This window comes from Aquila chrysaetos, chromosome 10 (genome assembly GCF_900496995.4).
Source record: "Aquila chrysaetos chrysaetos chromosome 10, bAquChr1.4, whole genome shotgun sequence".
In the NCBI taxonomy this organism is placed as follows: Eukaryota; Metazoa; Chordata; class Aves; order Accipitriformes; family Accipitridae; genus Aquila; species Aquila chrysaetos.
This window is the reverse complement of record NC_044013.1, coordinates 9,907,813-9,978,359: the sequence shown is the minus strand read 5'-3', so window position 1 is coordinate 9,978,359 and position 70,547 is coordinate 9,907,813. Positions and strand designations below refer to the sequence as shown.

Below are 70,547 nucleotides of genomic sequence, written 5' to 3'. Positions count from 1 at the left end.
GGCACCAAATTGACAAAGCACTGTAGCACACATTTAACACCATTCTTATTCACCAAAACACACCAAACCAACATTTAACTTTAAACACAGCCTTAAATACATTTTGCTGAATAGGGACAAGTAATTTAAGTCACATGCATGGGGCACTGGTGAATTAACGCCATAAAGCTGAAATCTCAAAGACTGACAGAAGTTTTGTTTTTTTCCTTCACACCCCCCCGGATTAAAGTCCCCTTTAGATAAAAACCACCTAAATGAAGTTTAACTTTTGCCAACAGAATCCACTTTCAGATTATTTTGTTTTTCTTTTGCATAAGCCTGTGACTTTCACATAATCCACAAGCAAATAGCTCTATTCTGTAGATTAGAAATTATAAAAGACCATGTAATCAGCTGACAAAAGAACTGAAAACAACCCCAGAGGAAACGCAGAGCTGCTCTCGCAGGCTCACAATGTGCTGCTCTGTCAGCCTCCCACTCTTTCAGCAGATACTCCTGACATTTCTTGTGTCATTACTGGACTTTATGAATGGGACCGTAGGATGTTTGCTGGTGAATAATCAGAAAGGGAAGGGGCATGGTATCACGGACAAGGGAGCTGCTTCACTGTCTGCTGACTAGATCCAAGCAATTAGTTCACTGCTTTCTCCTACCACCAACTATGAATCACAGCTCAACATTGTATTAAAGGCTGAATTGTTGCTCATTTGAACAAGGATGCTTAAGAAATTAAGCTATTGTAACCTCAAATAAACTGCACATGGTTTGGTGGTTTTATTTAGTTCACATGTATCTAAATGTTTAGGTACTTACACAAAGCCTCATCAACTTTTGGGGGGCCAGAAAAGTCAGCTGAAAGTCTCACCAAAGAAAGTTACCCCACAGAGGCTCCAGCTCTTCCCACTTTTGTTGCGGACAGAAATATTGCAGGCGCAGTTCCTGCCACGGAATTTCCCTGCTCCTGCTTAGCTTGCCCAGCCACACACACGTCAGATGCAACTTACACACAAGGGAAGGGAAAGCCCTTGTGGAGAAATTTTGTTTGCAAGTCTGTTAGTTGTGCAAGATGTCACAAAGAAGCATGAGGAACCTGGTCTAAGCGTTCCTGTTGTCAGCTGCTCTTTTCCAGCCTGAGGAGCAGTTTCACCTAAATTTGAAAAAGGTCTTTGGAAACAGCAGCCTTACAGGTTTCTGGGGAACTGCCAGGTCTGATACAAGGAATGCCCCAGCAGATAGAAAGGATGCAGCATAAACATGAACCACAGCACCTGTACAGGAGGGAAACCTCAAGACCCACCCTGCCTGCAAGAAGCATTTCAGCAGAGCTCAGAGCCCCACAGGAGTCCCACCAGGACAGACAGATCTGTACAAGAAGCTTCCTTCTGCTTTTGAGGCTGCTCGTTTTGCTTCATTTTTTTTTCCCCTGGGTTGAGCCTGCCAAGTCATGATGCATCCAGGGCAATATCTGGCTATTTGATAAATATATTCAGATGTTATCAGGATCTCAGCACCACCGCAGCTTGGTGCCTGGTGGGACCAGCCCTGTGCAATCTCAGCCAGGACAATTCCCCCATCGTACTGATAAATCACATTGCTGCCAGGGATCACAGGGCCAAGAGGCTCATCATCAGTATATAGGGTAAGAACATTTTTTTGAGAACTTGGGAATGAGAGGGCTTTCCAAGGTGATGAAGTATTGGGTATTTTGAGGAAGGAACATCAAAATGCTGATTCAGATAAGTGTGCTCCGTTGACATCAAACCTGCTAGCGCAGCACATGCGGCCAGAGGTGATCACTGGTGGTGGTAAAAGCAGAGTCTTGACCACCAGCGGTCATTAAAAATCTCATAGCACTTTGCCAAGGGAAGGGCTGCTGTTGAACTGCAGATTTGCTCGGTAGTGGATTTCTTGGTGAGGTACATGCAAGATGCTTACCTTGGAGATAAGCAAATATTAAAAAAAATTATTCACAAGTGCTTGCTTAAATACAATGAAAACCAAGTTTTAATCTCTTTATAACCCTTTTGGATTCATTTTTGCTAAGCTTTAGAGTCCTATGATTACTAGAGAACATTTTTATAAGTGAATTTTAAGTTTAAATACTAGAATGTTCAATGAAAGTACAAGTAGAATATTATAAAAGTCTTAATTCATGATGTCTTGTGGAGTTACATAAGCTAGAAAGGAAACTAATACCATCTGCTATGTAATTGCTCAGCATCAGCAAATGACGGATTTTGGTTGTACCAGGAATAATTTTAGTATGGACACACAAAATCATTACAGAATGTTTCAAAAAAAAAAAAGTGCGTCAGATTCAGTATTATCCCCCCACTAAGTCAATATTTTTATTATATTGTAAAAACATATATACCCTGTATGCATTCTTGGGTATGGAATATAGTTGCTCAGTTCACAGAAGCATAGTTACATTAACAAGTTCATGGAAACTAATATCAGCTGATCATGCTTTAAGAAAAGAAAATAACAAAGAAAAACAGATATAAGACAGAAGAAGCAATATCAAAAAAGATTTAGACAATCCACAGATAAATACAGTTTGGTCTTTTTATACAAAGAGCCTGGCCTTTTTATTGTCTAGTTCAGTTGTTCAGTCTTTGCAATTCAAGCTTTTTCTCCAACATCTTTTGATATCTATTTAATCAGAAAATATTTTTATTTTGCCTATCTGCCTTGTGATCTGAAGAGATGTGCCCTCAAACACTGAGATTTGTACAGCAAGTGAAGTTGAAAACTAAACTGACCCCATCACAAGCAAATTATTAGCTTTCTAACTGTGGAAGCAAAACTTCACTTAATCTAATGGCAAATAACATGCATTTCTCCAGCAATTCCTACTTTGACGAATCAGTCAGGCTGATGGATGTTTAGCACTTACCTTAATGCAGATTTTTGCTTTAGCTAACATTTGTAGAAACAGAATCAATTACAAGCTGGAGATTACTGGGCTGATGGGCTTTCATGCTATTGCAGTTGACCGTGCAATTGGGTTTCTAAGTGACAGACACCACAGGACAGTCTCAGCTTGGCAAAATCCTCCTTACTTTTCCACTTATCTAACTTATTCTTCATTCAGCACTTTAATTTCCCACCCTTTGCCTTGTTTTCTGAGCCATCTGAGCAGAGTGCACGCACGCATATGTGCTTTGCTCTTTCCTGATGAAGAAACACCTGCATCTGGGTGCCTTCAGCACAGCAGGCCGTCGTCCGCTGGCACAGCCATCGGGACAAGTCCAATATTACCCCCGTGACCAGTGAATGTTCAAAACGTGGAAGCGCTGCGTGAGGGAAGACTTCAAACGTGGGAGCTGCGCAGAGGGCTGGTGGTCAACACAAAACAAAGCCTTGCAACACTCGGGAACATACGAGAAGCCTTCACAATTAATGCTTTTAATCAGCATGATCCTGAGTAAAAGAGCGTTGTTGCAGTTAAATATTTTTAAAGAGGCAAATGGTTCCTAGTGTTCCTACTTCAATGGATTGTTGCTGCTCCCCTCACTTCACCCAATCTTTACTAAGCAGTATATATTTACTAGCAATTATCATAGCCCTTTTTTACTTGTTTTTACTTGTTCCTTTCCTAGAAAAACAGTCTTACAGTTAGGAGTCCTCCCTGTCTGCATTAGAAACACTGGTGCTTAATTATAACTCCTGTTCCCCGGTGGAGGGGGGAAAAGCCCAGCACTTTGCAGAACTGAGCCCAGCAGTAAAGGTAATAAGAATTTAACTGGTTCCAAAAGGTCTCACCCACAGAGTAAATGAGTATATTTAGGGCAGAAATCCTGTTAAAATTTAAGTAGGTAGATGGCATATGAAAGTAGGAGGGGTTGGGTTGTTTTGGGTTTTTTTTCCAATTAGCTAACTGTCTCTAGCCTGGAGCTAGAGTCTCAAACGTTTTTACAGCACAGTGATACTCCAGTTCACATCTGTCAGCTGGAATATTTACAGCTTTGTAATTATTAAAATTGTCTGAACTCCAGAGCTGCAAGCTGGATGGCTTGGATGGGGCAGTCTGGCCTAAGGTACAGAAATAAGGCACTTGCATCTAGTCAGGGTCTAAGTTATCTTTGGAAAGCTGAAGAGCTACAGAAATGAGGTTTCCCAAAATTTGCATCTCATTTTTGATTGTCTCACCTATAACCATTGGCTGAGCCACACATTTTCTTTCTCTGCTCCTCCAGTTCCTTTACTATTAGAAGTGAGCTGACATTACAGATTTTTCACAATCTCTGATTAGGAGACTTCCAAAGTCTCTCTGCCCTATTCGTATTGTGCTGTCACAAGTCTTACAGCTCTTTACCAGTTGGTGAGCTTTGGCTGAAATCAACCAAAAGCATCAGAATTTGTGGAAAGGAGAGACAGACAGACAGAATTCTCACTTGAGCCTTAACTGCATAGAGCTGCACTGCAAAACCAACCTGTGGGTCAATGCGGCATTGATGAAGCCAACCCAACATCAACAGAAAGTGATTCCTTCCAGCGAAGCACCCAAAAGCAGTGGGAAGAATCATCCCCAGGAGGGGAGCACCACTGGCCCCAGCGGGAGCACAGGGCAGATCCCAAGGGTTAAGACAGGTGAATTTAAAAGACATGGTGAGGCCAAGATCTCACCCACTACACTGGGATGAGCTCTACTGAAGACTTGCATAAAACCAGAATTGCTGGGATAGAAAATTTTGGGATCTTTTTTCCTCCCTCCAAGAAAGAATTATCTAACTCACTGGCATCTTCTGTTTTAACAACATCAGCAGTTCCTCTTGGAGCAGACCTCCTACTGAAATGACATGTGGCAACAGAGTTAAGAAAAAAACAATACAACCATTTTCCACCAGTTCCTTTCATGGCAGATTTTCCCAGTGCATCACCAGTTCTTTGACACACACCTACTGGCAGGGCTGGGGTTACGACGTGTCACGGCAGCCCAAAGGACTTGCACGTAGGGGCCATGCCATGATGGGAGACGCCGTTCTTCACGCAGAAGATTCTGTAAGTGATATTTGCATTGAAAAATGTTTACCCTTTGTGTGTTCCTCCCCAGGAACAACACAGATGTGGGTTCAGTTTTTTTAAGACACACTTGGGGAAGTGCAAACACATCTCTTTTGTAATCAGCCTGGCCTGACCCTGTTTAGCCTGAGGTCAACGACCAGTGGCATCTGACCTGCTGAAGTTAATGCGGCAGAACAATAGGAGAGGGTTGGCGAGGCCTTATCCTATTACCTTTTTGATACCAAATTAATTGTTTTTCTCCCTCTCAATGATTCTCTGACCTTTCAGCTATATGTGTTGCTGGCACAGAGTGATGGATTAAATTTAAGCAAGTACATTTCTTGACATTGTCTCACAGATTTAGAAGTTATTTAGGTCTTCCTTTCAGTACTAAGAGGTTTAAGAATGTGCTTATGATTGCAACCCCATTTGATAGTTAAAGACGACTGCAAATATTAATTAGCTTGGGAGTATCAGAGACAAGAAAACCAAAGGAAAGATCACAGCACTTATTACCAAAAAAACCCACAAGTAATGTAGAGATAGAGATGCCTTATAAACCATAAGTAGGCAACTCTAGATGTCTGGAATAACCTTAACTGGTAGTGCTTTATTAATTGGCAAACCCAAAAACATTACTTGTAGAATAAATTTAATTAGTCAGACTGATATTTTTCAAAAGGAGAAATTACCCATGATACTTCATTGGATGAGGAGAGTTTGCATGGAATAGCTATTGATCTTTATCACAGCTTTGATTTGGTTAAGCTTATATTCCCTAGTTGTTGGACCACTTCACCAGATGGAATAAACTGAGATGACACGGTGGGGACTAACCTTATTAAAAAAAAGTGAAAGAAATCAGTTCAGGTTTCAGGTTTTCCCCTGCTATGCATCAGTTAAAGCAAGGAATCCTGGAAACCTGAATTATGAATCTGAAGCTCAAAACTTTAACATTTGCCTGTAGGTGATCGTAAAACTTCAAGGCCCTAGGCCCAAATGCACGTTCTTCGCTTGGTTCAGCTCTCTGTAGGCAGAGCAGCCTTCCCTGTTCCTCACAGCACACGACAGCAAAATGCAAGTGTCACGTTCTGTCAGGTTATAACACCCACAGGAGTAAAAATAGTTTTCCTTCAGACAATATTTTTCACTTGTATTAGCTGGCAAGGGCCAAATCAGCAGCCGGATACAACCTGGATCAGTTCCTCTGACTTCATCTGAACTGTAGAAATGGATGTGAATCTGGGGCCTCCTCATTTATGGGTTTCAAGTGTTTCAGAAAATAATGGAACCTGGTTCCCACCCTCCTTTAGCCTTCCCCTCACCAAAAAAAAAATTTTAAGAAAAAGAAGATTAGGAAGTTCAGTTCCCATTAAGCAATGGGAGTTTAGTTCCCAGCTCCCTTGATCCTCTGCACGGTCCAGCTATTATCTAGCTGAAGTAGCACTATAATGTTAAGCATATGCTTAACTATTTGCAAGATCACAGCCAAAACTTATTTATTGAAGATATTTTTCAAATAAACATGCAAGATTATTTTCTTTAACTCGTGGAGCATATAATCTTACAGGTGCTCTCTCAAGATAAAGAAAAAACTTTTGACTGGCTATGTCACCAGGAGCCTGGAGAATTACATATTTAGTCATTCATACCTCTGAAAAACATATTAAGCCATTATAACAAATGCAATTATTCCAATTTAAGCAATATTGGATCACAAGAAAAGAACAAGATCAATAGAGAGAAAGCATTACACCAGTGGTACCACTGGTTAACTTCACTTATTCAACACAGTATAAATATTCTCTTAATTCATACTCCAAACTTCAAATATGGATGATTAAGCATATATATAGAGATGAAGAGCAAAGGATTTCCCATGACAAGTCTGCCCAAAAGTGACAAAAAAACTGCCTTAGGGAGAAATTGGGAGAGAGGTAGTAATAGGCTAATCTTGTTATAATGATTTATGGTTTAAGAAAAAAATTCAGTCTAAGCTTTCTTCAGTTTTTCCAAAATATCCATACCTGCATTTAAATCCTTCTCTTCAGTAAGAACATAAACAGTAACCTCTGTTTTCAGGGTAACAATATACCTGACTTAAGCCAAAGCAGAATTTCACAGGAATATATTCTGAAAGTTCAGAATCAGACTAATTTGATGTTCATAACCAATAATGGCAAGCAGAATTTCACAGACATGAGTGTGATCATCTTCACATTTGGATGGCTTTCTAGCTGTTGAATAACTATGTGGACATACTTTTGGCTTCCACTGATTTTAGTGCAACAGGGGCAAGCCCCATGAAATTATCTTGAATATTATAACTGCAGATAATTTGGAGGGCATGGAAAAACAGATAAAACCAAATCACTGCTAGAAAAAAAAAACATACAAAACCACATATTGTGACCTTCGCAGGGCAAAGTTATTAGAGCAGCTAGATCAATAACAGGCAAGTCAGAATACTAATTTCAACTGCATTATTCATTTTGGAGAGTGATAACATTGGCTTAAGCTTAAAAGAAAAAAAAAAAGTAATGTTGCCAAAAGCTTCAAAAAAAAGGACAGTCTTAAATACTTATATAATGCAATTTTCCATACTGTTGAATTAGAATGTTAAGGCTTTGTTTTACATATTTAGTAGGGAAGTAACATACAGGGGGAAAAAAAAAAAAAAAAACCAAACAAAAAATAACCTCCCCAAGAATATTAATAGAGGAACTGCAGTTAACTCAAAATGAAGAAAAAAAAAAAAGAAAAAAATTACAAGCTAAAGATTTACAAGAAGATGCCAAAAGTTGCAGGAATTATGACAGGAGAGATGACACCCCTATCCCTTCTCATCAATGTTTGGGAACATCCAGCACAAAGTCTTTTAGCTCAGTGCAATTTCATTTCTGGTGTAAAAATGTATGCTTTAAAAGCCTGATGCATTTCAGGTAATTCCCCATGAGCTATTAATTTGGGTCTAAACATGGTGCAAATGGTCGACACATGACTAACAACTCATGTGAGTCTTCTCTTAAACAGAGCGAAGAATTAATATGTAATGCAGGTGAAAGGACTAATTTTATCCTCCATAAATAATGAGGTGAACAAGACCAAATTGGACTTGGGAAGCAATTTTCAGAAACTTTAGATGAGAGGAGACAAGTGCAGTCTACTCTTACTAAAACCTGGTATGAATTGAGAAGGATGGTTGTTGTTGTTAAAGCCCTTACAGAGTATTTCTGAAATAAAAAAGCAAAGACTCTCAAATGGAGAGTAACTGCGTGTATGTGATGCACAGATTAAAAATACCTACCTTATGACTTTAGAAAACACCACATATGAATTCTATAGTTTTTTCTTATTTTTAAAAAAATGGAGAGAACAGGAAACTTGCTGGTAAAACTACAGTCCAAAAAAATGACATCACCATTGCCACCATCCCGAGTACATGATTCCTAGACCATCAAGCAACTTAATAAACGTAACAGCTGACAGCCATAAATATCAACAGCTTAAAGAGATGGCCATGTACTGCAAGATATATTTCTCTTCAGGGTCTAGCACCAGAGCCACCAGATTTCTATGCAATTTCTGTTTCAGACTCCAGGTGTGCAAGGCTTCACATTACCATTGTGGTCAACTGGTCAGCCACGAATCAGCCCAGCAAAGCAGTAGGATCAACCACAAATTCATGTGGAAAAGACCATAATACTCACCCTTCTTTCTATGGCAAAGTGATGCAAATTTTTGTCAGCCAGTAAAGCCACCACATGTACTATTACTTTCCTTATTCTAAGAGTGAGGCTAAGGGGAAAAAAATGCAGTTACAGAGGGGAAAAAAAACCAAACCAACCCCAAAAAAACTTGTGCTAATTACACCTCTCCCTTGAGGCTGGCATTGCGTGGCTGTATTGGCTTTGTGTGGCAAGGTTTTGGTAGCGGGGGGTTTACAGGGGTGGCTTCTGTAAGAAGCTGCTGGAAGCTTCCCCTGTGTTCGAGAGAGAGCCAATACCAGCTGCCTCTAAGACGGACCCGCCGCCGGCCAAGGCCTAGCCCATCAGCGATGGTGGTAACGCCTCTGTGATAACATTTTTAAGAAGGAAAAAAAAGTTGGGACAGGGATAAAACGGCAGCCAGAGAGAGGAGTGAGAACATGTAAGAGAAACAACCCTGTGGACACCAAGGTCAGTGAAGAAGGAGGGGGAGGAGGTGCTCCAGGCACCGGAGCAGAGATTCCCCTGCAGCGCGTGGGGAAGACCATGGTGAGGCAGGCTGTCCCCCTGCAGCCCATGGAGGCCCACAGTGGAGCAGATCTCCACCTGCAGCCCGGGGAGGACCCCACGCCGGAGCAGGTGGGTTCCCAAAGGAGGCTGTGACCCCATGGGAAGCCCGCGCTGGAGCAGGCTCCTGGCAGGACCTGCGGATCTGTGGAGAGAGGAGCCCACGGAGCAGGTTTTCTGGCACGACTTGTGACCCCGTGGGGGACCCATGCTGGAGCGGTCTGCTCCTGAAGGACTGCACCCCGTGGAAAGGACCCATGCTGGAGCAGTTCGTGAAGAACTGCAGCCCGTGGGAAGGACCCACGTTGGAGAAGTTCGTGGAGGACTGTCTCCCGTGGGTGGGACCCCACACTGGAGCAGGGGAAGAGTGTGATGAGTCTTCCCCCTGAGGAGGATGAAGCGGCAGAAAATACCATGTGATGAACTGACCGTAAACCCCATTCCCCGTCCCCCTGTGCCGCTGGGGGGGTTGATAGAGAATCCGGGAGCGAAGTTGCGCCCGGGAAGAAGGGAGGGGTGGAGGGAAGGTGTTCTGAGATTTGGTTTTATTTCTCATTACCCTACTCTGGTTGATTTGTAATAAAGTGAGTTAATTTTCCCCAAGCTGAGTCTGTTTTGCCCCTGATGGTAATTGGTGAGTGATCTCTCTCCTGTCCTTATCTCAACCCACAAGCTCTTTGTTATATTTTCTCTCCCCTGTCCAGCTGAGGAGGGGGAGTGATAGAACGGCTTTGGTGGGCACCTGGCTTCCAGCCAGGGCCAACCCATCACAGTGGGCCTGGGGCAGAGGAGCCCGTGCAACACGGCTGGTTGGGGACGGCTTTGGGAGATCAGTCTGGGTGCACCTGGCTGGAAGGCACACACAAGCATCTGCGTGAAAAGTTCCTTTGGCAAATGGGGGGTAAGCTTTACAAAGATATTATTATTATGGTATAAAACAACTAGCAAAGCGAAGGAAAACTTTGCCGATATCACCAAGAGCCATTACTCTCTTAGTGGGTGCTCTTCTGTCAGATGAGCAGTTATTATTGCTAAAGCAAGACCAGGCTCACGAAGTCCTGAGCGGGAGGACTTTTCCAGGCTGCCCCTTGCCTGCTGGGTGACATGGGACAAGGCACTGCACCCCTCTACGCCTCAGCATCTCCATCCGTAAGGAGGGTGAAACACTGTCACCTCCTTTACCAGTGGATCTCTTGAACATCTCAAAAATGGAGGGGGAAGAGAAGCGTTATTACTCAAACTGAGCACAAGTCCACTGAAATTATTGCCTCTTCCAGTTACGTTTTCAAACAGCCATATCTGGTTGGTTCTGTTCATCCATCACTTTGCCAGTGCAATAAAACCCCTGCAAAATCTTCTGTTGGAGGTTTTGGTTAAATACGCAACTTCATCGCCATCTTTCACACACTCGCATGCTGCCATCAACTTGAGAGAGCACCAGCCTCCGGGGAGAGGTTGCACAGACGGGCACGCCGGGCACCGTCCCAAACCTCATCCTTCATCTCACCCAGTCCCTCTTCCTGCCGACCTGCCCAGCGCCATTTTATTAAGATTGCGGCTCATCAAGCATTCAATGGCATGGCTCCTCACACGCTTCAAAATAAGTCAGTACATCGGCGCTACTCTGCCTCCCTTGCCCTCAGCTTTCAATTAAATTTAGAATTAAAGGTACAACTTGAATGTATGTGGTTCAAAATGACCTTGTTACACCTTTCCTTACCTTCCTGAGCAGGGCTCTTGTACTCCAGCTCAGGGTTTAAAACCTAGAAACATGAATTTGCTCTAAGCTCCTGTGGCAAACTACAAGTCTCAAGCTGTTTAAAGTCTTTAAAGGTACGTCCAAAGCTAAAGTGTGCTCTGCAGAGAGATCTGGGAGCCCGGGTCTGGCAGCTTTCAGCAAGATATTTAAAACCATCCTGTGAGTTAAATGTTTTTTTTCTAATTTATTTCCTGAACTCTTAGCACAGTAATAACCACCTTTTGTTAAAGCATCACATTAGTCATTATTAAAATCATTACAGAAATTAATAAGGATAAGTTCCACACAGATGAAGAGCCAAAAGCCATTCGTACACAGCACCTACCTTGACTCTTTTCCTTTAGTTTCTTCCTTGTTGCTGGAAAAGACAGACAACTACATCTGATACTATCTTGACTTAAAAAAACATACGAGTAGGCCAGAAGGTGATTAGATTAAATTAATGACACACTTTAAGTGTCCCAAAACACAACTCTAAAACACTAAAAGATTTCTGTGGCAGCTGCCTTCCCTGTACCTGGCTTAAAGACAACAGATAACCTTTAAATATTCACTCAGATCCCACCATCTTTTACACGTGAACCCCAAGACTAAAGCTCTGGTTCTCACAGCTGGGCACTGCATCTCGGAGCAGCACTATGAGCCCTGATGATCACCATGAAGCATCATCCCTCCCCATCCTCTGCCGAGAGGTGGTTTTAGATGCGGCGGGAGGGTGCGCAGGGAACTCACAGGGTTGCGAGGCTCTGATCCCCAGACCAGGAGCGATGCAAAAAAGCACTTATATGGGACAGCCAGAAAAAGAAGTTGCCTTCACCCACCCCACAAATCCCCTTTGGAGGCAGAAACAGGACTCTGCTCTCTGATCATTCGTTTCCCACACTGCCAATGTCTCCACCAAAGCCCAGCCAAGAGCTGGAGACCCGCACTGCTGCTCCTGCTGCTTTGCGCCCGCCGCACGTCCGCGCGGAGCTCCGCATGCCCGGTTTCCTTCTGCTGCTCAGAGCAGGAACCCCAGGTGCTGTTCGGAATCTCACAGGAGTTTGGGGTGGGCTTCAAAAACCCCATTCCTGCCGTTACAAATGTTTCCAAGGTACAAATAAATGACATGTCTCCAACCCCAGGCAGAAAGGCAAAGCTGGAAAACATTCCCTAACTGCACAAACCAGTAGACAACAAGCCAAGGGTTATTAACATATTGACATTTTCTGCGTATAACGCAGACCAAGGATGTTTGATGGGTGACACGATCATCTCTTGCCACACACCCTTCCAGTACTTGGCATTAAGAGGCTTCACTGTCTACAGAAGGACTAGACCACAGCTCCCTACATTACTCCTCATTTTTACAAAATTAACTTACTCCTCATGTTATTTTTCAGACTATCTCTGGGACTCCTAAAACCACTCACCATTTCAGTGCTAACACAGGCCACCATTATACTCCTCTGTACTAAGCAAGTTACAGTATGGTGGTTAAGAAGATATTTATTATTAAAGTAGCAAACTTTTTTTTTATTCCACTTACAGTTATGACACAGCACTGCTATCCCAGATGAAGAATACATGTTTTTTGAGCACAGAATTAACTTTGCAGCCATTTGAAACTAAATGCATTAATTATTTTCACCTTCAGTGTGAACTTATACATTAAATTCAACTATTTCAAGAAAAACTACCAGATCTAAGCACATTTGCAGGCTATGCACACAGTACACTTACAGCAATGCTAAATAAACAAACCACATCTCACAGAATAGAACCTACTACATACCCATCCTTCTCCTAGAGCAGAGATTTTTTTTCCTATTTTCCAGAAAAACACCAACACACCTTAGAAATTATAAGAAAAACCATACAAATAGCCATAAAAGTAAAAATTCTTACCTACAGAGGAAGCAGCAACTGTTGGGCACCAACCAGACCCACACTGAAGGACTGCAAGCAAGCAGGTGGCATGAATTTTATACTAATAAAAAACACAGCTGGGACCTATTGAGTTAGCTTAAGTAGGGTCTTCACTGCAGAAAAGGTTTCCTATTTGCAGCCTTAGCTGATGCACCAAACAGTGAGGCCCAACATCTAACACCATAAGAACAAAATCCTACCACTAGTGCTCAAGATGTTGCCACCTATAATTAGGGGTTGTAACAGGACCATGCCCCACGTTGACCCGTGAATTGCAGTAATCCTAAATTCATTTTGTATATGGGCAATCTCAGTGCTATGACAGACACAGCTTGAGTGGCTCCAGCTGTGATACTGTCAGAGGTTATGTCCCCGGCTAGCTGATGTTGCACCTTCATTGAGAGCTGCCACCACTTGAGATGAAGGGCAGCCCCAAATGCTCCAATTCAAACACCCCGTATTTGAGAAAAGCAGATTTAGATGAAGAAATATGGGCAAGAATGGTCAGAGCATGGGCACATGTTTCAGCACCCACCCTGCCCCACCTGAAAGTGACCTCCTTAAATGCCATGGGCTGAAGAAACTGGTCAAGACTGCAGATATTGGTCCATGAGGTCAATTGCATTATACAGAGACTGAGAAGCTGAGACTACCCATCAAAGTCTGCTGCTACAGGACAGCGCTGTCTCTGTAGAAAGTTAAAAAATAAAGGCCAGTAGTCAAGGCTTGATAAAAATGGGGGTGTGAGGCACAAACTTCCTTCTGTACAGCAAATGGCTCTGCCTGGCACCCTCTGCCCTTGTGCTTCCCCTGAAGTAGCTGGATTGCTCAAACTTCAGGGGAGCTGCATGGAATTGATAGAGTTTAAGCCAACACTGAGGATATGGCAAAGATTTATACTAGTAGCGCCATGGCAAATTTCCTCAGCTGGTAACTGGTAACGCAGGGTTTTGACACCTGCAGAGGAGGACATGCAGGTGATCCAGTTGCCGGTCAAAGCCAAAAAAGGTCTCCTGATAGCCACAGATGTGTTGCGCATTTCTAAGACTTTGCTTATAAAAAAAAAGTGGTGGAGGTTTTTTTTTTTTCAACAGCATCAAGTGCTTATATAAACTCCTGATAAAAAATTCAAGATTCATTTGGGCCACATTAAATGCACCTTGCCCATTCTGTGAGGATTTCAGGCTCTATTTTTATTCCTACAATACCACCAGTCTAAAACGTTAAAACTCGTAAAGCGCGGCATAATAAAGCAGCTTGGACCTAAAAGCTCTGCCAAGCGTAACATCAAATCTTCCGAAGAGTGAGGTTAGATAAAGCACCAGATACGCGGCAAATTCTTGATTGAAATAAAACACCGAACATTTCTCCTTGGCTGGCAACAGGTGAATTCACGGGACGGGTTTCCTTATTCACAGAAGTTTCTTTTATAGCAAATTCATGGGTTTCCCTGCCTCCCAAGAAAACTCTGTCTTGCAATATGTTTAAAATGTTATCAGCTTGGAAAAAAATAACACTGGTTTAAACTGATGGGAAAGGAGCCCATTGGCTCTAAAGTTACCATCCCTAAGTCGGGCGCTCAGTGCTGTTTGGGGCCTTTGTTCAGGGTAAATCAGCCATCGAAAATCAGCCCTCCAGCTCACTGCCTGGGCTGGGGAGGATGACCAGGAGGGTTTCCTGCAGCCTGGTTTGGGCACTAATTACCTGTTCAAACACCTTGTAAATACCTGGAGGGGGGCTCACCTCCCGGCTGCCAGGTGGCTGAACGGGGCTGGGGCAGCCGGACCTCACCGGGGTCCCCCCCGCACCACACTGTGCTCCCCACGGCCAGGCCACTGCAACCACCACTGCAAAAAAATGTTTACAGCAAGGGCAGGAGTCTTTTCTTCCCCACAGGGACATAGCGTCTGTCTTTTCTCCTTCCTTTCCACACCGATGATGATTTCATGCACACGGTGGACAATATCCAAAAGGTGTTTTACAGACCCTAAAGCTGAAGGTGGGGGAACTGCCAGCAAATCCCACCTCATACTGGCGCTTCTTTCAGAGCACAAAAGTCTACAGGTTGTTTTTACTGAGGACTCATATTCACTACGATGGTTAAAATCTGGCAGTCCTTAACGTAACCTGCCTGAATCGGATGGGAAAGCTGAGCATGACTCCACGGCACTGCAGAGACACTGAAAGGGGAATTTATTTCCCAAACAAACATCCAAGAAATGAATGTGATGCCCCAGAGGCCTTTGTTCCTCTTTCTTACACCCTCAAAAAATAATACAGAGATCCTTTGAAAAAGATTAATGAAAAATGTTTTATGATAATCACCGGGAGTTTTTACTGGCACGGGGGTTGGGTGAGTGCCTGTGCATCGGCAAACACGCAGGGTGGCTTGGCTGTGCTGTGCTCCTCACCCGGACATAGAAATAAGCTGCCCACAGGCTGTTTCCTGGGGAAAAAGGTTTCTTTTTTTTTCGTCACACCAGCACCCGGGCTGTGGGTGCGGATGCTCGGGAGGCCTTTGCCGGTAGCACCCCCTCCCTGCCTGGGAGCGGAGGTGAGTTCAGTCTGTATGTGGCACTGTGGTATAAGTGACCACTGTTGGGAAGCAAGGAGAGGGGAAAAAAAAAAAAAAAACCAAGGAAGAAGAAGGAAAAAAAAAAAAAAAAAGCAGAAAAGCTTAAAATTTTGCAAGAGAAAACAATCCTCCCGCGGACAGCGGTAAATAAAATAACAGCAGTGGGGTGATTTGCAACCATGTAACGGGCTTTTGTCTAGGCCTATTTCTCTCTGCCTTGAGGGTTTCTGTGTTCCCTCTCTGCAGGATCCCAATGTTTCGCCCTCCGGCTACAAAGGCTGAGGGCTGCAGCCCCTCCCCCGGCTGCTCACCCCCAATCTGCCCATGCTGCGGCTCCCCTCCAGCAGCCTGAAGGGCTCCGGTGGGGTGCAGGGCACTGCAATTTAGGATTTCTGTAGGACTGGTTGAATTTTCAAGAGCGCTGGTCTAGGACTTGCCAGGTTTAAAAATAGCTTTTACTCATCTTTTTAACTCTTTTTTGCCCTGAGTTTACATTAAGCCTGTTGGGCATTTTGTTCCCTGCAGGAAAGTTAGAGGTATTTATAAGTCTAATTAGAGGCATTTATAAGAGTGATTAGTGTGAAGCATCGGCTGCTGGCGGCTTTCTCTGTGTGTCTGTGTGTGTGTGTGTGTTCACACATGGATGCAACACTACAGTTTACAATTTGTTCCTGTGCCTGAAAGCTGTGAAATGCCCTTAATTCCCCCGGCGCTGATGGCAGCAGCGGGCACTGGCTGGCTCCGTGCAGGGGCTCAGCACCGCACAGGATTGCAGCCCTCAGTAGTGGCTGCGGTTTTGCACTGGTTCTGCCCCTGTATCTTCATGCGGTGATGGAGGAGCAAGTGGCCAAAAAAAAAAAAAAAAAAAAAAAAATTAAAAGGAAAAAAAGGAAGGAAAAGGATGTATGTGCTGAAAGCTGCCGTTTGACTCCTAGGGACAGAGACTAACATGGCCCCCATTCCTGCCTCCCCGTGGGCTGCCTTGCAATCCCTCGTCTCACAGGTGCAATGTTGTATTTCCCTCTCTTCTTTTGCTGCTGTTGCTTAATTCTGTATCCCCACCTTCCGTGGACGTGGTTTTGCAACACAGCTGTCCCTTGGAGGAGATGGTCCCACAGGATCCGCTTTGGGGAGCAAAATCAGCTGAAAGTGAACACTGGGAGTTGTGGGGCTGGGTGAGCAGCCATCCCAGAGCAAAGCAAGCTGGGGACCAGTCATGCCGCAGCCACGCCATTGAACAACCCCCCCGTGCTTTTGCAAAGCTGTGCTCAGCCCCGGGTTACTGAGCTGCGTCCGCGCCGGCGGTGCGCTGCCCACCCTGCGTGCACGGCTTCTTCTCTGAGCCCTGTTTGCCTGCGTGGCGCAGCAGGGAGATGGCTGGCAGCAGGGAGGGCTTCCAAAACAGCCAGCCTGCGAACCTCCACGCCGCCAGCCTCGAGTCACGCTGCCGGGCAGGACCTGCCGCAAGCGTGGGGCAGCCCCACGGGTTGCTCCGGATCCGGCGAGCACCCACCAAGTACCTCAGCCCGCTGCAAAGAGCAACCCAGGAACCACGGCCCGACCACCAGCCTGGGTGCTGGGTTCTGGCGCTGGCACGAGCAAAACCGCACCTGAGAAGGTGTTGAGCCGTGTGTAAGTGCTCACAGGCACAGGACCTCGGCGCTGTCCATCTCTGAGGCCTACTGGGACCAGTGCTTGTGCCCTCGTGTCTCCCTTAAACCAGCGACAACCCCGCAGGTGCCTGCTGCCAGCTGGGAGCGCTGGAGCAGGGCTGGCCGCCTGCAGAAACGCCTCAAGTTATAGTTGCTTAAAACGTCTTGAGGCAATTCCTACAGGTTCAGGTCCTCCTTGACCAGGGAGTTATTTTTTCTAGTCATCATATAAACAGAATTAAAAGGTCAGTGCTGCCCCCACACGCTTACAAAAGCTTTTGGTTGGAATGGCTTGAGTAAGATAGGGACATACGTAGGGAATACTTTAACAATATATTTGTTCTGCATAACTGCGGTCTGTTTCCCTGTCACAAAACAAACAAACGAAAAAAAAAACCTTCCTTGATTTCTGCTTTAAAAAACTTAAGAGAAAAAAATTCACAGATTTGCTCACATTGATTTCACAGCTGTGTTTAAAGCAGTTTCTGTGAAACCAGTTTGTAATACCATTACACTGGCACATAGGGATGGTTTAGCTTGATTTTTTTTTTTTTTTAATTTTTTTTTTAGGGAGACATTGATAACCTGATAGTGCCCAAAACCATCTACAAAACAATCTTCTTTTCACATAAGCCTACCTGTGTCTAGCCCGTATAATCCACATGGTGGTTTTTTTGAGGGCAGACTTTTCCTTGCTTTTTCATTTTTTTCTCTGTCCATGTCTGTACAGCTACAGAAAGTCCCACGCAAACTGAAACGTGAAATACGAAGCAGAGGAGTTACAATGAACCCACTTTACTCCAAGTAGTACCAAGTGACCATGTGAAGCGATGTACAAAAAAACGAGCTATTTTTCTCTCTCGTCTTTTCAGCAACAGGGAGGTTAAGGTATCCTTCCTAGTAGGGGGTGAGACTCAAATGTCATGCTGAAGAATGACGTTGTGTATGTCCCTTTAAAAACTTTGAATAGAAACTAGTTTAAATGTGAATCTAAAAAGAAAAAGTGAGCGGGTTTCAACCTGGAACTGGCTAAAATGTTTCATGCAACATCTCTGTCAGGAAAAAAACACTTTCTTCTCAATTTAAATGTTGCTTTTGATCACTTTCAGCAACAAAAGGTTAAAACACTGCTTTATTTTCTTACCACGGACTGTTCATATCACTTCAGAGTTACAGCAGCAAGAGCCAGACCCTGCAATGGAGTGGAGAGGCTGCTTGGAAATCCCCTGTATTTCTGGCTCGGTTTGGCCCTGGGCACAAAAAACAGGCACCACAGCCGATAAACTTGTTTGAAGAAAGTGATGTTTGCCCACGACCACCGCAGACGTGCAGCTAGGACAGTTCAGGCGGAACGTGGGCTCACGCAGGCCACCGCCGCCCCCCGATCTCAGGGACGATGAGGGGTTTCACCAGCTCCGGTCGGCCCAAACGGCCCCGAGGGTGCCCTGGGGTCCCCAGGCAGGTGGCAGCCCCAGCCGGGTCCCCGCCGCTCTGACCCCGCACCGAGCCAGGTCTGCGGGCTGAGCTGGCAGAAAGCCATTCCCGCATTCTGCCGGACAGAGGGAGGGATGGGAAGGTGCCGTGAGGGATGAGGGGACAGGGAGGTGCAGGCAGTAAGGGATTGCAGAAACCCCCCGTTACATCAAGCTGGGCTCCCATGAAAGCTCAGCCTAGGCAGAAGGAAGAAATAAAGCTTCACCTTGGCCTCTAACGCTGACCGTGTCATTTGCCGGGCCCAATTTTTGTCCATGTACAAAATCCCCTTACAGGGTCACGATATAGCAGTGTACAAAGTACCGGCCAGGTATCCTCTTTGCACAGGAAAAACTAAGTCTCATCTTTCAGGAGGGTTGGTTTTTTTTTTTTTCCGCACAAGAGGGTTCAGCTTTGAAATGAAGCTTGCAAAACTTTCATTGTCCAATTCTCTGTACATATTTTTTTGCAGCCCACGAAGGAAACTTTGCCACAATAAATTTAATTCAGTCTTCATTTTAGTCTTTGCTGAAGATTCGTTTGAATACATCCACTAAACAAACTACTCTTCTCGCCCAGGCTTCTTTCAGCTTTAGATGTCCTCAATATGCAGTCTACCAACTGGAATACAGGTACCTCCAGGGCTTTAGCAGAAAAAAAATTAAATCAAAATCCAAATCATTGCATTCAGAGAGTACCGAGACCAGCAATGGGGTTACAGAACAGATTGACTTGTAGGAACAATAAAACTTTTGATCCCACTTTCCTAACATGGGATCAGGTACCAAAATCATAACTAGAAATATATAAATGTCACCAAAACACGCAAACACTAATACAAAAATATTTTAATGTTATCTGATCAAAAATTGCATTTTTAGAAATATAACAAATGGAACCATTACTTTGTAAACATCTTCCCTCAAATCCTTTGAAATGTCAATGCAGATTTGAAATACAGTTTCACAAAGAAAACAATGTAGAAAAAGAACAAATAGTTACAATGCATTTGACAAAAGTCCTGAAATGAATTTAAAAAGGACATCGCTTTATGATAAAAATACATCTGGGAGAACGGCGTTTTTGGTTTGTTTAACAACCCTCAAATTTTCCTAGCAGGAAAGCTGGACGGGCACTCTCTGTACTATCCGTCATTATTTTCAGTTATTAGTTTGTTTGCCGCTAGTTAATAGATGTCAAGTTACTTTGACTTTGTTATAAGCAGCGAGCGGGAGTTCCGAAAAAGGTATATTAAATACCAGAAGGAAAACAAGCAAGATGATATAAAGTGGAGCCTGATCCTGCTAACCCCTGCTCCTCCGAGCAATCCTCTTTCTTTTCTACTTACTGTACGACGTAAGAACTTCAGGATTAAGTCAGATCTTGGAACCGTAATTCCATTTATTTGGAGAGGCAAACGTGCCTTTTGCTCAATATAAATGTTTTCATTTAAAAGGAGGCTGTCAAGTCTGAAAGCATATTAAATTCATATTTCGAAGAAACTTCTTGCACAGTTTCACAGAGGCCAGGGGACTGCACAGAGCCGTAGGGATGGGGGGGACCTCGGCAACTCGAGCAGCCCCAGAGCCGCCCTCGCCGGCCCCGCTCACCACGTGTCCGGCAGCCAGACGAACAAACACCCGCCGCGCTCCTGCGCCCGGCTGCACGTCACGCACGTGGCTGCAACGCTGCCCGAGACCCTTCGGGTGTTCAACACCCGCAGGAGCTCAGGGCCACCAATGCGTCCCACTGCTGCGCAGCACCCCGAGAGCCCGGCCGGCCCCCACGCAGCCTCTTCACCGCCAAAGTCGCTTCGGCTCCAAGTCAGCGGCGGGAAAAGAGCTCCTGGAATTTCAACAGCGCGTCCCCGTCGTGAGGCTGGTGGGGTGCTGACAGCGCTGCGACACGTTATGCTTGCTTGGGGTGGGAAAGAGCAGCTCGTGAAATAAGCAGCAGGCACCACAGCAAATCAGTCTGCCGTACACTTACAGTTTATGTTAAGTCATCCATCACTGAAACTTCCACTTGGAAACAAGCATGCCAGCAACAGTACATGCATACACATGTGTATGTGCGCACAGATACCCACGGAGTTTGCTGTTTCATTTCGTACAGGTTTTTTCCTCTTGAATTATCTCCTGTAGATAGAAAAGACAGAACAGAATGTAATTTACTGTTCACAACATTTTTCATACAGTATTACACAAGTTACCAACAAAAAAAACCCATAGCAACCTGTAACCCCTTTCTTACCTGTATTAATAAACAGCTAATTCTGAACATACTTTTTCTGCTTGCAAGCCTCAGGTCTGAGTTTTTTTACATTTAAAAAATTGCATCAGAAATTTAATTTCTCTGCAAGAAACAGTCAAATCATCCCTTGAGAGTCATTCTTAATTAATAGCATCATATATAGTTCCCTGCAAAGGACTAAAAATATCCTGCTCTGATTAGCCTTTTTGTTTTTATATTTCATCCAGCTCAGGAGTGCTGCAAAATAAGTCAGCAGTTGTCATCCTTTCACAAATAATATACTTTCTAAAAGGACAGTTTTTATAATAGTTTGGATTCAGCTAATGGACGAATATCATTGATTCATACATCCTTTTTTAAAGAAAACTGGGTTGAGTCATTAAATAACCCAAAATAAATCATTTTTTACCTGCAAATTATTAGACTGCTTTTCTTAAAAGAGCACTAAGGCATATTTTGCCTCAGCTCAATATGAACCAATTCATTTCCCCCAATTTCAGTTGGTTAGATATGAAAATCTCAGGACTTACTCGGCTTTTTTCAGTGTCTCATGTAAGAAGAGAGTTGGGTTATTCATGTTTACCTCTGTCAAACAACAGTTAGAATATAGCTTTTCTAGCAGAACACTATGAAAATATAAAAGCAGTAACTGATTCCCAGGAAATTCATAAAACATCCTTTTCTAATGATTCAAGGTATTTTTCTGGAGGCAGATTATTTACTATTTTTAGCTTTTCCCACTGTCTAGCTTGTCTAATTGCTCCTTGCGCGAGTGCTCTGGCCCCGGGGTTATTTTGCAGCTCTAATTGCAAAGGAAAGGATTACATGGCTTCTCCCTCCCCTGATTTCATACCTACCCAGCACATTCACGCAATTTACTGCTCTCACCTATAACTTCAAACTTTCTGCTGACAACGTGATCACAGCCAGGTAACTATTGTGTGCTGCTTACTGTCGGGGAGCAGGACCAGGTCTGTCTGACCAGTGTTGGAGTTTTCCAGTTGATGGTTCTCTCCTACACATCCATCTACTTCTACAGTGAAGACATGCAGCAATTACCAGAGGTGTTACCTTTGCAATTTTCCTTGAAAAGTCATGGAGAGATTCCCATAAAATGCTCCTCTAGCTGGAAATCCTGGAAACAGCACAGTGAAATCAGGCTCCACGCTGAAAATGGGCATTGACCAGAGAATTTTGATTAAAAAGGCACCTACCTACCTACCTAAGTTTGGGAAAGGAAAATCAAAATGCCAAATTACTTTGACTTTGTCAAAAACGCCAGAATGCCACAACCAGAACTCATAGCGGCAGGCTACATAAACTGCACTACCTAAACTTTCAAAAGATAAGAAAACCATTTTGTGCCCAGGTTTAGTTAACACCATTTTGTGGATGCAAGCAAGGGCTCTTCGGGACGTTTTTACCTCAACCCACTGGGTAACTTTACCAAGCAGCAGTATGGCAGAAGCACCTCTCACTTCAGAGCTTAAGACTCTGGCAACTCACAGCTCAGCTCCTCCCAGAGAGGAGAAAGCAAGCTGGATCTCCTGCAGGAAAGGGGAAAACCTCAAATCTGCAATTTTGCCTTGTCTACATAAAAAGTACTTGCAGTTTGGCCCAAGCCCGAATTTGCCATTAAAGTAGCCCTTGTCTATACAAATGTTAGGAGACAGTCCAAGCACCGTCACAGCCTGGCACATCCCTGTGAAAAAGCAGTCACTGTCATCTGCTGCAAGGGTACGGCGGTCCTCCACTGCAGCATCTATCTGCAAATAATTTCATTTTCCTGTGACAATGCAAACATTAGCATAGACCATATGAAAGCCGTTGTGCAACACGCAGTAATTTCAGTTCCTGGTCTGAAATGTTCTACGGGCAGTTGGAGGGTCCAAGGCTGAGATCCTAAAGCACCAATGTGTTCACAGCTATGCATGTATTAGGAACTACTGGTGCCTCAACACATGCAACGTCTTACGTTACACTTAGCAGATTCCATGTAAATTCACATGCCTATAAGCAGTTTCAACGGGGAAATAGTATCATAAATATTTACAGGAACTTGTGGGAAAACAGTAGAAATTCAGCCAAATAATTTTTCAGCTATTACTGATTTGAGGTTTGTTTGGGGTTTTTGCCTCTCGGGAGATACAAGTTTCTAAACACTCCGCCAGGCTCTAACTCAGTAACAGCGTTTGAGATCCTCCGTTCCTCCTGCATGCCTTCGATACGCATGGGTTTGCTCCGCGTCTCGTGCTTGCTCTGCAGCCCATGTGATGCTTTGTTTACTCACTGCACAAGCAGATATGTGCAACAGCCATTCCCCGGCAGAACGGCTTGTCTCCGAGTCTACCGCTTTCTCAAGCCGGAGTCTGCAAACATTGGGCGGCCGATGTGTTCCCCTCCTCCCCACTCGACTACCCTCTGTGTTTTGGGTTCAAAGTGAAACTATCCCAGACTCGGGGACCTCGAGAGAGCAGGACTCGGGAAACGCAGGGAGAGACACTGAGGGCACGAGCGTATTATCAGAAAGAATTTGAGTGCTCCCAGCAGCCCAGCAGCAAATTAGAAAGTTTTGGCTCCCAAGAATGAGTTGTGTTGTTTGTTCCCGCATACTGCAGCTGCTCGTCCCTCTCCCTCCCCACCCCCCTCCTTTGGGTGGTTTATTACACACAAGCTACTAATGAATGGGAGCCGCTGTTTTACAGTACACCACACTTACAGGACTTATCTCTAGGCCTACCACAGATTTGACTGATCAACAGCAGGGCACCACCATCATAATTCTTCCTAGAAACAGGAGGATAAAAAGGGGTTTGTTGGAGGTTGGCTGTGTCTGCAGAGAATCCTGCCTGCAGGGCCTGCTGATGCCATCGCTAGCTGCTATGGTCTTTGGCCTAATAAGGTACAGAAACAAAGATTGTTCACTTGTTCAAGAATACTAAAGTACCCAAGTGACGGAAAGTGGAGGCAGCGGGGCACACATCCAAGTGGGATTAAGGCCACAAGTGCAACGTTACAGGGCTGACTGGGTGGCAGAGGGAATATCTGCCTCTGAAAAAAAAATCCAGTTCAAACATAATTTATAACATGTCACTCACAGTCAGAGGTGGCTGTCATTAAGAGTTAAATGTTGCATTGTGTTCAACTTATTCCGATAAGAATTCTCTAAGCTGCTTATATGTTATCATAACTCCTGAGTAACCAGAGCGTGGGCATGGGGAGCGGGGAGAGGCTCTCTGGGGCAGGATGGGACCCAGGCTGGGAGGCAGAAACACGGGAGCAGAACTGGACTGCTGGTACCTCAGCGTAGCGTGCCCACGGTCTGCACGCTCCAAGGACTCTGCGCTGCGTCTTAGAGCCTGCCAAGCCGATACTACCTGTCAAGGTCCAGACTCTACTTGGACAGTTGCGCCTTTTTTACTTTTATGCACTTCTCCCAGCTAGGGAGCCAGGCAGTAACACCGAGACGATCTAAAAAAGGTGCAGTCGACCTCTGTTCAGCTGGACCCAAGGGAACAGCCAGAGAAGGTCTGCGTACAGGAAGGCTGTCTATGGAGGATGAATTCACCAGAGCTGGGAGGCTTAAGCGTTGGTGTTGAAGGAGGAAAAAGCGACCAATGTTGTAGCCAAGTAAAAAGCCCTTAAATTAATATTGCCTACTGGAGATGGGACTGGGAACCCAATGGAAGAGCAGGGAAGCAGCTTCCTTGGGGACAACGTTAAATGCCACTGACTGGCTTGGCGGTTTTGAAGCAGTAGGATTGTTTGCTCTGGCTTAGGGAAACCCAGCAAAGAGACCCCACTGAAGTTCAAGGAGCCAGATCAGGCCCAGCCCCACTAAACTTTACAGGTGTATTAGGGAAATTTTTCTCTACAATTTTTCCCCTACCTCGTTTTGGGTGTAGAGGGAAAAACCTGTGTGGAATAAGGAGAATTAACAGTCTCAGGAGCCTGTCCATTTTCACAGGTCTTTCGATAGCAGCACAGCCCACTTAGCGCAAATACCCCCTGTAATTCCTGGTTAGGAGCATTTCTCCAGTGCAACTTGTTCAGAAAGCAGCAGTTTGTTTACTCACTGGCTTGGGCTGCTGGATCACGTTACACCTGCTGGGGCTGCTGGTAACGTGGGAGGTTGGTTTTAAACTGGCACTGTTGCTTTTATAAAGCCTTTAATGTCATAGGCTCTGGCTGTGTTCAAATCTGACCCATCAAGCCAAGGCTTAAGGGACTTTGGGCTGAGACATCCCAGTCTCCCATTCCCCTGTCACTCAAGTCAACGACCACAACTGCTGCGGTAGGTGTGGGAGAAATGTTTCGGTACCTGCTCTCGATGCCGCAACAGCCACCCCCACCTTTACACAGTTACTGATAGAATCTTTTCTTGGCCTTTCCCACTGCATTTTTAGTTACACTCTTACACCAGGGTCGCCTTGCGGTGTACCTGGCCCGGAGTGCTGTGCCAGGCCCCAGAGGATGAGCTACAAACGTGAGGGTACAGTGAGTCATGAAGGAAACAACATTCGCTAATAACCCGGGGGGAGGCAGTGAGCGGTCTCCGCAGGGCTTTGCCCTGGGTGGGAACAAGATAGAGGACATCAGAGTATCAGTGATGGAAGGACTTCAACAGTTTCCATACCCTCAAAGCCTGGCCCCCCAGCCTGTTCTTGGTCCCTCCCCATAGCTTTCCAATTTACTGCAGTCAAGGGAGAAAGAACTCCTGAACATCTTCCCTGCTTCCCTGAAGCATCATTTTGGTATGTTATCTGTGCCTGGTCTGGCTAAGGACCAAGGGTCTCCAATTTGTCCATGCTACTTTGGAAACGCTCTAGAAAGTACCCAGTCTTCTGGGTACCGAGCCGAAATGCAAACCCCTCGCCAGCTACCTCAGCACTGTCTTCAGGCAGGTTTGAAAGCCGGCGTGTTAATCACAGCAAGCCCTTGGTATCCAGAGGTGGCTGCTTCGTGTATGCCCATGGGGTGCTGCAGGACACTGCGGGCAGGGGTGTGGAGGCAGAGGGGCTGCACGTCGTGTGTGCAGACACGACGTGATGCCAGAGCGCATTTATATCTCTGGCTTCTACGTCTCTGTGTGAAGTGTTAGAGGCTTTCCGGCAGCCGATAAACACAAACCTCTGTCCTTGCAGAGAGCAGACGGTTCACTGTAGCCACCTCTGTCCACGGGGAACGGGCGGATGAGATGGGAGCTGCGTGCACCCATTCCTCCCACCCAGCCACGGCGGTGACTGGAGCACACCTACGTGTGGGAGGTGAACACAGAAACGCGCGTGTGTGTGTCCCTACGGGGGTATGCATTTGCCTATTGTGCAGCCTTAAAAGTGTGCATGTTTAAATACATTTGTCTGGATGCAAGTTACGGTAAACAATCACATTTTAGCAAATAAAAGTTAAAAATACATGTAACTGATCTGTGAAGACATGTTTTACCCGGCTCTGACTTCTGTTGGATACCTGAGTAGAGGTGGGTAGTAGATTAACTATGCGACTACAGAGACCGTACAGGCTTGCAGAGGAACAATTAGTCCAGAATTTGCATTTTATAAAATTGAACCTTTTATAAAACTTACAATACAGCTAATGACAAAGATTTCTTCAAATAAGTATTTCCCTCTGATCTTTGTCACATGGGGTTTGTAGCGTCTTGCCTGTACGTGAAAACCTGAAAATGTAAAAGACAATTTTTCAGCAAAAATGAAACTCACTGGTTTATCTCCACCATCTGTATGGAGTGTAAACAGAGAGAATAAATAAATAAATACTGAAAAATACATTTGTTCTAAATATATGTGAACAAAGGGTTTGACACATTTGCAGTATGTAATCCTGTTTTTAAAACATGATTTTAACCACCTGACAGATTCAATTAAATACAGAAAACTCTCCAGGTTGTATTTGCATTCAGGAAGAGCAGTTACAAAAGAAAGTGTAAGTACAGCAAATCATTCTGAAAATAAACTGATTTAAACAGAGAATGAGTTCTCCCTGAAAGGCTGCAGCACGACTGAACTTTGTAGTATTACTTGAAAAAGCTGCAAGTATCTTATTTTCCCCATAGAACAGACCCACTTTGGGAAGGACAAACTGACAGTTTGGTCTACGCTCAAGAAACCACGAGAAAAAAATCACCTCTAAGAGCACAACATTTTCAGTTAGGCCTCTTTTTTCTCCAATATTCAGTGACATTCCTAATGTAGTTCACAGTCTTTATTAAAAAAAAAAAAAAAAAAGGCAGCAATAAACGATGGAAGAAAACCAAATCCCTTTTCCAGGCAGTGACACTGCCACTTTAACAGTTTCCCACTGTACTTGGGGTTAGTTGCCAGAGAAGCCTTGTTCAGCCTATTTGGGGGCCCCATGAAATGCTGCAAGCGTTACTGAAATGAGCACTTGTCTTTTGTTGTGCTGCATGCTAGCACCATACAGTGCTGAGCTGATAAATCCACTTTTTCTAACACAAGCATTTTTCAAACAAAACTACCATGAGACTGATGAGTAATGCCAGCTTGCCAAAAAAAAAAAAAAAAAAAAAAAACCACCCCCCCCAACCGCTGCTGACACTGACAGCTGTTAAATTCACATATTCACAAAATGAGATGGGTTACATAACTGGAAACTACAAGAGCAACTCACCAGCGAGAGGAACTGCTAAGCAAGGCGTAACTGGGGCTCAGGAAGGAATAGATCATACATTTCGATGTGCGCTGGCCCACTAATGACCACGATAAAGCTGGGCGCTGCCTGGAGCACACAAAGGTTACCCGGCACTCGAGACCGTGCATCATCAGCCCGGCTGTAGTTTGTTCAGGGTTGTTTTTTTTCACCAAAGCGAGAATGCGTGTTGAAAAAACTATCAGCCCTGCTATGTATGTTATGAACACGAGGGTAATTTAAAAGCCCAAACGTCACTATATGCAAGGCATGAAGCAAATCTGGACTCTAAAAGGCTTATCAGCAAATCTTCAGCAGCGAAAAGACAGCAGCGGAGAAGCTAGAGAGTGTTAGGTAGAGTTAGGTTTGACAAAATCTAGGTAGCTTTTAATTTGCATCATATCTTTCAGACATCTAAAAGCACTTTGCAAAGTTGTTAGTACTATTCTTATTTTATGGACAAAGAGCTGAGCTCCGGAGAAGGTCTGTAATCTGCCCAAGGCAGGGTAGGAAGGCAGTGGCAGAACGTCACCAGATCACCAGATCACCTGCCCTTATTTCAGTGTCTATTTCTAGACTGGTTTGAAAAACTTTGACAAAAGCATCTGATTCTGGAAGAGCCGTGGGGCAGATGACAGAGGGAAGGCGTCATTAAGAGCTTCTGAGAAATGACAGGCTGTGGAGCTAGTGTAACAGCAGAGAAGAAGGAGCAGTGCAGGGAAGATGGCAATGTCTGCAGAAGCTGCCAGACCCCCACGTGTTGCTGAGATTGCCAGAAATGGGGTTCTGAAGGGGGCTGAGCTGGAGATAAATCAAAGCAGAAAACAATGGATGTCTGTATGAATAGCAATAAAAAAATCCTGTAATTAAACCACCACTAACCTCAAGCTAAATTTTATACATCCAAAATAATCTACACTGCCATTTTGTCTGCCCATGACTGAATTCATTCTTGTTATATAGTAAGAGGTTTGGGTTGGTTTTTTTTTAAAAAGCATTTAACCTGGTGGAAAAACAACACACAGAAGCATTTTTATAAGCAAGCGTGACTGTTCATCAAACAAGAGCTGAACATGAAATGACCAAATAAATGCATAAAGTTCCACGTGCTTAATCACGTTACCTGTAATAAACTAGGCTAATGCATAATCAAGATGCACAGACAAATCGGGAAAAAAAAAGAAACACAGAAATGAATGTTTTGAGAATTATGTCACCTAAGCCAGTGTGTAGCTACAGTCTGCTGCGTAGGAGAGCAGTGAAAGCATAAACAGAATATTAGATGTGCATTAAGCCACAAACTGAAATAGCTGTGAACAATGGCAAAGTCCGGTTGCTCTTGGAACCTTAATGTAAGGAAGCATCCTTATAAAAGATGAGACAATAGCGGGTCTATAAATGACAGTCCCGTAGGCAGGGAAAGATTAAGAACTTCCTATAGCTCCTAAAGTATCAACCTATATTGTAACCCTTCCACAAAGGCTGCCGTAAGTGCTTTCTCCGATTTAGCCTGCCCAGAATAGGGAAAAGTATCAGAATTAGTTTGACTTTTCCTCTGCACATCAGCAGCGCACACACTCAAAGCAGAGAGGAAAAGTAAAAGGAGAAGGAAATGCGGTACTTGTTCAGGACCTTGTGCCAGCACACCTGTAAGCCCCGGCGCTCGCTTGCCCTCCCTGCTTCCTCCAGAAGGCGCAGACCTTTGCCAGCCCTCATCCAGGCTGTGGCAACATGCTGCTTTCTAGAGCGGTGCTTCTCCGTCTCTGCGGAGCGCTGGGAGCGCTGGGTTTAGGTACAACCACGCACAAACTAGGCTGAGGCTTCAGTGCTCATTTATGACTTTTATTTTCTTCATTTGATTTTTGATTCGTTTGATGAAGGGGGGGTGTTGTTTTTCTTCTGCTTGCTTGCATGAGTAATAAAGTGCATTCATTTAACTGGGCATGTATTTAATTTGAAAACATTCTCAAAATACCTTCTAATGCCTCATGGACCACAGGCTGAGACGCATTCCTGTAAAGCAGACATCCTCAGAGCTTTCAGGCTAGTAGATTACTCTCAGCTCTCAGATTTTCTTGCAGACTGCCACACACTCTTCTCATCAAAATTTTAATTGAAGACTGTGAACATTATTATTTAATACAGTTCCACAGACCACCTGCAGCAAACTTGCCAAGGCCTCATGGATGATCAGTGATCCATAGGACAGAGGCTGGGAACCACCAGTCCAGAGCCTTGGTGATTCTGAGCGTTCGTCTCTAATACTGTATTAAGCCCATTCCTGCATATCATGCTGTTAAAACTAAAAGAGCCTGTGCTTCAGAAAATACTTTAAGGAATCAAATGAATCTGAGTGAGTACTTCACTGAGCTGAAGGGGAAGAGGAAGATGAATAACTCCACTGCAGCTACTGCTAACTTATGAGCATCCAGTCCCTCCACATCCCAGGATGTGGATGAACAACTGAACGTGAAGAGGTACCAAAGGTGCAAGCCCAGGACCTGTTTCAAGTGACATTTGTAGATTCACAGTTGATTATAAATTCAATAGGACCTACAGAAATCAACACTAAAGAATTGGCAGCAAGTCCAAGCTCTTGAGATCCCCTTGTCGTGTTCCCTCTGCCAACGATTCCTCATTCCAAGCCTGAGGCTTTGGGCCAAATTAGGGGCAACTTTTGTCTAAAAGTTTCAGTGGAATAGTTGTATCATCTGTTTTAGAAGTCGTCACCTGTTTGTCAGGTAGAACAGGAACACGGTACGCTCACATTATAAAGGAGATGTGAGTATCAAAAAAAAAAAAAAGCTGCTAAAAATTCTGCAGATGCTTTTAAAAATATTGAAGATTCACCTTCCAGCTGCTCACCATTCCTATTTTCAAATGTTTTTTACTGAAAACCAAGCAAATGTGCTGGTCCTCACCGAAGGCTGTAGGCTATGTCTTGCCAAGCTTAATCACACGAGGCACTCCCCTGAATCAACACACTTGCTAATGTGAATAAATTGTTTTCAGCACAGTTCTGCTAAAAACCGACAGCAACAACAAACTACGATCGGTATTCAGGGTGGAATTAAATAGAGTGTCGCCACTGATATCTGCATGTGCAGGTCTGGGCCCTGAATTATTTTAGGGCACAGTTCTGCCCCCCTTCTTATTCCTAGTAATTAAGCTCCTGCTCTTCAAATAATCCCACCGGAGCAGATTATGCCAACCCTCTGAGAGGTAGGACCCTGGCCAACAGGCATCCGTGGATTTTGGCGGACTTTCTACAGAGCGAGGTGTTACTGCACATAAAAGCTAGAGACTCTTGCTGTTGTAACCTATGGGACTTCTCAGCAGTGCAATGATACTTAGCATGTAGAGCAGCTCAGACTCTCATCCTGAACCATATTTAATAGCCCCATCTCTGCGCAGCCCCTCCAGCCTCAGGGAACTGCTCAACAGGTAAGCGACTGGGAAGAAGGACGTCAGAGCCAGGTCCTCTCCTGTGAGGCACAAGAAATGTTTGGGCAAGATTCCCGCTGGGGTAAGTTTGCATAATTTTTCTAAGACTGGGAGCAAATATTAATGCAATTTTCTTCCTTCAGAGCAGTTTTAAAGTCACTTAAAGTCTGAGAGCAGTTTCCACCTGGGAGACTGGACTTTGCTCCTCGGTGTAGTTCCACTTACTCATCTGATGACTACCCATTACTTGTGTGAGCAATGCATGCAGAGCTGAGGCTTTGTAGGAGCGGGAATAAAACACAAGAGCAAATCCGCTTGCTCGGAAGGGCAAGTTTCTAGATTTGATAACAAAATCAGACCTCTGCAGCAGCCTCTCCCTCCCCCACACCATTTGCCGCTTAAAATCTTAAAGGAAAAAATATCGTATTCTCTATGAATACAATCTTACCGTGACCGCAAGTTTCTTTTACAAAAATACATAACCAAATCTGTGGCTTGTCTATTCGTATTACAAATCGGTAAAGGAACTAGCCTGTGAAACTCTCACACTTTCATTCCACACTATTCTGCATGTTACTTAATTTCCTAGTTTAAAAATCAAATTACATGAATTAAGAGCCTTTTGAATCTAAAAAGAATGCACATATTAGAGAAGTTACTTCCTAAAATAAACAACCTGCGTTACTAAGCAGCCTCCTGGTTTTTACGATATTAAGAAAAAAAACATGCTTCACAGACATCTAGTTTAACACGTCAGTCAGCTTCATTTACAAGTTCAAAATCCAGAGGTAGATAAAATACTAGTTTGGTCTGGAATATATAAAGTGCCAGTTTTTCATATATTAATCCGCTGAAACACTTGATACAATGTTGTTAGGGAAGAAAAAAAATAGTTGCCGGAAGAGTTGATTTAAGGAAGGGTTACTGCTAATAAAAACTTTCCACTAACAAGGATTTTTAAAATTGTTTTTTAATATGCTTTTAATGACCTCTACTCCTCATACCTACCTCCTTGCTTCCAAAACTGTTTGTACTGTCCCCAATAACACTCAGTGGAAAGCTGTCGTTCCTGGCTAAATCCTTACTTAGGTTGGATGCTATGCCTCCGTTAGACAGGGTCACAAGGTCACAATCGATTTTGGAGGCCACCTGGAGAGTCCAGGCCGTGAACTGACTCAAAAAATTTATATCAGAGCTGGAATGGTCCACCTCCCAGGGCTCAGCCTGCGCTAACACCCCAACCGCAGGATGGAGCCTGCCAGGCCCAGCTCAGAGAGAGGCCAGAGTTGTTGACCCCGTTAGCTGACCTCTTCAAACTTCAGGAGAATTTTTCTGGCAGTTACCACGGTGACTGGGCACTCCAAGCTTATCCTTCTTACTGAAAAAAAAAAAAAAAGAAAAAAAAAATTAAGAAGAAAAAAAATGTGAAAACCTACCTTGTAGGGATGTCTATCAAGACTCAAATACGTAAATGTTTTAATTGTTTGCTTCTCTCCTTGGGCTGCTCTGGCTCTAACTGGTACATCTGAAGTGAACATCGAAAAAAGCAGTTTGGCTAAAAACGTTTTCACTTCTGAAAAAGTAACGTTCAGTGGATTTAACGCGTAGCATATCTAGTATCTGCCTGCGATCACAATGACACACTAAGAGGTTTATTGTGAAATAACATTTATTTTTCTTTCTGTGTCTGTCTCCAAATTATTACCGTTCCTTATAAAATTCAGAACAAACTGAGAAAAGGGTCAGGGAAGGATTCCGTGCTGCCTTCGGCTTTTTTCCTTTTAAAAACTAGCTGCCTGATGAAACATTAAGTATGCGGCAATATGTTGCTTTGGTCTCTTAAGAAGAGACTGCGTAACCCATTTAATGTACCATGAAATATTATTTAAGAGAAAAAAAAAAAAAGAAAAGTTGTCAGACATCATTACCGTTGTTTTTTTCAGGCACTTTGAACACCAGTCATTTTACGCATAAAATTTACCTGGTAAGCAAGGTCTTGTGATGCTGACAGAAAACGCTTGAAACACATCAAGGGATCAGAGAGCGCACTAAGTAAACAAGAAAACAAAGTGCACTCTTCATTTCTAAAACAATAAGGGGAAAACTGGTGCTTCTTAATTTCAGAGCAATCACATATTATATATGAGGCTTTTATGTAAATTTTCCTCGTGCTCCTACACTTGAAATAGCATCTTGCGAAAGGGAGCACTGAAGAGTACACTGTGTTATAGCTGGAAAAATCCTACTTAAGGGTTCCTGATGGCAAACTGTCAATCAGAATTCCCCGTTTGTTACCAACTGTTCATTTCGGGAGTACAGCTAAACAGAGGTTTAATGATTGAAAGTTTAATGTCATTTTTGTCTCACACATGGTTTTGAAGTATCTTCTGTTGTTTGAAGAGTTAAATATGAATATTCAAATTGCTGCTCATCCACTGCTCTGCGCTCCTCCTGGGCTTCTCCGCTGGCAGTGCTGAGATGGCAGAGGGGGACGGAGCTGCTGAGTTGCCTCTCACAGGGGGAGATCCCACAGATCCTATGGGTGGAAAAATAAAGCAGGAGATCTGGGTGTGAAAAGCAAAAAGCACATAACTGATCTTTGGTCCCAGATTTATTTTTCATTTCTGCTGGAAGGATAAGAAAAAGACAGGCCAGCATATGTGTATTAACCAACATTTTAAAAAGTGAACATAGGCATGGTGAAGGCCTCTTTCTCCTTTCAAAACTGGTTCAATTGCTTTGAAATATCATACAGCTCGATGCTAAATAGATACACAGACACATGATAACGTTATTTAGCAATTTTGAATTAAACGTGAAAACAATTTACATTAAAAACACTTAAAGATTGTTTTCCTATTATTAGAGATGTGGTAGAAAAAGGCTAAGCCTCTCATTAAGAGATGAATTTTTTCATTTGTGTTTTTGGTATGGCTATACAAGATGGTTTTACGTTTTCCCTCTTTTTTTCTGCGTGAAGTAATGTAAAGTGAAACAATCAGGTGACTGATTAATAGGCTAGTGGGAAGAAAAGAAGCGTTTGTTGCATTTTATTTTATTTTTTGCATCCTTTTTGAACAACACTGTACATATAAGCATGTGCCTTTCAATTAGATAGCATGATTTATGAAGTCATGCTCAGGGCTAGCCAGGTTGTTGACTCAGATTAGAGCTATGATGCCAGCTCATTCCCTAGTGACAAACACTGACTGTCCTTCCCGCAGCCAGGCACCCCTGGCAGCCTTCTGAAAAGACCTTGTGGTTGGCAGAGCACTGAGCAGGAAATGAGGTCCTCTCCGGTTTGGGACAGAGATGACTGGAGTTACAGAAAGCGGTAAAGCAAAATCAGCATCTCCTGAGTCACAGACTTTAAGCTCTGGGGGACCCCGCAATTCCCGGCGTGACCTGGCCCACCGGCGCTGCATCGCCCGCGCGCCCTCCAGCCTCCCACTGACTTCCCAGGGGAGCACCCGGCAAACTGCGAGTCCGTCGTGAGAAGAAGGGAGCGATTTCACGTGGGAAAGGGGAAGCGAGGGCACCGTGGTCCCCCCATCCGCCCCACGTGCCCCAGCCCGGTCCTGGTGCTCAGCACCCTCCCGAGGGAATGCCTTTCTCCCTCATCCCTCCAAGAGAATTTTTTGGCACATCGCATGGTGTTTTTCTAATGATATTACAACAAGGCATTTATCTCAGCCTGTGGCTTAGGGATCTTTTGTGTGGCCTCCCCTCTTCTAGGAATTTCACATATAAATCACTGGAAAGCAGGAAATCTTTAAGACCTAGTGGGAAGCTGAACGCTATGTTTGCCTCTTAGCATAGGCAGCTGCGGGCCACAGAGCATCTTGCCTTGTAGGTACTACAGCAACCCAGACACCTGGACCTGAAACGGGGGAACTCGACCCCCTGGTTCAAAGATCTCTGAGCCGGCAAGGGAGCCCCTGGAAAGAGGTTAGAAACTCTTACTGAATTCCTGGAGAAGGACTCCCTGATGCTCTCCCCGATGTAACACTTTCAGTCTGAATTCCCTCAATGCAATTGAAACAATAATATTTAGACCATTTGGGGCTGAGATTATTGCTCTAATAAATTGTTTTTTTATTGGTTCATTGTGGCAAATAAGCCCCCGATTGATTTTTCTCCTAATCAGCATGGAGAATGCATTCCGCTGTAATTAAATCCTGTGTAACCGGGCACTCTGTGTTCGCCTGTCTCTTAGCTTGCAGTGGTATGAGATACAGTACATCAAACGCTATACTGTACACGATAGGCACCCTGCCAGCCCGGGGAACGAACGATTATGCTAGCTTGCCTTTAGTGTGCTTACAAATGAGCATAGCTGGAGCACGTATGGAGCAGCGTGCATCGCTTGGGAGACCTAGGAAAGTTATTAGAGGAGGAAGATGGCCAGAGATAAGGTCTTTTCTCTCGAGGAACGTTTGACACCCACACCCCCGAAAAGGCTGAGAGACACGCGGGGGCCGCCCCCCCCCCCCGCCCGGCAGGTCCCCGCAGCCCCCTCGGCGGCTCCTCTCCCCGCCGCCCGTGGGGGCCGGCCCCACGCACCCCCCGCCACCGGGGCTCCGGCCGGGGAGCCCGGGGCAGGCGGGTCCCCTCCGCCGGCGGGAGCGCGGCCGGGCTGCCAGGCGGGCAGTTTTGAAGAGTCGATCTTCATAATACAAATCCCCCGGCTTCGCCTCCCCGCCAGCGGCGCGAGCCAGCTTTTTAATTGAATCCCGGGGATTTGGCCGCTGCCGAAAGCCCCGGTTAGGGCCCCAGCGTCGTGGGTCCCGCGTGTCACACACACACACCCCCCCCCCCCTCGCTCCCCGCCCCGGGAGCGGGGCCGTCTCTCGAGGGTTGAGTTCTCGCTTCCAAAACCGGGGGAGGGGGGACGACGACGACTTTGGGGCCCTGGCCGAGGGCCCCCCCGCCCGCCCCGAGCAGCCGGGAGGCAGAGAGCGGCCGCGGGCTCGTTGCAGCCCGCGCAGGGAGAGCGGGGCTGGGGGCGGTGGGGGGGGGCAGCTGGCAGGGCCGCGGTCAGCTCCTGGCTGCTCCCGCCTCTCGCCCGGGCAGCGCTTTGGGGGGGGGGGGGGGGGGGGGCTCAAGCCGGATCCTGCCCATTCCATACGTTAATGCTCTTTTCTCTCCGGCTGCAGGGAAGCAGGCCAGCGGATAATTACCCCTCACTGCAATCCGCAGAGCTGGCCTAATCCGAAAGCTCAAGTGCCCGTAAGTAAAACTTCAGGAAAAGTTATTGAAACTGACAAATACAGGGTGACAAATAATCAATAAAAGCCCAGTCCCACATCCTTTATTGTTTCCAGGCTCTAACAGCAAGTAATGAAACCTCGGCGAGGACGGGGGAGGGAGCAGCAGGGCCCGGGAGCTGGGCTGGCTCCTGGAAAGCCCCCAGTTAAAGAAGCCAAGGGAAGGGCCCGGCAGCCTAAGGGGGCCGGTCCCGTCCCCGTGTGAGAGAGGAAAATGCCCCCCCCCCCTTTCCCCTTCCCCTTCCCCAAGCCCTCCCTGCCGCCCGGCCCCTGCGGCCAGGGACGCCCCGGAGCCCGGCTGGCAGCCCGCAGCCGCCGGCAGCCTCGGCCCACGCACGTATTTCATGCACCCGCACAACCCCCCAGGCGCTGTAATCTGCTTTCTAAAATACATAACATATCTGGACACCGAACGCGCTGCTTCTAATTAGCATTTTGGCCCTGGATTTTCCACGCCGCAGTTTCTAAAGTTTCAGCGAAGGACGCTGGGCAAGATAAATCCGTGCTGTCGTTTCTCTCCCTTTCTGTCTCTCCGAATTAAGTTCTGATCTATCAGTTTAAACACCGGCCAGAAAGTTGATTCACTTTCTGTTAGGATTTCGGGTTCAACCGGGGGCTCCTCCAGTGTCTTTAAGCTTTTGAGCTGTGTAAATGAACTGCAGTGTCACATAATCGATAGGGAAAACTCAGCTGTCACAGATCCGCAAGCAGCCTCCTGCCACCGCAATAACGTGATTTGGCATTTCAAAGTTTGGAAACGTGCTGTCTGCGCGTCCGGGGCTCGGGGAGGAAGAGCCGAGCGGAGGGACGGGGGCGATGCGCTGGGGCGGGCGGGGGGCGGCGGGGCCGGCGACCCCCCCAGCCCCGGCGCCCCGCACCGCGGCACCCGCTGCCGCCCCGCCGCCGCTCCCTCCCTCCCTCCCTCCCTCCTTCCCTCCCTCCACCCTCCCCGACACACGCTGCGAAAGTTGTTTCCCAACTTTGGCGTTTGGGGAGGCTTGACCCAGAACAAATCTCAGTGTCTCGGTGGCCTTTCCAAAGCGACCGTGCCCCCCCGCCCCGAGCCTGCGGGACGTGCCCATCTGGAGCACGCACCGTGAGAGCAACTGTGCCGCGGCCAGCCACAGCGGCCATCAGTCACTAAAAGCCACACGCTTCAGTGGGCCGGGAATAAAACGAAGCCCTGGTGACGCCTGGTTAAACCACTGACCCTCCTGCTAGGGCTGGAAAAGGGGAGAAGGCCACCCCCCTCCCGGCAAACCCAACTCTGGGGGGGGCTTCGCGCCGGGCTCTGCAGGGCGACGCCCGCAGCGGCCGTGCCCCTCTCGCCGGAGCCGGCAGCGCCGTGCTGAAGGGGGGGGGGGGGGGCCTCAGCTCAGCCGTTTCGGGGTGCCCCGCTGGGGGGTCGGGGAGGGACCCCGGGCAGCCCCCCCCCTCGCCCCGGCCCGGCCCTGGGCCGCGGCGCCGCACGGTGCGGGCGGGTGGGAGGGGGCGGTGGAAGCAGCGGCAGCCCGCGTAGGCACAGATTTCCCACCGAAACGTTTGGTTTTATAGCGGCTTGGGTGGAAAAAGCAACCTGTGGGCAGGGCAGGGCGTGCTCTGAGTTGCGCTGCCCTCGGCCCCCCGTCCCTCTGCACCCCCCGATTTGTCCGCGCACACGGGCACAGGCGCAAGAAAACAACTTGGACAGCATGTTCAGGTGCTTTCTGGTAGGGGAGGGGTTCAGCTTCGAATTAGGATGCTCTCTCAGATGAACGATAAATTTCTCTTTGGGCAGGCTACGGTGTTTGATCATATCTTTGTCTTTTTGTCCCCACCACAAAGGGACCCGTAGGCTGAATCAAGAAACGGGATTTCAGATAGTTTGATTTGACATAAGGAAACTGTTGGGTTTGTAATATTATAACACTCGAAAGGGGAAAAATGAAACCTCTGTAGCTGAGACAAGGAGTGTGCTTAAGTACCACTACGTTTCAATCCCCATTTGGATATCATTTAAGTCTCCCCTGGCTTACAGTAATATACTCTCCAGCCTCGAGGCTATCCGAAAGGGGGGATTTAATGAGGCCGAGTTTATACACTTATATAATTTAGAGGTTTCGCTGGAGCTGTAAAATGACAATTGGTACATGTGTAGTGCAAAAGAGCTGAAATCCCATCCAGGGACCAAGTTGCTTATTTCTGAAGGAGCTGTCATTTCCAGCAGGGGGGACACAATGGGAAGGCCAGGAGCGATGGAGCTCTGATCTCCACCAAGGAGAGATAACCACCTGATTAAAATAGGCCTCTTGTTCCCTCGTTACTCGATCGTCGTGTGAACTTACCTTATTTACAATTATAGGTAATGAGTGAGTCGCCCAAATTGCCATACACCTTCAGCTTTGGGTTTACCCCACCCTTTGTTATCAAGACCATCTCTTGGACAGATTTCTGGACCACGCAAAACATGGGAGCACAGACACGCTCTTAAGGACGGCGGGGATGTATATGTTCAGAGCCATACGTGCGAGCGCAGCGTGTACATCCTCCCGCCAGGAACAGAGCAAGAGGCTGGGCCCAGCAGAACCAGCCTGTGGAAATCAGGATATTTACAGTACTCAGACATGTGTAAGCACCACCAGAAAGCAAAGGGGCACTGCACTGCGTTGAAACACTATTTTGTACCCGACATCTGGTATCTGCTCATTTTCCAGGTGAACCCAGGCATGGGGGCTGCTAGAGGACACCCTCCTTTCGGGTCACTCTGGAGCCCAGGCGTGGACCACTGGCATCGGACAACGATGTACAACTCCGCTGAGATTTAATGCACTTTGTTCTCCATTTTAATATTAAATGGAGCAGTGTTTGCCAGATTATTATCCAGCTATTGCTTGTGCATTTGTCTCTTATGTCTAGTGTCTGTCATTACACAAAGCGTTTTGAAGAGCTAATTTCAAAAGACAGAAAGTCTACACTTACTATAAAAGTCATTAAATTAGCATGACAAGCATAAAGTTCCTAGGTTATAATTTGGTTATAGATCTGAAATCTTCCCTGCTTTCTCTCTCCACTTGAAGGATGAAGGCTGCAGCAAGGCACTGCCTCGAAGTTAGGACAATTGAGCTGCAGAGCGCACCGTGGAGGAACAGGGAAGAGATGCGGGCTCCATCACCACCTTTTTGGCAGTGCAGCGGGTGACAAGAAAGATCTCTAATTTCCCCTCACCTCTCCCAGCAGCCAGAGAAAAGTGTGATCAGATGGTCTTCTACCACAACAGGTGGGAACAAAAAAATAAATACATCTCGACGCATTTCTCATTGATTAAAATGTTGCTTAAAAAGCAGGAAGCGCTCTTGCCTTTTAGATCCCACTAAATGCTGAGATGGGAAGATGCGTTGTAAAAGCAGCCATTGGCTGTGTGCGCTAAAGCTGCAACGCATCCCATTTATTTTAATCGCTTCTTCATTTCGGAAGAAAGCTGGGGAGAGGAGGGGAAGAGCTACTTCTACCAGCTCCCTGTGTATCTGCACTGGCCCGGGGGACTGCAGGACCCCTCCGGTGGTGCCCGGACGGCGGGGGGCACCGGGGGCGGCAGGGTGGGAGCACCCGGCTCTGTCCCGCCGGGCACCCTCTCCCTCACATCTTGCGTTTCGACAACGAGAAAACTAGAGAAGAGACGGGGCGGTCAAACGCGGTGCTCACAGAAGAGGCTGCCCTGGTAGTTATTTAGGCTAAACATCTGCTGTCAACTTTTTTTTTTTTTTTTCCCCGCCAGGATCAGCAAGGTGCGTTTCTGTGGGCTGATTTGTTTGCTTTTAACCAGGCACGCTGCGATTTGTGGAAGCTTTCCATTTACCTTTTCTTCTTTAAGCGTTTTAATTATCATCACTGACCTGTTGGGCATACCTACAGTATCAATGTCCCTTTTACATCGCTGCCTTCCCTTTCTCTGCATGTTTCTGCTATTTAACACTTGCTACCTTTGCCATTAGAGTCCTAGAGTGACCCCCATGGGTATCTTTGAAAGAAAGACCCTCTGCATTCCAGCACTGCCTCCTTACCCAAGTAATAGCAAAGGGACCATTCAGACACATGGACCACACTGAAGCATTAATTAGGCTGATGAAATCCATAGAAATGTATGGATTCAGCATAATCGAGTTTCTTCTGCTGACTATAGTTAAGGAATACGTGAGCAGCTGGGAGAATAGAAAGTACTGTTAGGGTGAAGTCATGCATGTAATTGAGTATATTTAACATAACCATTTTAATGATCGGTGATTAAAAGTGCATCTACTTAAATTGTATACCTCTGCAATTTGTCCATATCAACTTTAGAGCAAACACAAAGGAAAGGTCGTCATATAAATTTATAAACAAGATCCCTTCCTGGCTACACAGGACTCGAGCCGGAATGATAACTCAGCAGCAGCGAGGGGGGAAGAGGCCTTTCGCGAGAAAACAGCTACGCCAGTGCGGTATTAATTAATCACTGCTTTGGCCCCCTTTCTCTCCTATGCAGTCACAGTATTAGAAGTGCATAATAAGCGAGTTTTCTTTTCATCCGTAATTATTTATAACAATTAGATCACTCGGGGAAAAAAAAAAGCCCTGGGTTTCTTTCCCATATTAAAGGAGTACCTCTTCCCTCGCTTGACAATATTGCACGTACATGTGTGCATGCATATACACATACTCGAATAAAATGTTCTTTTCTGCAGCGACGTTGCTGGACACCCAGCAAAGAAACGGTGAAGGTTTAAACTTCTCCCCTGGCTAAACTTCTACGCGGAGAGGTTAAGGACTGGAAACACAGGCAGTGTTTGGGGGAGACGGAGCTGATGGGCACGGCCGTGTCTCCTCGCAGGAAAGCCCCGCAGAATGGGAAATTAGCAGTCGAAATCTGCTAGTGGGGACTAGATCCCACAAAGCCCACGCGTTGGGAAGGCTGAGTGTCTCTCTCTCGCCTATTCAATCTGCCCAGGCTGGTTGCAGCGAATAAATAGAGTCATTGTGGAGCCCATACACAAACCGACCCAACTCCCTCCCCCATCCCTTCTCGCCCTCCCCCCGTCCCTTTATGCTTAAACGCACACGAATCTGCAACCGCTTTGCACTAAGAGGACCCCAAACTTTTCTTCCCTTTACTGTGCGACGCCTGCGGGAAAGGTTTATTCACACGTACGGAATATGTACTTATGGCAGAGAGACGGGGGTTCACGCTGGGTAAGGGAAAACAGGAGCCTGCCAGGGGCAGGACCCATCCTGCCCTCTCCCCGCCGTGCGGGCGGGCATCCCTCTCCCCGCCGAAGATAACGGTTCAAAGTAGCCAGATGCATTAAACAGCCACAAAAAGGGCGGAGGGGGGGGGGAGGTTCACTTAAGTTGCTGGTGGAAAACTTAAATCGTGCTGCCTCTCCCTCTCCCAGCATCGCTGCAAGGTGAAATCCATTTGGAGCCATCCCTGCCAGGCGGCCCGCAGCCCGGCGGGGCGGGCGGCAGCTCCGCGCCCGGGGAAGTTACTCCGTGCAAGAGAATTTGCAGCCTTGAAAGCATATTTTTCTTCCAGCTATGGTGGCACTTAAATGATAATGTAGGCAATGAAACTGGGGAGATTTATATCTTTTGGAAAGTAGGACGAGCCAGATGGTAATAGCGTCATTAACAAACAAACTTAGGACCTGCAAGTGAAGCTTGAAATTGGGAAAGAGATCTGGAGAACAAAAGGAGCTGCTGTTGAGGGGAAGAAAAAAAAAAAAAAAAAAAAAAAAAAAGAGTCCCTCTTCTGCCGGCCAAATCTAAGAGCACATTCTGGAGGGGCTGCTCCTGCCCAGCGCTAGATAATAAACGACGGCTTTTTCCTCCCCTGTTGTGACTGAGAAAGGACAGAGAAAACTTTTGCAATAGGCAAATGTGGCATTTATTTATGTGTAACCCTTTGTAGTCTCAAGTGTCCCAAATGGGCCTTTAATTCAAATCCCTAGTTTGATACGGAGGGATCGCTTCTCCCAAGTTTATTTTAGAGAAACAAAGCGCCGCTTGTGGAAGTTGAAGGGCCAAAAGTTCAGTAATTATTTTTTTGAATTAATAGTAACGAATACATATTAAAGGTTAAACGTTATTTGCGGAGAGAGTGGAAACATCTGCGGGATTTATTGCGTCCTCTCGCCTTGTCTTCTTTTTTTTTCCCCAAAAAAATTCTCACTGTTTGCTAGGCGGCACCGACACAGCAGCGGGCGGAGGGCCCAGGGCAGGGCCGGGGTACGGGAGGGTCGGCGGGGGAGCGGGGAGGGCACCCCGGGCCCCCCCCCACCGGCCCTCCCGCCCTCCGACCGGGCTTATTCCCTGCACCACCCTTCGGGTTTGCTCTCTAAACCCACGCCGGGGATTTCTCGATGGCCAGAGGAAAGGCCTTCAGCACAGATTTACCTACCCAGCAGAGTCCATAAACACCGGAGATGCACCAGCTCCAGGGCTTCAGCAGGAGGGATGGGGTGTTTGCCTCCTAAGTTTTAACCAGGATGATCCCAAAAGCAACAGAAATGTTTGGAGGGCTTTAGAAGAGCCCCGTACCTCCCTTCCAGAGTAAAGTTGGTGGTTATGAGATGATTAATGATTTAAAAGATGCCTGTTAACAGCCCCAAGTTGAGAGACGTGGACCCACGCTCTAAAGTAAAAATCTAACGTGATTTTTTTTTAAATGTGCTGGAGATCTTTAAAAGCCCCGAGGACTTACCCTTAAGGCATTATTCAAAGAAAAAAAAACTGAGACTGGCGGTTCGTCACAGGCAATTGTAAAGGGTTTCAAAGGACCGATCAAACGAGTTGGAGAGTAATCTACATTAAAGTCCGGATGGCAGTGTTACAACATGCACCTGCAGGGTATTTGCTATCCGTGCCCCTTACAGAGCTACAAATCACCATTAAAGAAAGCTGCTTAAGCTTCCTCCTCGCTTCTAGAAAGACTTACTCGGGCTCCTTCACTTTGATATTTATACATCTTGTTATTGATAAGTGTGGGGCTGTTCCGCGCTCCCTTCCCCCTCCCGGACCGTCCCCGGGCACTTTTGCACCCCCCCCCCCCCCCCGCCCCGGCTCCAGGCGGCTGTTCAGGGAGCCCGGCCCCACGAAAGACACGCGTGGGCGTGGAGTTTCCCCCCCACTCTCACCCGCGGAAACCTGCGAGGTATCGGGCCCGGGAGAAGTTTTATTTTATTTTATTTATCTAGTCCCTCCCCCGCAGCCTGCACGGCTCTACCAGGCGGGCGCTGTCACCGGGGAGACCGGGGCAGCCCAGGCCGCATCGGCACGCTGGATGTCCCGGCAGATTTTCTCACAGTTGCGGGAGGCGCAGACATGGAAATGAGCTCATTAGGCGGGGAGTGGCAGCCGCCCCAGCCTCCCCCGCCCCCGGCCCGGCCCGGCCCGGCCCGGCCCGGCCGGCTGCAGCCCAGGGCTTCGGGAGCTCTCTCTGCCGTTGATGGTTTTGGGGGGAAGTCGCGACAGTTTCAACTATCGCTGCGTAGAGCCCCGGAGCGGGCGCGGTTAACCCTTGGCACGCCGCGGGGCCGCGCCTGCCGGCCGGGAGAGGCCCGGCGACCCCCGCTCCCCCCCTGCGCCCCCGCTCCCCCCGCGCTCCCACGGGCGGCATCCAGCCTGCGCGGTTCTCCCCCCGCCAGGTGATGTCAGCAGGGAAAAGTAAAGTTGTAAAACAAACAAACAAGCCGGGAAAGGTAGAACTACCAAAAAAAACAAAAAAATCAAGAATTTCCACCCACTCGAGGAGAAAAAGGCTCACAGGTCAACAGGGATTCATCAGCCGCTTCCCACGGCTGCAGGCAGGGCTGGCAACCCCGAGTCACTGAGCCTGGATTTCTGTGTCGGGGAATTTCAGTGATCGGGTCTGTGTTTTCAATACTTTCCTCGAGTGAGTTCTTGCAAACGAACAAAACCCCCACCCCGTCGCAGGTGTGAGGCTGGTGCCCCCGGTCTTTGGGGCGGCGGTGCCCCGCGGGCGGCCCGCCTGACCGGGCGGGGTGCCGGGGGCCCGGGGAGCCCCGAGGGACAGCACCGGGGACCCGCATCGCTGCGACGTGGCGGCTCCTGCCCCGGGCAGCTCTGCGAGCACCCCGGGAGGGAGCAGAAAGGGTCTTCGCCGCGCTTGCTGCGGAAGAGGATTTAGCTAGTTTGTGTCAAAATATATATATATGGGGGGGGGGGGGGAGAAGGAATAAAAGAAAAAAACGCAAAAGGAGGGGAAAATATCCCGATTTTGGTGTATCTGCCTCATCTCTTGACACCCCCGGTAGCGATCGGCTGCGCGGAGGGCCGGTACACATCGCCCTAACCCCCCCGCTGGCGGGGCGCTCAGCGCGCATCAAAGCGCGCATTGTTGGGGCTGGGGGCGAGCCGGCGGGACGGGGCAGGGGGTCGGCTGGGCTGCCGGCTCCCTCCGCCAAAGTTTGCCAAATCAACTCCTCTCCGCGGAATTTCCCCCAGAGGGGCCGGCGGTGCGGGAGAGGGGAGCGGGATCCGCCGCCCCGACCGGCCGATCCCAGGCAGGTCGCTTCGAGCGCAAGGGAAAAACCCGCGCAGAGCCCTAAACCGCGGGACGCTCCGCGGAGCAGCGCGCAGCCCGGGGGATCGGGCCGGGAGAGCGGCTGCGCGCAGGGATGCGCGTCCCGTGTCCCCCCCCGTCCCGGCCAGAAGTCGCGCAACTTCTCCCTCGGAGCCATCCCGGGGGGGGGATCCCTGTCCCCGCAGCCGTGCCACCCCCGGGGCAGGCTCACTGCCGGTGCCGCGGTGGAGCCGAGAGGGTTTGGGTCAGCTGGGCCGGGGAAGGGGGGGCCGGACAAGCAGGAGCCCCTCAGGGCAGCGGGTGGCACACAGAGGGGCTCCGCCGAGGGGCCCGTCTCGCCGCCCCCCCCCGGGGCTGGCAGGCCCTGGCACCTTTCCCTCCGCGTAACGGCGTGCGCAACTTGCGGTCGCCTCCAAACTGTTGCAAAACAAACCCCCGGCAGGTTTGCAGCGCTGGCAAGAAGGTGGCGAACCGCAGCGCCGAGAGCCCCAACCCCCCCGGCCCACCCCCCACCGCCCCCCGCCGCCGGCCCGACAACCCCCCCCAGCCCGGAGCGAGGAGCGAGCGAGGGGCGAGCGCGCCTTGGGCCAAGCACTAATTTGGTGTGTACGCTTAAGCCTGCCATGTGAAGTGCTGTATAGCAACGAGGGGAAAGGGGTGTATTTGCGACTGGAAGATTTAGGTTGTTGCTAGGATGTGAGAACAAAAAATCTTCAATAAGTCGGGGAGGGGGGGAGGACGGGGCAGTGGGGGAGGAAGGGGGGTTACAAGGTTTGTCACAGGGAAAAGTGCAGACATCTGCTGGAACTTCCATATCTAAGCTGTTCATTTACAGGAGCCAACTTCTGAAATCTCCACAATTAGATCTGCATTGTTCTTTCTCAACAACACTGCCTAGAAAGAAAAGGTCTTCTCTGTCGGGGCCAATCCAACGAAGCGTTTGACGTTATTAAATAATAAAGCGATTGTGATTTACATTGTTGTTCAGAAAAAGGGCCAATTATCCACTGTTATGTTGCCATAAAGATCATATTAACTCGAATTAGTAATCAAACAATATGCTAGCGTTAAAAGTATAGAGAGGACAACGCGACTGGTCTTGTTGCATCCTCACTTTTCCTTGTAAAACCAGAAGCATAAATACACTTGAAAGAGGGGCAGAAACTTCATCCTTAACGAGAAAAAAGTGAGAGAGGTACCAGCGTTTGTGATTAATGGTCCCCCGTGTCGAATGTTTTCAATTAATTCAAAGCCACCCAAATCTCATATTGATTTTTCTGTTTACAAATTAATAATTCTGCCGAATATCGCTGGAAATGTTCCACAACGCTCCGCGACTCTGGGTGATTTTTTGTTGTTGTAAGGTTGGGTTTAGGATTGGGATTTGGGGGGGCTTTTTGTTTTTTTTGTTGATTTTTGGGTCGGTTGTTGTTTTTTTTTTTTCCAGAGTAATGTTTTTAAAAGGCGTTTGAGTTCAATCCAAAGACGAGCCTCACCGCCACCAAAACCCAGCCGCATCCTTGCACTCTAGCAAATTTCCTCTGCCATAATCAAATAATTATTTTTATTAAAGCAGTTATTAGGTTTATAACTCATTTGCCACTTAAATTTGTGCAACCAACCAAGGCGATCTAAATAGGTTTGAGTTGCCCCTTGGGTCCGGGATGTAAGCGGTAAGAAGGAGGATTAATTATGGGTGTGTGCAGCAATAGGACACAAAGGCTATCAAGTAGCGCGGGGGGAAGAAAGTGGGAAACCCGGAGCGGGGAGCAGCGGCGGTTCGCACCTCCTTCTCCCGGGGGGGGCTGGCCACCCTGCGCACACCCAGCCCGGGGGGGGGGCCGGAGCACCCCCCCGGCAAAGCCCCAACTTTCCTGCTTTTACTATTAAGCAGCAACGGGGCGAAGGTTGGCGCTGGGAGAGCTCCAACTTGTTGGCAGTAAATAAGGCGCTCTCAGGTGAGGATGCTCCGGCGTGTTTGAAAGGTCCCGAAAACAAGTGTAAACGAGCTGTATGTTTCCTATAGGCGCAGCGATACGATCTCTTCTCTCCTATGTAGACAAGATCCGTTCTTTGTGCGCGGGATGACAAGATCTGACCCCTGGAAACGTGCTCCAGGCACGCACCGGCATCTGACTCTTATTTCTAATGTCATTTATTGCCAACACGTTCTGTTATCAGTTGCGGGGGGGGGGGGGGGGGTTTACTCGGAGCTCAGGTAATAACTGGTTAGCTGTCAGCTTCTCTCGTTTAGCAGTATTCAGGCAAAGAATGGCTTTGCCAAACTGTTCCAGGAACTGATGCTATTTGTTACCACGATTAGGGGAAAAAAAGAACTTTCACAGTAACATGGGTTTTTATAAGCAAACGCCGAGCAATTTTCCTCAGCGCAATGCATCAGCAAGTATATCCAAAAGAGCTTAATCTACTTCTTGCAGGATAGGTGCAAGAGGAATCAGCAAGGGCTGCTCCGGGATGCCATGAAAATCCCGGCTCATTGGCTTGGCCGCGATAGGACGAGGCACATTAAATGCGAGGCGGAGAGGGACAGAATCAATCAGCCCCCTCGGCTGAGGAGTGAGCCCTCGCTCTGGAAATAATTTCGAATAAAACTTGAGTAACCAAGTGTAACCATCTAGCTTCCTCGAAGCAGATCGCCGGGGGGGGGGGGGGGGGGGGAAGTGACGGAAATAAGCCAAGAAAAACCAATCTGGACCGAATTCATAGGAGCGCAAAGTTTTTATCCATGTATAAGGATAATATATTAAGCTAAAAAGGAGACAGGTTATCTCTAAACAGGATTAATATGCGTTCGTGTATAGGATTAGACCATCTCATCCATTTAAAAACAGTGTCTCTCCTCCTCCCCACACCATTTTATTATATATATTTTTTAAAAAAAAGAAAAAAAAACTTTCCCTGTTAGCACTTGGAAAACGCGTTTTATTAATCGAGAGCTTTTTTTTTTTTTTCCCAATCAAATGCAACTGATGGCCCTGAATGAGCCGCCTTGTGAGGAAACGGGCCATTTTTTAAAACCTGTGATCAAAACAGACCTGTCTTCAGAGAGAGCACAGCAGATTTAAATGTTGGTCAAAAGGAGTCACAACTGTTCATTAAAAGCAAACCCTAACTAGTGCTAATGTATAGCCATTTTGTGAGCTCAGGACTGTGGAAAGAGGCGAAAAAAGTCTGAGAGTGTGAGCTGATGCCGTGCTGGCTGGCAGTGTGTGGTCTATTGTAGGGAATGTGCTTTTTCCACTGAACAGAGAGCCCCCCTCTTTTATTCCCCAGCTCTACTGCACCTGCACTGGATCAGGGAGCTACTGCCATTCACCACATCAACAGAGAAGACATCTCTGACAGCACTCAATTCATTACATTTCTTCCTGCTTTTCAAACCAACACACAAAAAAAAAAAAAAAAAAAAAAAAAAAAGAGTATTGCCAATCAGTGCCGGGGGGGCAGGGAAGAAATCTTACAATACTTTATATTCGCCACTCATTTTGGATTTCATTAGTCGGAAAACTCACTCCTCAGCCAGTTACAACTTTTTCTTTCTTCCTTTCTTTCTTCCTTTCTTTGCTTAGGGGGCTGCTGGAAGCAGGAGCCGGGGCGAGTGCCATCTCCCTCCCCGCGGCCGGGGGCAGCTTCGCGCCGGGCCCCCGCAGCCCCGGCGACCAGAGCGAGGGGCCGAGGGCGGGTGTCCCCAGGAGAAAGAGCTACAAGTTTATTCATAATTCATGGTAGCAGAGCAGCCTGCTCTCGGGAGACGGGGAGAAAGAAACGGCCAAAGAGATCGAAGTGTCCTTCAGCATTTTTTGGGGGGGGGTGGCGGGGGGTGTTCCCGTGGGTGCCCGGGCGGGGGCGGCGGGGCAGCTCTGAGGGCAGCGGCCACGGCGGGGAGGGGACGCGCCGGCCCCCTCCTAACCCGGGGAGAAAGTTGTTATCGGCAAAACTCCTCGAAAGGGGCTCCGGGGAATTTCGGGTTAGTTTGGTTTCTTCGAGAACCGTTTTTCAGAAGCATTTGCAAGCGAAAGAAACCGAGCCGAGGGGGTTAGATTCAGGTATTTGATCTCGCCGGATCCAGACATCTAATTAGAGTGGCCTCAGCGACTGAAACGGTGTTAATTCCCATTGTTCCCCGCTCAGATCCCTTGGCCCTCCACCGCTGGGCTGCTCTCCTTTTCAAAATCCAAAATAAGAATCTTTCTATTTGAAACAACAGCAACCAAAAAAATTTATATCTATATTTCCCCCCTTTCCGGCTCATTTTCCTCTATCGCGAGCAAAAGCAAACACTCCTGGGTATTTTTTCTCAAGACGCTGGCAAAGAATCACACCCCCTCAGTGGGATCTCAACAGAAATAAATCACAAGGAGCTCTTGCCTACCTGAAAAGTAGGAGGAAATCCGATTGTCTGGTTTCGGGTGTAATGTGTGTATCGATAAGGAAGACACAGCCGTCTCAGAAACGGGACCCAATTAATCTATGGGTTTCTTTACATCACCCCCTGTTCGGATGTGTGCTTTGGAAATATTGATTCATGTGACAGGAAAGTCGCAACTACGGTGTGTGCATAACATGGGGAGGACACGGAGCGAGAACCCGCAGCAACGCAAACCCCACTCGCGGGAGAGCCAGATTGCTTTTTAAGCTAAAACTAATAATTTCATAACTGATTCACATTCAATCTGGCGCCGGTGACGTCACGGGGCATTAGCATACGAGGAGGGATGAAGCCAGTGTGGCTGGAGTTGATAAGGTGCCTCCTGAGGAATTCGCTGCTTGTTTTAATACATTAATTATTTCTCTGTCTTCCGCAACTTTTGCAATTTGTAAGAGCTTAAAGGAACCATCATTCCAAGAAACGCCAGAAGGACAGCTTGGAGAGCTTCTCCCCTGGCACCAGCACCCCTGGCAGCAGCCGGGCAGCCGGGGGCAGCGCGGGGACGAGCCCCGAGCCCCGAGCTCCGAGCCCCGAGCCCCGAGCCCCGGCCCCGGCCCCGGCCCCGGCCCCGGCCCCGGCCCTGCTCCCGAGAGCCCCGGCTCCCGCCTTGCGCGCAGCCAGCCGGCCCGGCCGCCCTGCAGAGCGCTGCGGGGTTTCGTTCCAATTAAGCTGGACCCGGCCCCGGGTGTCCTTACTCGCCCGGGTAAGCTCCGCTTGCCCGGCCCGGCCGGGCCTCCCCAGCGCCAGGGAGCTGCCCGCGGGAGGGGAGGCGGGTTTGCAGGATCAGGCCCGCAGCCTGAGATATGTCTGGGGCGGGGGGGGTGTCCCAAGGGACCCCTCCGGAGACTGCAGAGGCCTGTTTCTCTCCAGCGCCCAGTGGGATTCCCCACCACCACCACCACCACCCCCCACCCCCCGCCCGTTAATCACGACTTTCTGCAAAAAAGCGCCCACATTACGTCATCAGCCCTAACTGCTGCGGAGATGATGGGGTCATCGAGGTCCCGGGGCGGGGGAGCTCGCAGGGGGCCGGGCCTCCCCTCCCGCTCCCCCGGGGCAGCGGCCCCGGGCGCGGGTCTCCGCCGCCTGCCCGCGAGCGGGGACACATCCCGGCCGGGGCGGGCCGGGGCAGCCCGGTGCCCGCTGCTGGGCTCCCGAGAGAGGGACGCGCTTTGGGGAGCCCAGAGGACACAGCTCAGCTCCGTGCCCCGGGGCTGGCAGAGCTCCCCCGGGGCTTGCTGGGGTCCCGCTGTCCCCAGAGCCTCCGGGAACCGGTGGCATCGCCCATTTGGCCCCACCGAGCTCCGCCGGGCCCCGCGGGAGCGGCCTGGCAGTCCTCCTCCCCGTGGGGTGCCCCTCAGGGACACCCCCCCCCCCCCGCCCCGAACTGCGGGTCCTCTCGCTCCTCTAAGGAAGTCACCGCCTTGGAATAACCGCTCGGTGCCTTGAGTCTGAAACCCGCTTGGAGGGAGGGAGAGGCTCTTTTATCGGCGGGGGGTGGGGAAGGGGATGCAAACAAAATGCATAGAAACCCTAAAAGAATTTTAAAAGGAAAACTTAGAAGAAAAAATTAAAAAGACATAAAAACACGCTGCAAAAGCTCTCGTGCACATGGCAGAGGTCCTGCGAGGCGGCACGCCGCCCTGGTTCCCGCAGCCGGAGTTACCGGAGACAAACTCCGGGACAAACTTCCCCGGCCCGGCCCCGCTCCCTGCGCGGCCGCCCCCGGCCGGGACCCCCGAGCAGGGGCTCTCCCCCCCCCGGCCCTCCTGCCAACAGGGGCTTCAGCGGTGCGGGCCTCTCCTGCGGGAGAGCCGGGCCGGCAGGGCCGGACCTTCCCCTTCCCGTGCAGTAAGTGTCCGAGCCCGGCTCTCCACCAACCTTGCTAAATTATGATGAAAAATTACAGCTCGTTCCGGCGCGCCCCCTCCCCCCGCACGCACAGGCGCACACGGATACAAACACACACACACGCTACGCACACGCTACACACACTCTACACACACACTACACACTCACACACACGCTCACGCACACGGGGCTCAGCCACAGCAAATCCGCTGCGTACTCCAGAAGCAAAGCTCAAAAATCATCACGGCAAGGTTTGGGCTTTTGCTTTGTTCCCTCCCCTCCCCGCTCCCCCCGCCCGGCACCTGCCTGCGCAGACAGCTCCGCCGAGCTCCGAAGCGCGGAGCGAAGCGGGCAGCGCGGCCGGGGCGCGGTGCCGGTCCCCGGGCAGAGCCGGCCGGGCGCCCGGCGCGGTGCCGGCCCGGGGGACGGAGCTCGCCCTCCCGCTGTCGCCCAGCCAAAGGTGCAGCTCCGAGGATTTCGGTCCCTGGGTTCCTTTTCGTTTCGGCTCGCGAGGGAAACGGCCCCCACACTCACTTCAGCGCCGTACGTCCTCGCCAAGTGCATTGGTTCCTCAAAAGCAAAACAGCACCAAGTTCTTGCAATTCCCCGTGCCGTCGTCAGAAAAACTGGTTTTAATTACCAAAACTAAAATAGCGGTGGTGCTAACTAGCAGGCGATCAAACCGCAATCAAACTTCAATCTCTGAGCAGTTAGCTATAAACTGTCAGCAATTGAAAAGTAAACCTGGTGCACACAAAGGCTCTGTTTAATTTTCTTGTTGTAATGGCTCTAAATGAGGACCCCATCACTATGCAGTTAAGCGGTGTTGCTTGTCCCCCTGAGGCGCTGATCAGTTCTTTTTAATGTGAGAAAACTGGCAGCTCGAAGCCCGTCAATGGAGCTCCCACAACAAAAGTCCTGAAAAGCTGAATGAATTGGGTTTGTAATTACTGCTTCCCTCTCCCCCCTTGCAGCTTATCTCTTATTCATTCAACATATATTATTGTCACCTAATCGCACACTCCCAGCATTTTTTTTTTTTTTTAGTATCTACTACTGCGGACATGTTTGTTGTAGAAATTAAACAAAATAATCCTCCCTTCTCTCGCCCCCCCCAACAACAAAAATGTTGAAACGCCAGTGTCAGGCGAGGCTGGCTGGCGTTAATAACGCAAAGACGAAGCTTTTCTGCCATCTGAATGTAAGCATTTTGCACATATCCTCGGAAATCTCGTACGCACCCGAAGCAGGCGTTAGATTTTATTATTTGAGTTAGATCAGGATTTAAATAACTGAAGTGTATCTAATCACACCTATCAGTAATGGGCCTCTTTCTTTCAGTGGGACCTGTATTATACACTACTTAAATTGCTGAGCTATCTACCTCCTCTTCGGAGACAGATACACAGGTCTGCTGCCCGTTGGGGACGAGGAGGAAGCAAGCTTGAGAGAGACCACGCTGCTGCGGGGACCACCGCCACCCCTGGTGTCCCACACGGCACCAGTGGGCACCTCAAGGACTAAAAATATATTTTTCAGCCAAGAAATGCCTGCTGGCAGCCGGCAGCCGCTCGCCCCGTCGCTGCCCGCCCGCGGGCTGGAGCAGGGGCTGCGAGGCAGAGAGCCTCTCCCCAGGTCCCCCACCGCAAGAAGCTGTCGGTTGCAGAAATAAGTACAGCTATTACAACCAAATCTACTAACAGTCTAAATAATTAATTGAACCATTGCTCTTTGACCCTTGGAAAGTCCAGTAGGGACCCGTTTGTAGTAATAATACCCCCGAATGAGCCCTTGTCAAATATTCATTTAGTGGTTAATGTGAGCGATTTCCCCCTGGGACAGTCTGTAATACCAGCTTCCCAGCTTTGGCAAGAAACCCTGCTAATCTACCTCTCCAGTTCCGCAAAATATTTTAACACCCCGGTCCTTAAAAAGCCGTAAAAAAAAAAAAAAAAATCACAGGGGAAACTATAATCTTATCCTTGGGTTCATTTCAGCTCTGTAGAAGGTTAGGGAAACATTACACTGGCGCTTTTGGACGGAGCATCACCCTGGCTATACAGCACACAACAATTCACTAGAGGGAAAACAGGGAGAACCCAAAAGGTCTTCAATAACCCAAATAAAAACATATCCACGAGCTCTGCTACACATTTCAGCTGCCATAAACGAAAGCGCAGGATAATGGCTTAGGTGTAAATGGGGTTATTGAATGCGTTGAATTTAAAATTAGCGGTGGACAATGGCGTTCCTCCAAGTAACACTTTAAAAATAAAATCGTTCAGCTGTACGTGTAAAATGCTCTGGGTTATCCTCTCTAAACGGATAAATGGATGGATGGATGTAAGGAATCTGGCCAAGGCAGATCAGGTTTCAACCACATATATTCCACATCGTACTCCGAAATCTAAGCTTAAACAAATTGCCCATATAAAAAGTTGCTGAATTCACTAAGCCTGAATATGTGGCTTAGTGCCTTTTGTTTAATGGTATTAGCTCGCCTTCTCTATGCGAATTGCAAAAGGACCAACATTTCCAACTACCCCCCTCGAATATTTTAGTTAGCACTTCAAAAAGGAGGCCAGGTTTTATTGCTGTTAATTGGCTAAGATTCGCTTTTAAAAAATGGAATCGCGATATCGATTGGGCTTTTATTCCTGGTTCTCTTTTCCCAGCGAGGCGAGCGGGGCTGTGGGCTCGTTACCACGTGAATAATCCCCAGACGCATTGCAAACGCTCGCAGCTCTGAAAAAGAGTATTTTACTCGTTGCATTAACGTAAAAGAAATAGAAAAGCTTGGGAATCTGCAAGAATTGCTGCGTTGCCCAAGTACCGCGACGGTGCAGAAACGAAAGGGACAAAGGGAGCTAAACTACAAAACCAGGCAGTGAGCAAAACTCCACATCTCCTAGTCTGGCAATGTTAGTTTTCATCTGGACACCAGGTTTCAAGGATGGAGGCCAGAACTGAGCCTAGGAAATAGCACTACCAAATAAAAGCCACAACCACCCAGGTAACTTTGGGGGGGGGGGTGGCGGGGGGGGGGGGGTCCCCTGCCTTCTTCCTCCCCGAGCAAAAGCAAAATCCAGTGACCGACAAGAAATCCTAGAGAGAAAAGCTGAGCTACACTTGCCCCCGCTCCGCAGTGCGCACTTTGTGCCTTGCCTAAGCCAACCATCACATCCTTTCCGTGCCATGCCCAGCACACCATGAGTAGAAGACACGACCAGTTTGCAATCACAGTGCCCCCAATTTCGTACCCGGTTTTGTGGTGTTTTTTTTTTTTAAATTACTATTATTAGTATTTGCATCTCCGTCACGCGCGTTTCCCAAGGGAAACCGCAGCCGCATTAGCAGCACCAAAGAAAGAGTGGGGCTTCGTGGGGACGAACACGGGCTGCCGCGACGGCTGCTCGGCTCTGCTGCCCGCCGGCCCCGGCCCCTGCCCCTGCCCTGCCCGGGGCGACGGGCCCTGCCGCCGGACCGAGCGCGGCCGCGGCCGGCAGCGCGCAGCAGCGCGGAGCCGTCTCCTCGGCAATTGCGGTTACAACTGTACAAAGTAAAATTCTACCTGGCACGGATGGCGGATCTCTCCTCCTATTTGGCGGGCGCCACCGCTTCTCTTTGGGGCTTGTGACCGGCTGCAGAGAGCGTCCGAAACGGGGCTACACCGCGCTGGCAATTTAAGAAATAGGATTCAAGAAAGAGCCGTGATAAAGCGTGAAAGTCTCTGGCGTTCGACCGGGTTTGTTTGTTTGTTCGCTTTTCGTTGTTCCTTACCTTTGCCCGGCCAAGCCCACCCCCGCCCCCAGCTCTCACCTCCTCCTGCGCTGCCCAGGAGCCAGGAGAGGAAAGTTTGGGAAGTCCCGAACAAAGGCAGGGGGGAGCGCTCGGCCCCCCTGCCCACGCCGCGCCGAGCCGCCGCTGCGCCGGCCAGGCCGGCCGCCTTACGCTTCCCAGCCACGAAAAGCCGGCTCCCCTCCTGCGTGCCCCCGAGGAAGAAGGCACCGTCGGGAAAAGAGAGAAAGAAATGAGCTGGATATGCAAACGAGGCGCCCGCTCGCAGTGCCCCTGGCCCGGCTGCCGCCTCCGCGCCAGCTCCGCGCCCCGCCGGCCCCCGGCTCGGCCCCGCCGGAGGCAACAAGTGGCCAGAAGCAGCCGAGGCGGCCCCCCCTCAGCCCATCGCGCCCGGCTTCCTCGGGCAGGGCAGGGAGTCGGGGAACGAGCGTCCGACTCCGCACTCCCGTCCCCCCGAAGGAGGCAGAGGCAGTTACTCCATTACAGCTATCGTACTTTCTCTCTCCCTCTCTCTATACGTACCTAGAAAAATATGCATGCGTTATATATATCGCTGCATTATTTATCGTACTCGGTTGGCTACGGTGATACCTTCTACTGCGTGAATTATTTAAAAAACCTCTTGCGTTACAAAAATAAATCCAAGACTCAAGCGGAACTTCAGTGTCCATATGTCAAAAATTTATTTATCTCAAACTGTGCATAATGGAGTAAAAACTTAACTTGAATATGTACCTGTTATAAGGATGGTATTAGTTCAAATATATACATGGACTGTCGGCAGACTGATTTCAAATAATACAGAGCCGAATCTTTAAAATACAACTACGGAAAATGAGAAAAAAAAGAACTTAAAATATCATCACAATAAATTTACAGAAATATTACAAACCATAAGAAAATATTTCAAACACAGTAATTTCAGGTTGGTATTTTTTTTCTTTTTTTTTTTTTTTCTTTGAACAGGATGAAGTCTGGAAACAAAAAGTTATTATAAATTAACAAACGGCGTGTGAACCTGCATGGCAATTTTTGCTTTTTAACAAGAAGTAAAAAAAAAAAAAAAAAAAAAATTTAGTACAATCTAAACGTTTGCCCTTTTACAGCAAACCAAGCCCATGGTTCGCGAGTACTCATCCTACCTTTTTTGTCTTTTGTACAATTTCTAAAACAATTTAAATGACCAAATGCTGTAAAATAATTTCCTCTCCTCTCGCAGCTGCTATAAATTCAGCTGCCAAAACCACAATGCTGCAAGTAGACTCTGTTTTTAAAAAATAATTGGCAAATTCGCGAGTTTGGTTTTTTTTTTCCTCCTCTCTATATTACCAATGGACATTCTGATTGCCATGTTTCTCTTGATAAATACTGTACAAAAGTTGCCTGCAAATATTAAAACATTTTCCTCTTCGCTCTTTGAGTCTAGCTCTAAATATTATTGGTAAAGACTTTTGCAAACTTTCTGCAAAGTTCCTACCGTTTTCACTAGAACTTTTTAAAAGTTTTGTGTAGTTGCTTCCCCTCCGAGATCTATACAAGTTCCTTGTCGGTTTAATTTCGCCCGCGCCCCCCCCCCCTCCCCGCCCCGAGTTTTCTCTGTACAAAAATAGTCCAAAAAAAAAAAAAGTCCAGAATTTCTAATAAAAGTTTTTTTGTTGTTTGTTTGTTTTGTTTAGTTTTCCTTCCCTCCTCCCCCCCCCGCCCCGGCCCCTTTGTCTTACATATGTGATAGAGGGAGTGTGCCATTAATGGCTGTGCCAGGAACAGGTGCACTCTGGTAGTGTTGGGACATATGAAGTCTGCTTGGGGCAGCTGGTTCTGGTACTTCAGCACCTGGTAGATACATGCTGATCATGTCCCGAAGGTCCCCAGCTTGGCAAGGAGCCCTTGAATGAGACGAGGAAGTGACTACGGGGGGACTGGAGCTGGATTCCGTCTTGACCACCGAGCCCATGGAGCCCAGGGCCATGCCCGGGGTCCCTTGCTGGGAGTAAGACATGCTGTAGGTAGGCGATCCGTTCATGTAAGTCTGCGAGCTGGTCATGGAGTTGTACTGCAGGGCGCTCACGTCGTAGCGGTGCATGGGCTGCATCTGTGCCGCGTTGTGCGCGTTCAAGCCCGGGTGCTGCGGGTAGCCGAGCTGCTCTTGCATCATCCCATAGCCTCCGTTGGTCCAGCCGTTCATGTGCGCGTAACTGTCCATCCTCTGGTTCACCCCAGCTCCCAAGGTGGCCCCAACCCCTACCCCGGTCGTCATGGTATTGGTGCCCGGCGCCAGTAAGCCCCCTGGCAACGTGTACTTATCCTTCTTCATGAGGGTCTTGGTTTTCCTCCGGGGTCGGTATTTATAATCCGGGTGCTCCTTCATGTGCAGAGCTCTGAGCCGCTTGGCTTCGTCAATAAAGGGTCTCTTCTCCGCCTCGGATAAAAGTTTCCACTCCGCCCCGAGCCGCTTGCTGATCTCGGAGTTGTGCATCTTGGGGTTCTCCTGGGCCATTTTCCGCCGCTGCCCGCGGGACCACACCATGAAGGCGTTCATCGGGCGCTTGACCCGGTCCGGGCTGTTCTTCTGGTTGTTGGCGGCCGAGTTGGAGTTGCCCGTGCCTCCCCCCGAAGTTTGCTGGGGGGCGGGAGGTTTCAGCTCGGTTTCCATCATGTTGTACATTCAAACTACTTTTGCCTGGAACCAGCCTCGAGCGGAGAAGCGAGGAGCAGCCGCGGCGAAGTCCCAAGCCGGACTTTTTTTTTTTTTTTTTCTTCCTAGGGAGGGGTAGGAAAGGGGGGAGGGGGACTCCCCAAAACCACACTTGGATCAAGATCAGGGTCTTCCTCTTCGCCGATGGATTAATAATGCTAATAACTGCTATTATTGCCGCCGGAGCCTGGATTTTCAAAAACTTCTTCTTCCTCCTTTTTCCCTTTTCTCTGCCTGCCGCTCGCTCGCTCTCTCTCTCTCCACCTCGGTCTTAAAGAGCCAGCAAACTACTTTACCCCCTTTTGCAAACACACGCACTCTCTCTCTCTGCCTTGACAACTCCTGATACTTTTTTGAACAAGTTAATAGACAACCATCCATGTGATGGGGGCTTGTCAGGGAATAAATGCGTTCGCCCCGGCCAATCAGCGCGCGGCGGCTCCGCCACTGAGGACAAGTCTCTACCCCTGGTTTTGCATGAAACGGGGCGGGGGCTCGGAGCCGCCGGGACGGCTCGGCGGGGGAGGCGGGCCCGGAGGCGGCCCAGGCAGCCACTGGGAAGCCTTTGTAGCTCCCCTTCCAGCAACAGGTCACACACGCCTTTTGGAGGAAGTGGGTAAACAGCATTGTTGCTACGTGGTGGTTTTTTTTGGTTTTTTTGGTTTTGTTTTTTTTTTTTTAGTTGGTGTTGGCTTGGGGCTGGGAGAAGCCATGGGGGGAGCGGAGCGGGAACGGTCTCCCCCCGCCCCCCCGCGGCCTCCACCCCCCTTTGCCAGTGCCCCTCGGGACGGAGGGGCCGCTGGGCTGCGCGGGGCCCTGCGTGTGCGCCGCTCGCCCCGTCCAGGCCGGGCCGCCGCGGGCGCGGGGTCCCCGTGAAAGCGGAGCCCCCGGCCGGGTCCCGCGCCGCGCCTCTCCCGTGCCGCCCGGCAGCCTGCCGCCGCCGGGAAGCTGAGTTCGCAGCGCGCAGCCCGGGGAGAGGCTGTGCCCTCCTCCCGACCGTCCCCCGGGCCCTGCTCCGTTCCGGTCGTGGCACACACAACGCCAAACCCTTCCCTCCGGCCTCGGAGGACGGGGGGTGTCCAGTGCGAACACGGGTCCCCCAAATGCCAGCCCTGCAGAACACAAAGCGGGGCAGCGAGCCCCTCGACGGGGGCCGGGGCCGGCGTAACGTCAACCCGCGCCCATTGTGCGGGCGCCGGCGGCGCTGGGTGGGCGCGCGGCGCGGCGGGAGCGCGGCCGGGCGCTGCAAATAGGTAGTTTTGTTTCTCTTGTTGTCACTACACGGGCCGCACAAAGCCCCGGCTAAGTTTACTTCCACTCTCTTGTTGGGATCTTTGTTGCTAAAACGCACTTGACGACAAAGGAAGGAGGGGAGAGAGGACGCGGAGCGGGAGAGGGGGGAGCCGCGCCCGCCCCGGCCGCCCCATCCGCGGTGCCCCGCGCCGCTCCGCGCCTCCCCCGCCCCGACGGGGCTGCTGCGCCTTTCGGTCCGGTCCCCCTGACGGCGTTAAGCCGGAGGGGGTGAGGGGCGGCGGGGAACCCTCGAGCGGGGGGCCGGGGCGCAGGCGGGCTCGGCGGGCGCGGAGCGGTGCGGTGCGGAGCGGAGCGGAGCGGGCGGGGGCCGGGGCCGGGGCAGCGCCCGGGCGCCCCGCGCGGGTTCAGCCGCGGCACTGCGGCGCCCCCTGCCGGCCCGGCCGGGCCCCGGGCGGGGAGGCGCCGCCGGGAGAGGGACGGGGAGCCGGGGCGGGGGGGGGGGGGGGGGGGGGGGGGGGGAGGAAGGGACCGGGCAATTACACCCAATCTAAATAATAATAATAAAAACCCGCCAGCGGACGAGGATGCATCTTTTTCTGTGTGTGGATTATGCAAATAAATCCTATCGGGTTTAATGTGTTTAATTCGAAAATGTATATATAACCCGTAGATAAGTGATAGGTTAAACCGTCGAAAAATAGGTGCAAATTACGAGATGTGGGATATAAACGGATTCTGATTGTCCAGACACTCCTGAGGGCACGGCGGCTGTTTACTTTCTTATTGTGCTCCCTTTGGGCTGCAGTTGATAACCTTATTAAAAAAAAAAAAATCTTAGGGATAATTAAGGGTTTTTTTAAAAAATAGTGGGGTGGGTGGGTGGCGGTGGTGTTTGTTCATGGTAATAAACTGATAACTGAGGGCTGGTGGTGCACAGGCAAAGTGTTATTTTTGCTCCGGCTGCAGCTGCAGGAGGTGCGTGGGGTGCGCGGCCCGGGGCCCCACGCAGGATCGGGGCGGCGTGGGCTGCCCTGTGCACGCTGGAGGCCTTTCAGGGCCTGGCCCTTTCCTAATTGCATTTATCATACGAATAAAGGATGGGAAATGCCTAACAATTGTGTTATCGGGAGCATTTACAGCTCTATTTTAATTAACAGTTTTAATTATCGATGCAATAAACTATCTGGCATATATACATAATAATGCACTACAGAAAATAAGGTGAGGGTAGTGGCTCTTTTGGGGCATTTTCCGCCTTTCCTGTGGGTCTGGAGGTGTGCTTGGTTGGGAACATGTACACACACATACACACACAGGCGGAAGCAGAGGCAGACTGGGATGCTGGCTATAAGATAAAAAAAAAAAAAAAAAAAAAAAAAAAAAGATGAAATGGTCCCTGATTTTCTGTATTAATGACAATAACACCACCACTCTCTGGAAGAATATAGCCACGTTGGAAGGGAGGCCTGCGGAGGGATGGTTTAATCTGAGTGGATTTAAAAAATCGTTGCCTTTGGTATAATTTATGGAAATGAAAAGTGCTTACATTAAACAAATAGTCTGCAAATGTTCTCAGTGATGGGCTCTGCGACACACACACGCACTCTTATTTCCAGGTTATGAGTGTCTTAAAAAGAAAATGAATGTTAACTACTTGGATTTTATGTATTTATTGTTCTAATACTCGCCGATTTCTCTAAAAGCCCTAAGGATACAACGTATCGTGTTAACTGTATCGGAAAGAATATACACATTTTCATATTATTTTTTTCCCTGAACCAACTAGTAACCAATCTAAAGCAAACTATTAAGCAGCCTTGTGGAGATGGGAGATTGCAGCTCCATTTTTTGTCCTTAGCTGCAAATAGAGGTTTAACTTGCAGTAATTAGGTGAGAACTAGCCAAGCATCTTACTATTATGATGCTTGTTAAAAACGCTTCTTTTCTGCATCTGCATTTGAGTGTGTTCCCCTCCACTCTTAATCTTCTTATGGAAATGAAGGCGAACGGCAGGGAACCTGCAGAGACTTAGAGAATGTCCTTGTTAACTGGAATTTCTCAGCATTGCTAATTAGCAGAGTTTGACGACCACCAGTATTGGGGAAAGCTCTGTTTAGCCACTCACAAACCCTTCCGAGGAAGAGCAGACTAATTTTATTTTGTAATTAAAATCTGAAAAGGGCCCTATTTGACAGTTAGGGCTATGAGAGTTTTATCTCCCTGTGAAATAATTACTGCCTTGATAACTCAATTTTCTGTAAAATGTCAACTGTGAGCTCCAAAAGTTTTAATTTCATTACGTTAAAAAAAAATATGCAAAGATGACAACGTACAGAGAAATTTCCTCTTTCCCTTCTGATGCTGTAACAGCCCAGCGCTCAGGAGCCGAAGTTAGCCAGGGAAGTTTTAACGCACTGACTACACCCCAATCTCTGGGGAATTTCAAATATCACATGGTGAGTTTGCGGCAGTGTCCCGAAGAAAAGTTGGGGACATATACCCTGGAATGCCCTAGAATGACAAACGCATTTCGAGGGGTACGGACCCAGCGAAGGGGCAGGGGCCACGGACGTTGCGGGGCGGGGGCAGGAGCAGCCCCGCTGCCCGACCCGCCAGGGCCGCCTTTCCCCAGCCGCCCGCCCGCTCCCGAGGTGGGGAAAATGCGAGATTTCCTCACGCAAATAAATCTCTCACGCGGCGAGGGACGGAGACCCAGCGACGACCGCCGGGCACTGGAAGAGCGAGCCCAAATCAACTTCCAAAGTTTGGCGGGGCCGAGCGCGGGTAAGGGCGGCGGCGCGGCCGGCCCCGCTCCCCGCCGGCCTTCCCCGGTCCGGCCCGGGGCCACCCTCCCTGCGAGGCCCGAAGGGCGGCTGTTGGGGGAATCTGGGGGGCAGCGAGGCGCTGGAGCAAGCGTAATCCACTCTGCTGACGTTTTGGATATTTTTTATTATTATTTAAAGCGGTTTAATCTCCTTTTTGTCCCTGCCTGTCCAGCAAGTAGCCCGATTGTCGCTCTCAGAAGTGGCATTACACGTACAAACCAACGAGGGGGGCGAGCCACGACCGCTCCCGCCAGACCCCATTTCGCCCAATAATTTCATTCAAGGGCTCTAAGGACCCTTGAAAGCCGGGGAATGCAGAGGGAGCTCCGCGTTCCTCCCGGCCTCCCCTTTCATCCTCCTCCTTCTCCCTAATGAAACCGCAGGGCGAGCACACGTGCGGCCGGGCGGCCAGCGCACGGCCCCAGCCCTCTCCGGGCCGGGGGACACCGGGGGGACACGGGGAGGACACCGGGGGACGCGGGCACGGCTCCCCCGCGGCGCCGAGCTCTCCCCTAGCCCGCCCGCGGCGGCGGGGACCGCCGTGCCCTCCGAGCGGCCCCTCTGCCACCTCCCCGACCGGCGACCACCGCATGCATGAGCGCGCTGCTGCTGGGGGGGTTAGGGCGTTAAAAACACAAAACGCCGGGAGGTTAAAAAAAAAAAAAGAGAGAGAGAGAAAAAAGAGATAGAAGGAAAAAAAAAAGAAAAAGAACGGGCTCCACCTTTCTCCAGTGCTACGAGAAGCGAAATTAAAAAAAAAAAAAAAGTAAAGCTCAGATCCCGGGCCGAGTTTAACGTACACAATAAACAGCAGAAGAGCCGACTCGCACACACCACCTCTCAAAGTCTCTTTCAAAAGGCTTCTCAATAAATGGAGAAGCCGATTGTCCAAACACGCTTCCAGGACTCTTCATAAATAGCCAACAGCCTCCTCAAAATCTGCGCGATTTTTTTCCCTGCATCTAAAATAACACTCCCCGGACCTTCTTCCCAGAGGAGAGTATAACTGAAGCCCGTACTTTTTCTGACGTGACCTTAAAAATAAATCAGAAAATCAAGCACCAGTGGTGAGGATAAACTCTGGAATTACCGCACAACATAACGGGGTGAAATTACAGTTGAATGTAGGCCCTTTAGCGGGAAGGCAACCCCCTCTAGCAGGATCCTTTTTGGCAGTCTATTTAAAGTTATCTTTCCTTCCTAGTTTTATAAGAACAAATGAGTTTTCTTTTCCCATTGTAGTTGAATAAACTCATGTATATTAAACACAAAACCCGTCCCGAAGAATGCTAACTGCTTTGCTTAAACCCACAAAGGCACAAAAATCCAGAACTGAAGGTTTCCAATTCCTCAATAAGTCCCCTTAACTCTCTCAGGCTCGCAGGAGAGAGAGATTGGGGACATTTTCTGAAAGTCTTAATGCCTGGAAGGGGCTATCTCAAATAGAGATGTATTGTCTTTTGCTAAAGTTGAGGCTTCTATTTTATTTCCCTCTTTCCCCTCCACCATCTTTGTGTTGACTTAAGAAAATAATGGTGTAAAAAAGTGTCTGTTCATGGGATCACACGTGTCGCCCAAATCAAATGAAGTCCTCTTTGGCCCCAGCGCAGTTTTGATGGAATTATTCCAGCTCCTCCATTGAATTCACACCGTTTTCCCGAAGAAGCTCTGGCAGTTTCAATGGGAACGCCTGAGGCACAGCCTGGGGTGCTTCAAGGTTGCTTCTCTCCTCAGCGTACCTCCAATCCTGGCATCCCGAGGCAGGGTTTGAAAAGTACATTAAAAAAAAAAAAAAAAAAAAAAAAAAGCCCTTTCCCTTTCCAGTGATTCTCAGATCAGTGACACGATCGCCCATAATGGAGCCAAGACGGTGACTTTTATCTCGCTGTTCCTCATAGTCCTTAATTTGGAGCTCATTGACAGGACAGACGGTAATGACACTTTCAGAACTGTTATGGTCTGGAGTGACAATCTCTCCATCTCGCCCATGGTTTATTGACACCATGGGCTCATTGTGTCAACTTAGGCTTGTGATTTCAGAATTCTCCACTGATGGGCTCGTTGGGGGGATTTTAATTCAAATTATAGACTAGCTGTCTATACTGTGAATTCATATTTAGACGGCGCTTAATCGGAGCAGAGAGGCGGTGCCATAAATAATAACAACAACGCTTTCCATGTGCCTATCCGCATCCGAAGACCTCAAAGAGCCTTCGCCGGAGGAAGCCCGGGCGCCTGGAAGGGAGGCGAGGGTGCCTCGGACCGCGGGAGGGGAGAGGCAGCTCCCCCGAGGCAGCAAAGGGGAGCCCGGCTGCCTCCTCGGCATCCTCCAGCCGGGCGTAGGCCGTGGAGGTCTGTCCGCCCGGCGGGGACGGGAGAAGCGGTTTAGGCACATAAAGACCCGGAGCACCTCCGGGTTGGGTTGAGGGCGTGGGTGTGCGTTGGGGGGGATGTCACAGCCCTTTTTCCGTGGCAAACACGGGGGAGCGGGGCTTTTCCAAACACCCCGCCTGGCCCCGCGGAAGCCTTCCCGCTGGGGCGGGATGAACGTGGGGCGAAAGGCCCGCGGGGTGCCCACCGGGCTCGGCTTGCTCCAGCGGCGGGAAGGGCAGGGACAGCGCTGCGGGCAGGCAGGTGCTCCGGGCAGCGGGTGCCAGGGAGAGGCTGAGGGAGAAGAAAGAAAAGGTAAAGTGGGACATTGGCATTTGAGGTTGCTTTTCTCGTTTGTTTCTTCGAGTCTCCCCTTCCACCGCTCGAGAGGGAGCCGTAGGAAATGCCGGCATCCAAAAAACCTCCTTCCAAACGACATAAATACACTAAAAATGCGCTTTTCCTCCAAGTGGGGATGAACGAGAAAGAGCACAGAGCTACCGCCCCCCCGCCCCTTGCTGCCAGCTGTCTGCCAAGCCTGGGACCCGATCCCAAATTTACAGCATTTGCTCCCTTGAGTAACGTCCGCAGAATAAAACCCGGCAGCTGAGTTACGGACCGAGCCCAGGAAAACCGCATTTGGGTTGAACCAATCACTCGGGACCCTTGATTTTATGTGCCAACTTCTGCCCCTAGGAGGGGGGAGTTTACGACCCCTTTACAGCCCCCCTCACAACTGCTGTTTCTAAGGGGAGCACTAACAGCCCCTCTCCTGGAACCGGGTTAATCATTCACCTTTCAGCAGGAGTCACTAAATTTTTTGTCAAGTGCCTCCTGACGTTAAACCGTGTGTACCAACCGCTCTATTTTTTCCGTTTCCTGTGGTAATTGACATATAATATCTCTGTTTATAGCTAGCTTGACAGATCTATACAGATGTATATTTTTGCTTAATTTCAGAGTTATATATACCCAACGCATGCTAACTAAAGAAACAGTAAAGGAAATCTGGGAATTCCGTTGTGCAGGAAATCTGTGCAGGGCTCTTGCTATTATTTATAGAAAATGCTCTGTCTTTATTTTGGGCGCTCTTACTACAGAATTGCCTTATTAGGAGTCTCAAGCGGAGATCAAACTGAGAGAATGGAGAAAGTATACTCAGCGAGACAAACAATAATCTTTCATAAAAATCTATTCGTATATAATTTCTAAAGTGAAAAGTTTATTGTGAGACCAACAACCATAGGATTCATTTAATAGAAAAACTGCGACGTTATGACTTTCATCCAGGCTGTCAACAGGAGATACAAAATAACCCCAATTTGGCAGAAATAATTTGGTTTCCATTAGTGTTTCTCTTTGCACGCAAGACGCATAAACTGTGCTGGGTGTTACCGCAACTCGCAAACACCGCCGTTAAATGCACTGCACAGAGCGATGCAGATGCCTATAAAATAAGTAGCTAATTCATCTAAAAAGTTGGTGACAACGCAGCACTTCACATATTTTGGCTAATCGTTTTATATCACCCAGGTTTCTTTTAAATCTGTCATCTCCACAGTGAGGAAGAAAAAACCCACTCCAGGCATTCACTTAAGATAACGCTTCTTCCTTTTCCAGGAATTGGGGGAGGAGGTGTTTATTTTGCTCCGTTTTTTTTCCTTTTCTTTTCTTTTTGGGGTGGGGTGGGGTGTGTGGGGGTGAGACGACTTTATTGCTTCGGGTTTAAACACATGCCATTTTAGAAAATTTTTCCTTGATGAAAAGGAAATGTTCAACGCTGCTCACAAGCAACACCTGTCAATGCTGACTTATTTAAGACACCTTGGGAGGAAAACACAAGCACAAGCCTCTGAAAAGCTGGCATTTGCTGACAGCACTGGAACGCCGAAGTTGGGAGCGAGGAAAAATCCATCCTTATTTTTGTGCCTAATGCCACCAATAAAGAAGTTGGGCTTTTGAGGATGCCCCGCCGCCCGGCGAGCAGAGCCCGAGCTGGCGGCGCGGTCCCGCAGCAGCACCCCTGCTCTGCTTAGGTGTGGGAGAGCAACATATATCAACGTTTCTATAGGACCCAGGCCTCCGGAAAGCTCTGCTTAGGAATAAATCGGTGGCGTTTTAATTTTTTTTTTTTTTTTGATGTTTGTATATCCACAGAGAAAACAGCACAAGCTGGAGGCGGCTTCCCTTTCCGTGATTTCTGGGCTGGGCTATCTGCTCACCTTGCCTGTCCCTACTTCACCGTGCTTACTTTAACACCCCCCCCCCCCCCCCGACTCCAAACCACTTCCAGGCGCCGGCTTCTCGCCTTCCCTTCCCTTTAATCCCTTCCACGCGCTCTCGTTCTAATTGCGGGCGCAGTCTCTCCCGCGGAAGTTTCCCGCGGGCGGCGGGAGAGCCCGGCGCGGCCGACAGGGGGCGCCGCCATCCGCTCTCGGCACCGCCTCCCGCCCGGCGCGGCCCCGGAAGAGGGGGAGAGCCCGGAGCTTAGCGGGGTCGAGTGCAGATCTTTAGTCTTCGTGGATAAAAAGAGATTAAAGGCTAAATTCTTTTTTTTTTTTTTTTTGTATCAATTTTAACCAACTACGAAAATGTAGAGCTTTTATCCTTTGATGTTTCCCAGAAAGAAACTGTTATATCGGTTGTGAAATTACATCGTTTCAGAGCCAGCGAACCAGCCGTGGAGTGGTAAAATAATTTAATTAAAAATAATAATAATATGAGGACCCGAGCTTCCGCAGAGGCACTTAAAAGCTGACACATGCCCCTCCGTCTCCCCTCTCCCTAGCGCTCCCGATGTTTCCTGACTGCCGTTTGATGGGAATAATTAAAAATAAAATAAACCCACGCTAGATGGGGGCTCGCATCCCTCCTTTGCGGCGCGCTGTCCTCGCCCTGCCTCTACACGACCGGCCCCTGCCACACAGCCCTGCTCTGGAGAGGCAGAATACCGCACAAAAGCAAATCGCTAAAATCATAAATCAAATGTTGGTCTTTTACCGTATTAAGCATAAATAAAATTGTAACCAGCTACCCACTTTCCCCCTACTACAAAAACTCTTCACCTGTATTTAAATAGCACGTCTTTAATTACAGCAGTTGGGGATGTATGAGGCTGAAATGAAATTAGCAGTCATTACCAGTCCTTTAACTCTGTGGTGCTTTTGATCAGCACTAAATTAGCTTTCCAGTCCTAACAAAGGCTCTATAGCAAGCAGTGGGCTGTAAATAAGACAGCTCGACCTGCCCTCAACACCTTTTCTCTTGTCAATCACAGCTCTATCATTCAGCCCAAGATTAACCTTTATCTACCAAATTCTTACCAAAAAAAAAGGGGGGGGGGGAGAGGGAAAATCCAACCTCAACTTTGCTAACTGTAAATAAAAAGAGCGCTTCCCTTTAAATGGTATTCTAATGAGCCAAAATGTCAAAATCGATCTTTTCCCAACCCAAATTGCCGTGCATCAGAAGGCAGCGTTAGACCGAGGCAGTTAAATGTATTGATTTATTCTCAATTTCCCCGGGCACGGCCCCCCCGCCCAGCCAGAGCCCTGCCCGGGGATGCGCTGCGTCTCCCCTCCGGTGTAACCCCTCTTTCGGGCCCGGGGAGCCCCGCCGGGGCTGAACACCCCTCTTACTCCCCCGCCCTTTCCCCGGGAGAGGGGCTGCAACCCCGCGGCGCAGGCGGGGAGCGCCGCCGCCTCGCCGGCAGGAGGGTGCAGGCTGCGCGGCGCGCCGCCGACAGGGGGCGCCAAAGAGCAGCCGCCGCGGGTGCCGCGCCAGCGCTGCGCGCCCCTGCGCGCCCAGGTAACCCCCGCCCGGGCCGCTGCACCGCACCCCGCGCACGGCCCCGGCCGCCCCTGCGGAGCGCCCCAGCCGGAGGCACCTGCCGGCAAAGGAAATCGACGGCGCCGTCTCTCGAAGCGGCGAGATGGTTTAACGCCTGCCGCCGAGCGGGATGCGCGCTGCGCAGCTGGGAGCTGCGCCCCTCGCTCCGCGGCTCGCCCCGCGGGGGAACGTCAAAACAGCGGCCCCGTCTGAAACGCCCCGGGGCGGCGGGGGAGCGTCCCGGCTCCGGTCCGGTCCAGCCCAGCGGCTTCCCCCCCCGCCCCCCGCCCCGGGCCGTGTGCTCCGGGGGAGAGGGGCAGGCAGGGCAGAGGCAGAGGCAGCCTGTGGACGGGGAGCGCTTCTGCCCAGCGGTACGGTCGCGATCAGCTACCGCGCAATTTCAGCCGAGCCCAAACCCGCACACGAGTCCCCGGGGTTAACGCTGTGGAGCTCAGAGCGGCGGGTCGTAGGTGGGAGCTACATTTCCAGATCGTTTTAAAGGTCACGGGGGAGGAGGGGGGAAAAACTGTGAATGTCAAAGTTGTGCTGCAGCTACTTACATGTCGGTGCCAGAGCAGGGTGGTGGCTAGTTAGCGGTTTGATTGGCAGCTTAAAGCGAAAGTCCGCGCGGACTCCTGAGCCCGGCTCAGCCCCGGGGGTCTGAGCACTTTTCACCGGACAGAGGCAGTTGAAGGAAGCTCGCACGTCCCCTTCTCTTCTCCTCTCCTCCTCCATCCAGGACGGAGAATGAATCCATTTCGGTTTTTCTTCCCCCGGCTCTCCTTCCGTTTGCCTACACATCCTCCAAGTCCTAGCCCTAGCTTTTAACTGCAGTCCCTGGAACAAGAGGGGAAAAAATCGTTTATGGCTTAAAAAATCCAAATGGCTGATTTTGTGTGTGTGTGTTATAAGAATGCACCCACAACAACAAAAAAGTCACTTCTCTGTCCCCCACCGTACAGCAGAAGAATAATAAAAAAGCTTTATATTTTTGCAGTGGGTATTCAAAGATAATTTGATGCCATTGTTTCTGCTACAGATGGTTCTTTTTAATACAATAACACTGCTCTTTGTGCATACTACACACAATAAAAATCGAAAGCGTTCTCCTGAATAACCATTTTGTTCTCGCTTGTATACAGGCCAACAAAAGCTGCCGTGAGGTAATGGGTTCTGTTTATTGAAGCCATAGAATAGAGGTTTGATAAAGATTTTTGTATATAGGGGGGAAAAATTAAAATAAAGACCTCGCAAGGTCGAGCTGATCTCTGCGTATTTATTACCACTGAAATATTTTATCAATGTATTTCTTTGAGTTGCAGCTGCAGGGATCCCTCCTCCCCTCCCCCCCGCGCCCCATCCCTAATCAGCCCAAACATCTGTTTCTTTGAATTTGGGGAGATCTGTAGTCGTAGCCAGACCTAAAAATCTAGACTAAGTAAGAGCGAGCGGGGCAAACCAGCTCGGAGGCGAAGGCAGCGGGTGATGGAGAGGCGAGGCTGAGGAGCCCCGGCTGTGCGCTGTATGCGCGGAGCTTTGTGTGTGGTGGTTTGCGATCTGCTGTCCACGCACACGCACACACAAAGGCGCAAACCGGGACTAACGGCCGCCGGGATTAGCCCACGGGATTTCCCGGCGGGCGGACACGCGGCGCGTCGCTGCGCTCCGGCACCCTCCGCGGCGCGCAGCTCCCGCGCAGCGCGGCTGGGGCGCGGGGCGGCCGCCCGCAAAGTTCCCCGGACTCTCCGGGGTCGTCCCCGCAAAGGAGGCTCCTGGTCTGGCCCCTCCGCAGCGCCGGAGCCGCAGCCCGCGGAGGGCACTGGGCAGCGGCAAACTGGGAAGTTAGCGAGCACCGAGGGTGCTGCGGACTCTCGCAGAGTTCCTGTGCGTCGCTAACTTTCTGCGAAGTAATGAATAAATTAGCACCGCTGGGGAGGGGGGCGCGGGGGGGGGGGGGGGAATAAATGTTAGAGGGAAACGCCAAGACGCGCAGCTACTTCTCTCTTGGAAATTGTTTCACAGGTCAAGGGTTTTGCGCCCCAAAGTCTCCCCGTTACCTAGTTTTGGATCCGGTGGCGACTGTAGCAACTCGAAGAGAGCCCCAAAGCAAAAGAAAGTGCTTAGACAATAGGGCTCTGCGGGAAAGTTGTTAGTCAGTGACTGTGTTTGTCTACCTTTCTATAGGAATTAATGCCACAGTTCTCTGTGCCTCTGTAGCCCGGACTGACAGTAATCCACCTCTGTGACTTCTGCCCTTTGTGTTTTCACAAAACTCGGCTCACTTGTAGCACGACAACAGCACGGAATAATGACTTTAACCTTCAAACATTCTTTAATTAGCTTTTTCAGCGAACTAAAAGATGCTCAAATGAGCCCTTTGACAAAAACTGACCCGCGCCTTCAAATTCTACTTTCACTTTTGGGACTAAGACGTTATTGGTTCACAACTCGTCTGAAGTCATCTAATAAGGGATTATTTAGGAACTATTACCCACACGCCAATTAAAGCCTCTCCGATGAAATTCGGGAGACAAAGATAAGCATCAAAACGGAAAATTAAACTATTTGCACATGGCTTGTTTTTCAACAACCCATTTTCCATCTCAGGATAAACATCTTCGCGCCAGCTCGCTCCGCC

The 70,547-nt window shown here is 48.9% G+C and overlaps 2 protein-coding genes and 2 long non-coding RNA genes across 6 annotated transcripts; 1 reads left to right on the top strand and 3 right to left on the bottom strand.

Moving 5' to 3' along the window:
• Positions 1–19,484: 19,484 nt before the first annotated feature.
• Positions 19,485–54,895, bottom strand: LOC115346829. 3 transcript variants are annotated; one of them, XR_003925276.2, is made up of 5 exons: positions 54,711–54,895; positions 32,996–33,550; positions 32,023–32,392; positions 26,490–26,581; positions 19,485–22,039 (listed from the first exon to the last, which is right to left on the bottom strand). It is a non-coding gene; the product is annotated as an uncharacterized LOC115346829 (long non-coding RNA). The 3 variants fall into 3 exon arrangements; XR_003925278.2 differs by lacking the exon at positions 54,711–54,895 and adding an exon at positions 51,674–51,800; XR_003925277.2 differs by lacking the exon at positions 54,711–54,895 and adding an exon at positions 49,232–49,485.
• LOC115346831 lies at positions 36,064–41,070 on the top strand. Its single transcript, XR_003925281.1, has 4 exons — positions 36,064–36,243; positions 38,623–38,888; positions 39,338–39,537; positions 40,982–41,070. It is a non-coding gene; the product is annotated as an uncharacterized LOC115346831 (long non-coding RNA).
• A 1,618-nt stretch (positions 54,896–56,513) lies between the features above and the next one.
• SOX2 (SRY-box transcription factor 2) lies at positions 56,514–57,994 on the bottom strand. Its single transcript, XM_030027332.1, has one exon. The coding sequence runs from the start codon at positions 57,600–57,602 to the stop codon at positions 56,655–56,657; it is 948 nt and encodes a 315-aa protein (XP_029883192.1). The 5' UTR covers positions 57,603–57,994; the 3' UTR covers positions 56,514–56,654.
• On the bottom strand, positions 57,860–62,303 carry LOC115347240 (collagen alpha-1(I) chain-like). Its single transcript, XM_030028384.1, has 2 exons — positions 61,935–62,303; positions 57,860–59,130 (listed from the first exon to the last, which is right to left on the bottom strand). Exons 1-2 carry the CDS (start codon positions 62,301–62,303, stop codon positions 57,925–57,927), a joined length of 1,575 nt encoding a protein of 524 aa, XP_029884244.1. The 3' UTR covers positions 57,860–57,924.
• Between the last annotated feature and the right edge of the window lie 8,244 nt (positions 62,304–70,547).

Bases quoted from the DNA above. Each gene is read 5' to 3' on its own strand.
- SOX2 (XM_030027332.1), bottom strand. From the start codon at position 57,602: ATGTACAACATGATGGAAACCGAGCTGAAACCTCCCGCCCCCCAGCAA.
- LOC115347240 (XM_030028384.1), bottom strand. From the start codon at position 62,303: ATGCGGTGGTCGCCGGTCGGGGAGGTGGCAGAGGGGCCGCTCGGAGGG. The intron at 59,131-61,934 runs GTTGGTTTGTAC...TAACGCCGTCAG, and splicing joins GGTCGTGGCTCGCCCCCCTC to GGGGACCGGACCGAAAGGCG.